At 40.4% G+C, this 72,089-nt stretch overlaps 1 long non-coding RNA gene and 1 pseudogene across 4 annotated transcripts; both read right to left on the reverse strand.

Moving 5' to 3' along the window:
• Positions 1-9,548: 9,548 nt before the first annotated feature.
• LOC114107935 (uncharacterized) lies at positions 9,549-47,805 on the reverse strand. Of its 4 annotated transcripts, none has more exons than XR_003585383.2 (4): positions 23,082-23,157; positions 20,617-20,702; positions 19,749-19,918; positions 9,549-10,198 (listed from the first exon to the last, which is right to left on the reverse strand). It is a non-coding gene; the product is annotated as an uncharacterized lncRNA (long non-coding RNA). The 4 variants fall into 4 exon arrangements; XR_003585384.2 differs by lacking the exon at positions 9,549-10,198 and adding an exon at positions 19,278-19,439; XR_011704808.1 differs by lacking the exons at positions 9,549-10,198; positions 23,082-23,157 and adding an exon at positions 47,741-47,805 and having other exon boundaries at positions 19,278-19,918.
• Positions 35,540-36,982, reverse strand: LOC114084440 (small ribosomal subunit protein uS5 pseudogene; annotated as a pseudogene).
• Positions 47,806-72,089: the final 24,284 nt, after the last annotated feature.

The following is a 72,089-nucleotide window of genomic DNA, read 5'->3' on the forward strand; positions in this document are numbered from 1 at the left end:
GGAAGTTTCTGGCTGTGTGGCTGCTGAGCTCTGGCACTGCAGCGGTTGACTTCTAGATGGTGCTCTGAGTTTGAAAGATGGTGCACCCTTTTGAAGGCTTTGGATAATTTAAAAAAAAAGAGAAATAATGTAAAATGTTGTTAGATTTTTCTATGCCAATTACACATTAAAATACTGCTATATCAGACATATTTGTGTTAAATAAAATGTGGTACTAAAATTGAGATCTCTGATTTCTTTTAGTTTCATAATGTGTTGATTAGAAATTCTGAAATGACAGATGTGGCTTACACTCCCTCTGTCTTGGTTTAGTCCCTGAGGGCTCTGACCCATCCTGCCTGTCTCCTTACTCTGTATTTTTGTTTGTAGCTCTGACCTTACTTGATTTCGTGTTTGTTGCTTTTTGCCTCGTCCCCTAAGTGCTCTGAAGTCAGGGACTTTGTACTCTTCCTGCTGAGAACCACAAACAGCACTTGGTAGATGCCAATCAGTGTTTGTTGAATGTGTGAATTTACCCACCAGTATGAATGTATATGTGAACATGGCAGTTGAGTTGATGATCTGATGCTATATTTTGTTAACAAGCAATATAATATATTAATTCTGGAGTGCGAGATTTCTCTCTCTCTCTTTATGACATCTGGAAAAACCTCCAACTCAGGACACCATCCCTTGTAACTAATGATCCCCCTGAATACATTTCCATTTTAGGGATCATTTTGCACCTTCAGCCCTTCATGCCTAGGTCTTCATTTTAAAATCAGACAGAGCCCAAAAGATGGCATTGGACAGCATGGGGAGAACTTGGCAATAGTTGTTGTTGATCTTTTTCTGCACACTGTGGAGAGTGATCTACTAGCAGAGATGACAGGAAGGGCTTCCTTAACTCCTCTTGGTCACTTGTCTGTGCTCGGTTAAGTTAGCAGCTCTGTTCTCCTACCCTGGGGTTAAAATGCTCCTTGGACAAAATTTGAAGGTGACTTTGATAAAAAAAAAAATAGCAGAGTTCCAATTTAGAGGCTGAAAGCTGGCTTCCTTCACTCCTGCTTCTCTCCCCCTGTCAGAGCCTGCACCAAGGAGGAGATGTATTTTGCAGTGATGGAAAATAGATAAGAAAAACACCTGCACAGGGAAAAGCTGGGTTCAGAAGGTCCTTGAGAGGGGTCAGGCTTTTGCTATACTAGAAAGGGTTAAAGATCTGTCAATGGAAAACCCAAGGGTTCTAAATCACCTTGACCTCCCTGCCTACCAGTACCCGCACCTTTCCAGGGAGGATCACCTGGACTTCAGAGGCCCCCTGGTGAAAATCCACCGAGCATCCTTCAAGTACCATTAGGTTTCCAGATTATGAAGATGCCGCTGTAATTTTTACATCCGCCACCAGGTGGCGCCTGAACCCCCATGCAAATTTTGTTTAGCTGTCGCCCAAGTGCACAATCACAACTCCATTAATACACGTATGAACTGAAACCTCTCAAGTGTAATTATCATTTTGATCTTCCGGTCCAATTTCTCTATCTTTAGTATATTATAAGTTTGCGCCTGGTCTGGGGATGTAGCTCAGTGACAGAGCACTCGCTGAACATTTGCAAGACCCTGGATCCTACCCTCAGTCACAAACACACGTTAATCTACGAGCAAGAGCCCATTCTCTCAATCTCAGAGGATATCTAAAACTTTATCTTTGAAGGGTATGAAATTCTAATCAATTATGGTAATTTGCTCATGTTGCCATTCATTTGACAAATACCTTCTCTGGAAAAGGCACTCTTGTGGTTCTGATTTCTCCTTCTCTTTTCTAAAATGTTTTGATGAGAACTTAAGCATATTTTCACAAATTTAATCATATCAAATATCATTGTAGTAGTGGCTCTGCACACTATGAATTTTTTAAAAAAACTACTTTATTATTCTTTTTTGATTTTTGGAATCAAACCCAGGGCCTAGAACATGAAAAAGCAAGCTCTCTACCATACAGAAACATCCCCAGCCCAACAAATAATCACAGGTTGGCAAACTTCTGTGAAGGGCCACATAATAAATATTTAAGCATTGCAAGCCTCTGTCACAACTACTCAACTTAGTCATTGTATTAGGAGAGCAGCTGTAGATTATGCCTAAATGAGTAAGCTTGAGTGTATTTCAATAAAACTTTGTTTTAGACATTTGTTATAATTTGAATGTTGTTAATTTTCTCATGGGTCACAGTGTTATTCAGTTTTCTGTTACTATGATAAAATACCTGAGATAATCAAGGTAAAAGGAGGAAAGATTTCTTTTGGTTCACAGTCTCAGATACTTCAGTCCTTGGTCACTTGACCCTCTGCTGTGAGACTGTTAGCAACACAGCACAACATAGCAGAGAAAGTGTGGCAGAGGAAGCTGTTCACCTCATGGTGGTTGGGAAGCAAAAGAGAGAACAATGAGGAGCCTGGGTCCCAGTACCTCCTTGGAGGGCTAACTTCCCTCCACTAGGCCTCATGTCTTAAGGTTCCCCTGCCTCCCAAGAGCACCAGAGGCTCCATGATACACTCTTGAATAATTTAAAGCAAACATTTAAGTCTTTTATTTTTCTAGATTCAATAGTCTCAGTTCTTTTGTTCATACTAAGACGGCATGGCTCCAGGTTCCCGTGTTTGTGGGTTGCTCTCAACTGCGGGTGTGATCCAAAGCAGCACCCTTTTAAAACTCAGCATCCTGGCCTGGAGGGACACCCGGGACAGGAGTTGGTCAGAACCCTCTTCTGTGGGATTATTTTTCCCTTAATGCAACCTAATTTTCTTTCTTTCCCTTTGGTCCTGGAGATCAAACCCAGGGCCTGACGTGTTCTAGATAACTGCTTGACCGTGAGCTATGCTAACCCCCTGTTCTCTAATTTTCTAACAAAGCTTTCATTATTATGCATTAAGAAAAGAGAGATCTATAGTTTATCAGTTTGGCATATTTAATTTTTATTGTGGCACTGGAGACAGACCTTGCTCATGCTAAGCAAACGCTCACCCCCAGTCCCTGGCATATTTAAAAAAAATTAAATTTGTAATAAAACCGCTTTGAACGAAAAGTGTGTCTGGGAGGACTGTTCTGTACAAAAAATTTAAAATTTAATTTTAAAAAAAGGGACTGGGATTGTGGCTCAGTGATAGAGCACTCGCCTAGCACACATGAGGCTCTGGGGTTGATCCTCAGCACCTCATAAAAATGAGATAAAGATATTGTGTCCACCTACAACTAAAAAAATAAATATTTTTAAAAATATTTAATGAAAAAGAGCTGGTTATGGTAGTGTATACCTGAGGCAGGAGAATCCCAAGTTCAAGGACAGCCTGGGCGACTCAGCAAGACTCTGTCTCAAAATAAAAAATAAAAAGGATTGGGAATCCCCTGCCTCAGACCCCAGGGTACAGACAACAGGTGCAATGCCCCCACGTGGAGTCAGCTTGTGGTGGTCTCAGAAGCATTAACCACTGCACTGAGGTGGAGTTTGCTAGAAAATAGTCTTGGAGGGAGTTTAGCAGGATGGTTCCATGAGACCCCCTTCCCTCCACTTTCTTTTCTTTCCTGTGCTGGGGACTGAACCCAGGACCTCCGGCTTGCTAGGCCTGCGCTCTAGGCAGAGCTACATCTCCGGCCCCAGAGGTACTCCCTTGGGAATCACCCTGTGAGGAGCCAGGGTAGCAGGACGGGGTCGGGCAGAGTTTGGCTGTGATGGGAGTCCAGCAGACGCTTCAGAGGACCAGGAGGCACTCTGAGCTGAGATGGCCTTTCTAACCTGCCCGTCAGGGAAGACACATGACCTTGAGTGAAGCAGCATCCTTCTGATGAGGGCAGTTCTCTAGATGACACTTCCGGGAGCTGGAAAGGGAAGGTTTCTGTCCTGAGGGGAGATCTGGGCAGCACTCCCGTGATTCACCACGGCTGTTATTGAATCAATTATTTCTCTCTCTCTCTCTCTCTCTCTTTTTTTTTTTTTTTGTATTAGGGATTGAATCCAGGGGCCCTTAATCATTGAGCCACATCCCCAGCCCATATTTATCTTTTTTAAATTTTTAGACAGGGATCTTGGTAGGTTTCTTAGGTCTCACTAAGTTGCTGAGGCTGGCTTTGAACTTGTGATCCTCCTGCCTCAGCCTCCTGACCCACTGGGATTACAGGTGTGCACCACCACATCTGGCTTATTTTCTCTTCTTGAATGTGGATCATAAGAAAAGGAAAGACAAGATTGAAAATCCCACCAGACTGGACATGGCAGGGTCCAAGGCACAGCCCTGCAGGTTCTGAGGGAGCCTGGGACCCCTCTGTGACCCTCCTGAGGACTGGGAGGGTTATGGAATGCCAGACTTCCAGGACATCCCTGCTCTGAAAACAGAGCTCTCCTGCATCATAGCTAATACCTACCTGGCTTCACCCAAACAGATACTTTCCTACATTTTTTAGACAACACCTTTATTTGTGGTCTTGCTGAGTCTAGAATAAGAAACTATAATTTTAACAGTTTATTAAAACATTGTTTTGATGTGTTGTTCTGGAAAAGACTGGAGTGTGGTGTTTTTTAAATTTTTTTTCCTCCAAGCAAAATGCTTTTGACATTTCAAATTAAATCTCCTCAAAATAACTCCGGAAGACAAATGCAAATGAGAAAAGCATCGGTGATTTGAAACTTCTGCAGTTTATATTGTACGGTCTTACATGGAAGTAGGTATTCAGCACATACTTAATTACTTTTTTTTTTTTTTTTTTAGAATCAGGGATTTAACCCAGAGGCACTATACCACTGAGCTACATCCCCATCCTTTTTAAATTTTGAGACAGGGTCTCATTAGGTTGCTGAGCCTGGCCTGGAACTTGTGATCCTCCTGCCTCAGCCTCCCAAGTCACTGGGATTACAGGCATGTGCCACTATACCTAGCAGGCATTTAATTATTTTTTTCATGATTTGTGATTTTCTTATCCTTAGAGGGTTATTTTGAAGAAAAAATTTAATTAAGAATAAAACAGAATCAGCTTAATAAGTGAATTGTCATGAATTCTCGCCTCCTCTGTATCTTCAGACTTCATGGAACACATACTGGACTCTGCCCCCGCCCCAGTACTGGGCACTGAACCCAGTGCCTGCAGGTAGGCATTCTACCACTGACCTACACCCCTAGCTCCATGTTGGTCTTTTAAAACCTTTAATGTGATGAATAAAACCTGTAAAATAATATAATTCAGTTAATGCATTTAATGTTTCCTTTAACGATCACCATTTGAATTACTTTGCACATCAGAAATACCTTTAATCCAAAATTAGTAAAACATAAAACAATGTTTCACAAACTGAAGGGGAGGAAAAAAAAACAACTATGCCTTTTTTTTTTTTTTTTTTTTTGTGTACCTAGGATTGAACCATGGATTCTTAACCTTAACCACTGAGCTACATTCCAGCCCTATTTATTTATTTAGTTAGTTATTTTTGAGACAGGATCTTGCTAAATTGCTGAGGCTAGCTTTGAACTTTGGATCCTTCTACCTCAGCCTCCTGAGAGGCTAGGATTACAGGGGTGCGCCACTTCATCTGGCTGTTTTTTGATAATGGTGTCTTGCTTTGTTGCCCAATTGGGCCCAAAATTTCTGGGCTCAAAGGATCCTCCTGCCTCAGCCTCCTGAATGGCTGGGACTAAAGTCACGTTCAGTTCACTGCACGATGCTTTTGGAAAAACTATCCTTTTTCCTCTACCCACCTCGGGTTTTCTGGATGATGTCCTGCAAACTACACCCACAAAGGACAAATAACCAAGAGACAGACACACGGAAGCTCACCAGTGCCTATGGAATGCTTCTCTGGGGAGCACTCAGAGACAGGTGACCCAGAGAGGTGGTCAGAATCTGGGCTTCTTTAGCACCTTAGCCAAGAGTCATTAATTTGTACAGAAGTGACAAGACAAAGGAACTCCAAGCTCCTAGAGACAGCAAATTGTGGGAAGGCAGTTATCTGAGCAAAGAATGGAAACTAGAGCTAGTGAGTGAGGCTCCTTTGTGAGACTCTCTCTTCATCTGTTCCCCCCTCTAGGTAACAGAAGTGGGGCGTGGGGCACCTTTGCAAGGAGCATTTTGCTTTCAGGAAGATGGGGGATGGCGGAGAGCTTGTCCTGCGTCTGCGTTTACCCATAGGTTTCAGCTCAAAGTAATCCTTAGGCCAGACTGGCGTATTTTCATGTATTCTGAACCCTTTCAAAACACTGTGTTCGTCAGCTTTTCTTCACTGTGGCCAAGCTGCCTGACAAGAGCAACTTCGAGGAGGAAAAGTTTATGTTGGCTCATGGTTTCAGAGGTTCAGTCCACGGTAGGCCCACTCCATTGTTCTGGGCCCGAGGTGAGGCAGAGCGTCATGGCAGAAGGGCATGCCGGAGGAAAGCTGTCCAGTTCACAGAGGTCAGGAAGGAGAGAGAGAGGGAGAGGGAGAGAGAGAGGGGAGGAGAGGGAGAGAGAGAGAGAGAGAGAGAGAGAGAGAGAGAGAGAGAGAGAGAGAGAGAGAGAGAGATGGGGGGCTACAGGGGAGATGAATCCTTAACAGGAAACATGCCCAGTGACCCACCTCCTCCAACCATGCCCCACCTGCCTATAGTCCCCATGATTAGTCTATTAGAAGCAGGAGGGACTGATTACGTTGCAGCTCTCAGAATCAAATCATTTCACCTCTGAACATTCCTGCACTAACAGGAGCTTTGGGGGGACACCTCCTATCCCCATGAGAACATATACACTTCTTGCCTCCTCCTAAGGCTTAGCTGAAGTGGTGTAAGTAGTTAAACTCTTTGATCCAGGGACACATACCCCATGGACTTATCAGGGAACTTTGTTAGACGTTGACATCTGTTTTCTGAGACAGCATGAATTCAAACTGGTGAGTCCGTGTCCTGGGGTCCTGCTCAGCATCTCCCTTGCTGCCCTCTGTTCTCAGCAATCCAAAGGTGAAGTCCTGCCTGGGCTCACTTTGGTCATCAGTTTCTGCAACATAGACCTTGTCCATGAAAGTGAAAATAAAGACGAGTTCGTCTGTGTTGAGTCCTTGGAGAATTTTGGAGGAGTGAGGATCAGACCCTTTTGCAGCATAGAGCTCAGTCCTCACCCTGGGACCTGGGCCTCACTCTGAGGACAATGGTGGCATCATTCCTGTAGAGCAGGTGGCATAAGGAGGAGAGCGGAGCGGGAGGGCCCTGGGCAGATGCAGAGCACATCAGGCAAGGAGCTCATTTCTTGGCCCAGGGCAGCTCCTGCCATGCCGGAGGCTCAGAGCTGCTGATTTTTCTGTAGAAATCAGAATTTATTTTTAATGTGAATCTTCTCAAATTTTTATATGTTGGCAACTATTTGCATGTTGTCAAAAGCACCTGCAGGCCCAAGAGAGCAACACGAGGGCTCCAGTGCACTCTCCCCTCTGGACCTCTCCCTCTGGCTGCAGGGCCAGCAAAATGAATGGCCTGGGAACTACCACCAGAGAAGAGCTAAGTGCCCTTCCAGTGCATCCCAGTGAGCGACCCACCACAGTGTGGCTGGGAAACTGATGACCCAGAGGAGGGTTCTGGCCACCCTGATGGCTGAATTTATAAGAGGATCGATTTCTTTTATATAATTGACGTCCATTGACTTAAACTTGGGTTTCATGAAAACTTTCTGAAGTGGTTCGTAAAGTATGTGCTTCCCCTCAGGAAACCCACATTCCAGATGGACTCACGTAAAGTGCTGCTCTGGTGGGCCTACCCCCTGGTCCCCTTCCCTCACGTGTCCTCAGGCCTCAGAGTTCTTACCACGTGATCCCACAGGGGAAAGAAGAACTCCTGTGGACAGCCATCTGCTCATGTGCTGAGGTAGAGGAAGGGAGCTCCGACAGCCTTTTGGCTCTTCCCAGCCCTCCGCCAAGGACCTTCACAAATGGGGACCTTCCTGGGCTGGGGCTGCAGCTCAGTGGTAAGTGCTTGCCTAGCATGAAGGAGGCCCTGGGTTCCCTCCCCAGCACTGCAGAAACCAAAACCCAAAGAGAAAACACGCAGACCTCCCACCTTAAGAGGCCTTCATAAATGTAGGCCTTCGAGAGCAAGTGCTAGGGGTTCCTGTGGTCTCCATAGACTCATCAGCCCTCGATATAATTTTCAGAACCAGGCAGACTATTGCCCTATCTCAGTGGGTTTGATTTTAATGACCTTTACTTTCTCGGTTCTGGCTTTTTGGTATCTGTGCTGGCCACAGAGTCTTAGAAGATTGAGCTGACTCTCAACCTTCTGTCTCTAGGTGTGTTTGTTCGATAGTCTTGAAGACTGACATACTTTTTAACTCCCAGTTTTCCAGTCAATGAACCCCTCAAGACTGAGAGCCAGCTGGACTGCCTCAGGAGGACCTTCACAAATGTGGGTCTTCATAAATGGGGGCCTTCTCAGATGAGGACCTTTGCAAACATGAGCCTTTACACACAAGGACTTTAGAAATGCACTGAAATGGTCCCAGCCTGACTATCTGCTACTGTCCTTCTAGTCATAATGGTGAAATCAAACTGTGTCCAGTTCTCACTGCGAGTTTCAGTCAAGGAACCAGCTCAGTAGCTCCTGTCTCCCTCTGCTTCTCACAAACAGGAACTACAGAGCCAGAAAGGCCTGCCCAGTGGCACTTTGTAAACCGATGCTTGCCGGGTACCACTGTATTGTTAGAACTAAAACTAATTCAAAGTTTTATTCTCATCTATTGGCTCTCAGAAAAATCTACAGATATTTTCCTAGCATTTCCTTTGACCATGAACATTCATAATAACTTTGAGTGTGACCTATTAGAAAAATGGAAAAGAGTTGAAAAGGGTCAAGACTGTCTCACCTCCTTTATCCTTGATAGAAACTCACTTATTGGTCAAATATAGGATCTGAACTAACTTTCTACCTAGGCGAGCTGCTCCCCATCACCACCAAAGTTCAGATTTGATGGTCTTTGTGGTGTTGATTTGGTGCAAACTTTCTCTGGATGAGAATCTCATTGTTAGCTGGCAGGAAGTGAGAACATTCATATTTAATTACCACATCAGTGTTTTCAACTCTTCAAGTCTGCTACAAATTACTTCAGCCTTACAGTACAATTATCTTCCAATAAGGCTAATCCTTCTCATGCCATGACATTGTAGAAATTGGTCCATAAGGATGCTCTACATACCCAGGGGCCCCACTACTGGACTCGATTCTGCCCTTGGAAGTACCTATGTGGCCGTCATTTGGTATCTGTCCCCAGAGGCTGATGTCTGAGCGTAGCTCTGGATCCCATCAGCTGAACGTCTGCTGGAAGATTCAGTACTAGGCAGACAGTGCTCACTTTTATATCACCCAGTAGATTGGGAGCAGATGAAATTCTGAGTCCTATTAAGGAAATGACTACTTATTTTAAAAGACCATATAAGTTTAAATGGCAGAGACATTAAAAACGATTATAATCTTTATTTTCTTCATTTCCTTAGAGTACTTCAAGGTGCTACTACTAATCGTTTTCTACTCAAGCCCAGGATGATATTTCTAGGCACAATAAACTGACATGGGTCAAATGACATTCTTTTATTGCTGGATTTGGGATTTCCAAAAACTAAGCACATAGATTAGACTGGCATGGTTTAATAAATATTTTTAATGGGGTCACAGCAGAACAGAAACTGTTTCTAAAGCAAAGAACAAATCAATGTATAATATGATTCAGATGGTCCTTGGAGACAGGCTTACAGGACAGCCGTTTCTATGCCTCACACTCCTTGAGATACTGTGATTTATAGTAAGGAATATATATTTGGTCCTTGTCCCTCTTTCTTGGCAAGATGCTCCTAAATCCCTTGGAATCTTCAAAATGATAAGTGTCTTTTGCATGCTAATGAAATGACTGATGCTGGGAGCTCCTGGGGAGCCTCTAGATGGGACAGGTTGCCAGGGAATTAACCTTGCAGATTAGAGGGTTGGGACTTTCAGCTCTGCTCACCCCCATCTCTAGGGAGGGAGAAGGGCTGAAGGCTGAGTGGATCAGAAATGGCCAGTGGTTTCATCAATCATGAATATGTAATAAACCTCCATAAAAACTCAAAATGACAGGGTCCAGAGAGCTTCCAGGTTGCTGAACACACGAATGATCCTAGAAGGTGGCATGTCCGGAGAGGACATGCTTCCTCTGTGCCTCTCTTCATCTGACTGTTCATTCATGTCCTCTATAATAAATGAATAAACGTAAGTAAAGTGTTTCTTGAGTTCTATGAGTCTCCCTAACAAAGACCTAAGGAGAGCATCCTACGGACCCTGATTTGCAACTGCTTGGTCAGAAGCACAGACCACAACTTGGGGTCTGGGATTAGCATCTGAGGTGGGGGCAGCCTTGTGTCATAGGCTCCCTAGTTGGTGTCCGCTGGAAAGTTGCTTGATGTGTGGTTCAACCCTCGCACACATCTGGTTTTCCAGAATTGTTTCATGCTGTGTTGACTATGAGAGTAGGAAAACCCGTTTTTTTATTTCACACATTTCTGCAATGGAAACTATAGGTTATATATTTTTATGCCACTATTTGAATGCCACTTAATAGAATCAAAGAAGAACCAACAGATGTAACATAGGCAGTTAATTTCAAGTAACAGTGCAAAAGATTATAGTATGGTTTCTTCTGGCTATATGGACTCTTTAAAATAGATCCTTTGGAAAGGGATTTCTGATTATCATAATGTCTTACTTAAGGTTTTTTTTTTAATATTTAAACATTTTTTTCTGTAGATTTTTACTTGAAGCTATGATTTATTTATTTATGTATTTACGTTCCATTCCCCAAAGGCACATGCGGATAACTCCTGAATTGCCTTTCATCTACAGACTTCTAAATATGTGAATTTAAATGTGGCATCCAAATGTCAACACATTGGTTATTTATTTTAAAAACAGAAGAGGATCTGGTGTGTAGCTTAGTTGCAGGATTCGCTCCCCTAGTGTTCATGAGGCTCTGGCTCCATCCCCAGCACCAAAAATAAATGAGCAAACAAACCACAAAACTACACAAACCAAGAATTAACATTCAGGCTCTCTGCTTCCTTATTGCCATGTCCTGAGCTGCCTTCCTCCAAAGTGCCTTTCTGTCATGATGCTCTGCCTCACTTTGGGCCCAGAGCAATGGAGTCGGTTGTCTATGGACCGAGACTTCGGAAACCATGAACCAAAATAAACTTCCTCCTCTGTGTTGTTCTTGTCAGATCTTTTGGTCACAGCGATAAAAAATCTAACCAAAACAGAAATTAACATTGAGAAGTGAGGTTGTTGCTGTGACTAACCAGATGTGGTTCAGAAGCTTTTGGAGCTGGTTTGTGGGAGAAGGAATTTTGAAATTTAGAGGTGCAAGCTGAAAAAGGTATAGCATGTTGCGAACAAAACTTACTGGGCCATTCTTGTGGAAGCCCGAAAGACCAGAATGGTGATAGAACTATGGATAGTCAAGACTGGGCTCATGCTGGGTGCAGGGGTACATGCCTGGAATCCCAGTAGCTCGGGAGGCTGAGGCAGGAGGATTGCGAGTTCAAAGCCAGCCTCAGCGAAAGTAAAGCACTAAGCAACTCAGTGAGATCCTGTCTCTAAATAAAAAAAATTTAAAAAAATACAAAATAGGTCTGGGGATGTGGTTCAGTGGTGGAGTGCCCCTGGGTTCAATCCCCAGTACCACTCTCCCCAACCTCTAATAAAGACTGGGTTTATGAGGTTTCAGGGGAGAAGGAAGACTCTATTGGAAATTGGACTAGAGGCCATTTGTGTTATGTTGTGGCACAGAAGTCAACTATATTTTGTGGATATCCTGAGACTTTCTGTAAGGCTGAATTTACAGGCAAAGAACTAATTAATCTGGTGGAGGAAATTTCAAGGCAGCACTGCATTCAGGGGGTGGCATGACTATCGCTGTCACCTTTCCCCCAAGTTTACTGTGATAACCAGAAGCGGGGGGGGGGGGGGGGGGGGGGCGGAGGGGGAAGCAGAAAGATTTTAAAAAAACATGCAGTTTGCCCAGAAAGTGTAAGTAAAATTAAGGCCCAGAAGGCGTAGTTGTTAACGAGATTATAAAGAAAAGCAAAGTACTTTATTCAGAAACAGTAGGAGACTTGGCTTGAGGGCATCTCAGGAATTGATAAGATTCTGCCCATCACAGGCTCAAAGGTGTCAAAGTAAAATTCCTTTGAGAAGAGACCATGGGGGCACACTGCTTGCACAGGGGCACCCTGCTCAGCCACTCAGGGACTCAGAGGTCACTGCAGTCATGGGCCCAGGTGGCCTGGATACTACCTAGAGAAGGCAACAGACCTTGATGTAGTCAAGTGGTCCTGGTTCTGCATGGACGCAGGATGCTGGAGCTGGGGGAGCCTGAGGGCTTCCACTGAGATTTCAAAGAAGAACCTGGGAGACCAGGCAAAGTACAGCAGGGTCAGAGGCCCTGCAGGCTGCCCCTGAGAGGGTGAGGAAGGAAAATGTGAGAAGGAGGCTGAAGCTGCCGTGGGGACCCCTGAGATTAAGAAATGCCAGTAATGTGGGGCGTCTGCGCGGAAAGCTGAAGGAACTGAGCAGAAAGAAGCTGAGAGATGCCACGTGGGCTGCAACCAGAAAGGCACAGGGGTGCAGCTACGCAAGCCCTGTGGAGAGAACAGGTGCCTCAGATGCTGGACCGGAAGCTATTGGACTTCTTTGCCCAGCTGGATTTTGGTCCCATTTTTGGTCCCATTCATTCTTTCTTCTGCCTATATCTATCTGTCTTTTAGAATGGAAATGTTGACTCTGTGCCATTATACATTGGATATACGTGACTTGCTTTTGATCTTTGCTCTCACAGCTAAGAGTTAGCCCTGAGTCTCAGACGAGATTTTCAGCTTGAACTTTTGGGCAATGCTGTAACTGTTAAGGCTACGGGGACTCTTGGAAATGGACTAAACCTATTTTGCATTGTGAGATGGGCATGAGATTTTGGAGGCCAGGAGCAGAATATCATGGTTTAGACATGAGGTGTCCCCCTAAGACTCATATGTGAGTGTTATGGTTTAGATACCAGGTTCCCCCCAAAACGCATGTGTGAGACAGTGTATGAGAGTTTAGAGGTGAACTGCAATGAGTGAGTTAGTCCCCTGGTGGGGATGAACTGAGCTCTCACTGAAGGCCAGCAGGGTGTGGGTCATTGTCCTTACTGAGCAGAGCTCACTCCCTCTGCTTCCTGGTGTGATGTCTTGAGTTGCTTTCCTCTGCCACACCCTTCTGCCATGATGTTCTGCCTCTCTTCAGGCCCAGAGCCATGAAGTCAGCCATCTATGGACTGAGGCCTCTGAAGCCATGAACCAAAATAAACTTTTCCTTTTCTAAAAAAAAAAAAGCCAGTATTCCCTGGAGGGGTAAGAACTTACCCAGGGCACATGCAGTGTGCCACCCATCTATCTTCCCTTATAATGCCAGATTCGTGGGACCCCAATAGACCTCCAGGAGTCGAATCCGATGCAAACACACAAGAGTCTTTATTGCAAGCTCCAGCCTGGACTCACAACTGTTTCTGATGCAGTGGACCCAGGGAGTGAGTCCCGGCCCTTTGTTCAGTGAGATTTTATAGGTTTGGGGGGATACTCTATGTGTCACAACATCACACAGCAAATCATTTCATACCGCAGGAAAAAAATCAAACAACAACTCTTAACATTGATTAGCAAGTTCACTGGTGGGAACAGGTTGGGTAGCGGTGATTGGTTGGTACAAGAGGGGGATTCCTTTGAACTGACTGGTTTAGGCCATGAGGGGTGTACATGCTGAATTACATGGTTTCCCAACATGTTATCAACCACCATAAACTACTTGGGGGTCATCTGGCATCCCAGGTATTTTCCCTGTCTCATGCTGATTGGTGGCTGCTAGGGGGTTGCTATGGGTCCCCACCTAGCCTGACTGAGTCAGAGACACCTGGCTCCACAGACCTCTCCTGTTATTTACAGACAAACAACTCAGCAGGGTGGGTATGTGCCTAGGAGTGCTCTGGGGGTTTTTCCAAGGACAAGGGTCACGCCCCCTTCCTTAGGACAGGCCTTGAGGTAGAAGCTGCTGTTATTTATTTAGTTTTTAGAATGGAGTCACATCAGTTTCTCTCCCTGTCTCAGCTTTGTCTCTACTTCCCGTAGCTGCAAATTTTGTCCAGAGCATCACCCAAAGGCCATTCCCATTATATTTTACAGAATTCCAAGAAGAAACCTTACGAAAATGTCATTGATTTCTCCCAGGGAAAATGTTCATATTAAAATAATACTAATTCATAAAATAGAGACCCATTCTTTGGTGGTGGTGTTTGGTACTGGACATTGAACCCAGGGGTGCTTTGCCACGGAGCTACATCCCCAGGCTTTTTAATTTTTTTTTTTTTTTTTTTTAAATTTTGAGACAGAGTTTCACTAAGTTTCTGAGGCTGGCCTCAAACTTGTGATCCTCCTGTCTCAGCCTCCTGAGTTGCTGAAACTACAGGAGTGTGCTCCTGAGCCTGGATACAGATATTTAGCTTTAGACTTAAATTTTCAATCGGTCATTGTTGTGTGTTGTGTTTTTGTGGCACAGGAGGGAAGTATTTTTCTGAACAAGGTGTGTACAAGCATGGTGGTATAGCCCTTAGATAGATTTGTACTTCAAACTACTCAGAGCAGGTATTGCCTGGTGAAGCATTTCCTCTTCTATTTTTAATGAGCATTAAAAGCATCTTGACTTCGGTTCACATTAGCAGAGGTTTGGGCCATCCTGTATAAATAAACCAGCTAAAATGTGTTCATCCTTTAATTTCCTGTAGTTCACAATTTCATTCCTTTTTTGGTGGAACCCATGTCAGCATCTCATATAAAAACAATTATCCACATTATAAGGTATAATTTATACAAATAAAATGTAATGTTACTGATGCATTATGACATCAATAGTTGCAAAACCACTATCCTCATCATGATTGCTGTGTTAGTTTTCAATCACTGTTACCAATACCTGCGATGAGTCAACTTGAAAGAAAGAAAGGCTGACTTTTGTTTACAGTTTCAGAAGTTTGAGTCTGTGGTCACTTGGCCCTGTTTGTTTGGGCCTGTGACGGCACAGTACATGATGGCAAGGGGAGAAAGGAAGGGGCCAGGTCCCAATGTCCCCTTCAAGAACATGCTGGCAGTGAACTAATTTCCTCCAAGTAAACGCTACCTCTTAAAGGTTTCTACCACCTCCCAATAGTACCAGCTGGGCACCAAGTCTTTAAGATGTGGCCTTTGAGAGACACCTATCCAAACAAGTGACATCACCATAGTCTCCTTGTTCCAAGAAGTTCCCCTCCACCAGGCTTCTTGGTCCCAGGACAACCACCAGTCTGATGTAGACTCATGTGGCATGCACTCCTTATCTAGTTTCTTTCATATTACACAATGTTTTGAAGCTTTATCAATCTGTTGTGTGGATCAATAATTTATCACTTTCATTGCTGAATAACAGTTCATTGTATGACTATATCATGGTGGGTTTATCCATTCTCTTGTTGGTAGACACTTGGGTGGCTGTCTGATGCTAGTGTTTTTTAGTACAAAGTTAGGAAAATGCTAATGTGAAAGAATTTTATAGAAACACACACACACACACACACACACGCACACACACGTACACATGCACACTCAGAAACCAAGCTAGTTTGTAACAAAGTTTCCAATAGAAGTTGGCAGAAAGGATGCTCTTTGCTACACTACTGATGTGTAAGAGAGGATTGAACTCAGGAGCACTCAACCACTGAGACACATCCCCAGCCCTATCTTGTATTTATTTAGAGACAGGGTCTCACTGAGTTGCTTAGTGCCTTGCTTTTGCTGAGGCTGGCTTTGAACTTGTGATCCTCCTGTCTCAGCCTCCCGAGACACTCTAATCATTTTTGAGGTCATCAGTACCTAGAGACAGATTTTATACAGAATAGAAGATATTCTTGTCAAAATCACAAGGTATTTTGTTTGTCCATTCAAGTTAGTTGTCAATTTCTCTAAAAAATTAACAAGATATTTTTTCCTGTAAGGTTTAAAATATGCAGGTAGTCAAAAGATATGTTGTACAGGGTAGTACAATTTGAAAATAGAAGAACAAAAGCAAAGAAAAGGAGAAAGCAAATGTGCCAATAGTAACGACCAAAATAATTGCTGGGATTGAGCTTAAAGCATGATTTGGCTCTTCCTGGTAAAGACTCTAAATAAGCAATATAAAAAGCCATGTGATTCTAGTAATGACAAAAACATATTGTCTCCCTTAGAAGAGATGAAAATTGTCACCAGAATGGAAGTCTAAATTTTATATGAAAAGATGACCAGTCTGCTCAGCAAATAACTTTTAAAAACTAAGTTGGGTGGCTGAGAAATTGCTTGGCTTTTTTTATGATGAATAATTAATCCATCGCTCAATCAGAAGGTATTGCCCTCTTACCTTGGTGCCCGTGTAAGATGGGGACATCTCTTTCCAGGCTCAGAAGTATCTAACAGAAGGAGGTCTGATGGGGCTAAGGTTGTGGCTCAGTGGTAGTATACTTGCGTGGCACACGTGAGGCACTGGGTTCGATCCTCAGCACCACATAAAAATGAAATAAAAATATTGTGTCCACCTACAACTAAAAAATAAATATTAAAAAAAAGGAAGGTTGTCTGAGACTTGGGGACTAGGCCATTGTACACAGGGAACCAGCACAATGTGGTATAAAATCTTACAATGAACCCTCTGTTCTTACATGGCCCAGAAATAAACTGGATTTTAAGATGGCACACAAAGGTTAAAAATGAGTGTTTTGAAGGCCACTGGATAGTCAGTCAGGTGATGGTGAGCAAACCCCCAGCTGGTCCCTGGTCCCTGGGGTCAGGGGTGTGAGCTAACTTGTCTGGAGAACCCCTGAGCTCAGACAGGGACAGTGAACCAAAGCCACAGCATGGCTTCCTTGGGAAACAGAGCCCTGAGTCACAGCTCATGAGGTAGCGCACCATGGGGCATGTACGTCAGGGGAGCAGTAGAGGGAGGAGGGCGTGAGCCAGGAAGGGGTCAGCCGCACCTTGTGTCCACTTGGGCCCTCCACACTTGGATGTCAGCCCTCCACCTCCTCTGGCACTCCTTCCCCATCCAGCAGCACACCAACCAGTGACAAAGACCCCTTTCTTGTCCAAACTCTAACCAGGCTCCCCTGGGCCCTTTCTAGACAAGACACCCCAACTTTGGTCCATGAGAATTGCAGGTTCTCAGAAGAAACGATTTCATCTACCCCCAATGCAAATAGAATTTAACAAGCACGCTCTCTAACAATTCAAGGTCGCATCCCTAGGGTGAAGGGCTGGGCCCCAGTCCTCTCAAGCCTCCTGCCGGAGAAAGCTCAGTACTTCCAAAAGAGTTTACTGTTTGTTTTAGTGGAAGCCTGACCTTGAGCCCCAACCTTTGTTTTCTTATAGCATATCTTTTAGAGAACTGGCAATTATAAATATTTTCCCTGCCCCTTGAGATAGAAATCTTTTACAATTCAGGAATGTCTTTCTTAAAGACTTGGGAGACACCCCTTTGAAATGCACCCTTCTGAGAGGATAGAGTCCCCATCTTCTATCCTCTGTAGGAAAGAAGAAGCCCAACTTCAATAAGCACCTCTTAGGGGACACAGATGACCTCATCATGTTGACCAAGTCTTCCCCCACCTCACTGCCTGCATGCTCTCCCTTTCTCAGCCCTGCAGTTACAAGGCCTCCTGCCTTTGGTTTCTTAGCTACAACTTCCCTGTGGACTTCTTTTATCCTCTGCCTTTCCTAACCTAAACCTTCAAGAGCATAGGACACAGGGCACTTCTCTGTTGGCACCTGTGTCTACCTAGAGATCTCATCCACTCCATCTCTAAGCTCATGGGCCTCATAACTGCATCCTGAGCTCTGTGTATCTATGAACTCCTGCTTTCTATTTGCTACTCCATAGGATCATTTGATTTTCTAAAAGATGTCTAAAATATAAATGGCTTAAAACCAGATTCTTGTTTTTGTTCCTAAACCTGTTTTCCACTAGGACTCTTGTTCTCAGAAATTGGTGTCACTGTTCACGCTACTGCTTGGGCCAAAATTCTACATCACAGTTGACATCTGTCTTTTTCTCACACTCAATTTCTAACCTATTCACAAACCCTTCATCTTCCTCTTTGAATATAGCAGAAACTAGACTCTCTTCTAACTCTATTGCTAGCCTGTAATAGTTAATTTGAATTGTCAACTTGATCAGATTAAGATATGCTTCTGGGTGTGTCCATGAGGGTGGACATGTGGGATAGCCACCTGAAGTGGAGACCCTCCCTAAGTGTGGGTAGCACCATTCAATAAGATGGTGGCTTGGATGGAATAAAAGTTGGAAGAACAAGGAAGCAGCCCCAAGCTCAGTTCTTCTTGAATGCGTTCTTGATTGCTGCTGTGATCATCTGAGTATACCAGATTCTGGCTTCTTCATTCTTCCAAAGCTGATTCTGCCAATGATTCTCCAGAAGCCTTCAGTCTCTTGTTCGGGGGCTTCAGCCTCTTGAACTGTGCAGCTATTGGCTCCTCCAGCTCTCCAGCCTGCAGATGGCCACTGTGGACTATCCAGCTTCTGGTTGCTTAAGCCGACCTAATAAATCCCCCTTTTATAATCATACTTTCTGTTCCTCTAGAGAACCTAATACATGTCCATTCTTCGGTTGTTGGCCTTCCATATGGTAAGGCAATTTCAAAATCTGGTTTTGGTTATGGTACTTTTCTGCTCAAAACTACCCAGGGAGTGATTTCTCATCATACTTAGCATAAAGTTGGGGTCCTCACTGGAGCCAGCATGGTGCCCCATGGCCTGGCCCTGGTTTCCCCCTCAGCTCCCACCTCCACTCTGCTCCTGGGCACCGTCCTCCTCCCCTGGGCATGGAAGATGCCACAGGTACCTCTACTCTTGACCTTTACACCTGTTGCTCCTCTATCTGAAAGATCGTTCTCCTAGTCCTTCACTTTGGTGATCTTAGGTCTAGAACATTTTTCTCCCAGATAGAAACATGGCTCAAGACCTACACTGCATTCAGAAATAACAAAAAGGTCTTCCATGGTCACCCTATATAAAATCGCACCCCTCTAGTCTCAACATGCTTCTACTTTTTATTTTCAAGAGACGGGTGTTATTTCCTAGGCTGGCCTTGAACTCCTGGGCTCAAGCAATCCTCCTGCCTCAAGTCAGCCTCCTGAGTAGGTGGGACTACAGACGTGAACCATCACACCTGGCACTTCCCATTTTATTCTATATTTGGAGAAATGACTGACAGTCAATAGGTACTTCATCAGCATTTGGTTGAATGAGAGCAAGGCTTCCCTTTCCCATCTCTTACCAGGGGTGGGCTAAATAAATTGGAAAGTATGCAGTAGTCAGAAGAAGCAGCAGATGGCGCTCTAAAAAAAGGGGTGAGTACCACATTTTGGACAAAATTGAGGAGTCTGTCAGGACCATCAGTTTTGTAAATAGAAAGCGGATGCTTGCTATAAGACATCACCATTACTATTCTGTCTCTCACCCTTAACCTGGGAAATTCTAATACAGACAGTTCAGCTCCAGTGACTAGGAAAGCTGAGCTACTTGATTGAACAGTCACAGCAAGGGGGAGGATGGTTGATAACATCGATGACATAACTCTGCAAGGATTTTGTGAATGTGGACTTGGACAGAGCAGTGGGTGCAGGCATTTTGGCGCATAAGTACCTTGGAGTTCTCCTTAATAATGGAGGTGTTCAGGAAGACCAGCGGAGTGGAGCAAGGAGAACAGGGGAGGAAGAAAGGAAAGTGGAAGTGGCCTTCTTCAGTCCCAGGACACCTAAGGCCCTGTTTTTTCATGATGGTTTAAGAAGATTGAAGGAAGTCCAATCTGGGGACTGAAATGGAGCAAATTACATTCCAGGGTATGTGAACATGTCAGAATGAACCCACTATTATGTATAACTATGATGCACTAACAAAAACATTTTTAAAAGAATGGAGGTGTTTACATAGTTTTTGGTATTTTTATGGCTAGTTCCCTTTGTTTACATAGTTTTTGGTATTTTTATGGCTAGTTCCCTTCTGGAGAATCATTGGCAGAATCAGCTTCGGAAGAATGAAGAAGTCAGAATCTGATGTGTTTAGGATGAGATTCTGAGCCTTCATAAAGACATTGTTTTATAGTGCCTGGAAACCGTTTTGTATGCTTTTTTCCAAATGGGACTTGATACTCAGACACTCTTGGTGGGATTTTTTATTTTGTTTCGTTTTTTACAATTTAAGTATTTTTTATTTTGTTTTGTTTTGTTTTGTTTTAAAAAAAGCTCACCTCTTGTGCACCACTTCTCAGGAAGCCACTGGATGGTTTGCTCCAAAGAAAGAATGTATAAAGCAACAACAACAAAAATACACTGGAGCTGAGAAACAAGGGCTTGAAAAGAGAATCAAGTTCTCATTGTCACTAGTAAGACTCAGTGAATTATATCTGGAATAGAAAAATCAGTAACTAGTAATATGACTATGTTATTGTCCGTGTGGAGACAAAGAAAAACAAAACAAACAAAATCAAGCTAAGAGAGTTGAAGTCACCTACCTCTGAGAGTGGCCAGCTATCCAGATTTGCCCAGGGCTGTCACTCCACATTCTGGGGCCTTCTTCCGTCCCAGGACACCTAAGGCCCTGGTTTTTCATGATGGTTTAAGAAGATAGAAGGAAGTCCAATATAGCATTCCAAAAAAAAAAAAAAAAAAAATAGGGGCTGAAATGAACACTCACTTCAGTGTCAAATGACTAAAGCATGGATCATCCACCCCCAAGTGACACTGGAACCATGACTTGAGGTCCACAGCAGTGGGTCATCAGAGGATGAGTGAGTGAATTGACTGATGGTGTTGGGAGTCAACCTGGCTCCAAAGACTAACTTTCCCATCCCCCCCCCCCCAGAAGAGCCGTCCAATGGTGAGCCCTGCTGGGGTGATCCTTACCCACCAATCCTTACCCACCAATCAGACTAGCCCTGCTGGCTCACATGATCCATACCCACCAATCAGACTAGCCCTGCTGGCTTACATGATCCTTACCCACCAATCAGAAAGCACCCCATGCCAACTGTCAAACCCTTCAACCATTAAACTGTCATAACTGTCAAACCTCTATAAATATGCAGAGCTGTTCCTCAGTAAAGGGGCATTTTCTCTGCGACCAGCCTTGTTCGTTCTTTCAGATGGGATTTAAGTGTGCGACTTTAGCTTTACCTGTGGGGATTGACTGTGATATTTTGTATTGAGATAGTGCTGGTTTAATTCTTAGCATTGGAATACTCTAACATGCTTCCTAAAAGTTCAGACAATGAAAATGGAAATGGTTATAATACCAATGCCAGAACGACCTAGACATCGCTAAAAATGTATAGACAACTGTATTATCTAAATGGTGAATGGAAGGACACAGAATTGGGTTAGGAGGAAAATGAACCACAATGAGCACTCTGCAGAGAAAGGTTTGGGTTGGACTGGATATGGTGGAAGAGATGGGTTGGATATGGTGGAAGAGGTGATGGTTTTCAGAAGCAGATGGAATCTCACAAGTCCAGGGTGAGGTAGGCGAATGGAGGCAATTCTTGGTGTTCGTGGTGATTATGTTCTATAAAATCGTCATGAATGCCAAATAGTGAACACCTAAATACTGCTCCATGGAGGAATACAGGGTCAGGTTCCTGCAAACTTTGGTAACAGTTTTGGTCAGCCAATTGATATACGACTGTGTTTAATGCGTGTTTCTTTTTAAAGATAACATATTTAATATATATTGTTAATTCATTGATGCTTGTCTGGGGAAAGCATCTCAACGTGTAATCGCTAAGAAACACCATGGCCTTCTTGCACTTGGAAACATTAGACACACTTCAGCATTGCATTTGGGGATCACTTTAGACACTGAGAACAACAACAGAAAGCAAAAAATAAAATGCAACTCAGATTTTTGGCAGCTCTGTGTATATCTGTGAATAAACATGAAAACACTTGAATATTGATTTTGGAATTACAAATAAATCTTAGGGAGTAGATGAATTTACAAATATGGAATCCACAGACAATGAGGATAGACAATACTTCTAAATTAGACTCCAATAGACACCAATACTCAGTCAAAAATAGTGACCATTGAATTATTTTGGGTGTCTCACATAAATGAATATACATAATCATATTATTTACTGGGTTTCCCTATAAAACAGGGTAAAGTTACATTTCCTGATTCAGAGGTTGTGAATACAATGTCCTGACGTGAACACAATGGGAAATTTTGATAAAAGATGTGTTGACCCTGATAGTACAGAACCAATCCTATCAGATTCTTAGAAACTTTATGTGTGAGAATCAAAGCAACAAAGAATGTTTCCCTTCATTCTTAGGTATTTTTTAATTTTTTTTAAATTTAATTGATTTTATTTTTTTAAATACATGCAGCGGAATGAATTACAATTCTTATTACACATATAGAGCACAAATTTTCATATCTTTGTATATAAAGTATATTCACGCCAATTCATGTCTTTAAAGTATTTTTATTTGAAAAATGGAATTTCTTATTGTCTTAATTTCTATGAAAATTTTAATAAAACTTCAGAAAACAGAGGACAAAAGATTGATGATATCTTGTGCAAACACAAGCTGAGCTCTGCTCATCTCTATGAATTCAACAGACAGTATAAAAATAAACATTAGCCAATTCAATTCCACCTCTGAACTTGTTACCAAATAGAGTGAACAGATATGATCTCCTAAATGCCTTGGACCCCACACTTCCAAAAGAGGTGTGATTTGCTTACCTAGCATATTATAAGTTCTTGGTGATTTTTTATTTGTCTCAAAATGTGCATAAGCACTGACTGGGATTTTTGATTTATAGAAATGAAAAAAGATGGCCTCCTTAGACTGAGTGGTTGTCACTAATGCAGGGCACAGAAACTTGTCTTGAAAAGCTAACCTGTCAGAAAATCATATTTGAAAGGGAAGAATAAGAATGTCCTCCTTGCAGGGCGCGGTTGGCACATACCTGTAATCCCAGTGGCTCAGGAGGCTGAGGCAGGAGGATCAGAGTTCAAAGCCAGCCTCAGCAACAGCGAGGCACTAAGCAACTCAGTGAGACCCTGTCTCTAAATAAAATACAAAATAGGGTTGGGGAGGTGGCTCAGTGGTTGAGTGCCCCCGAGTTCAATCCCTGCTACCCACCCACCCCCCTAAAAACAATGTCCTTCTCTACTTTGGAAATACATATTGAGGATGAGAATAAAGAAAAAATTATTATAATAATTTGCAAATTTATGTTCTCTTTTCCCCAAACTATCTGAGGTTCTTTGAGGAAACGGTGAGGAGCATGGACAAGAATGAGTTGCCTGCTCCTGGGTTGTGGGGAGTCTGTGAAGGTTCGGACAGACACAGCAGGAAAAAGAAAAGATGGTGTTAGAACGCAAAAGAAAACTGTCTCTAGGAAAGATCAGCCAAGTTACACAGGATGTTCTCAATTTCTTCACTAAAGCTGTACGTCATTTGGAATCCAACTTTGATTTCGAAAGTACAAATTCCTTCTGTGTTTTAAAACCACTTCCCTGAGGAAGAGAAATGTTACTTACCTTGACATCCTATGTGCTTTGGAGTGTTTACAAATGATGGGCATTTCAGAGACCTAGAGCCATGGCCGTGAACTTCTAGATGCAAAGAACCTGATGGACATTTGTGGGTGGAGACTTTAGAGAGCTGGAAATGAATTCTTCCACGTAAGACCTGCTATTGTCAGTGAGTAAAATCCTAAGCATTCCATGTGGGAGACCAACCTTACACGTGACTGAGTCACACTCCCCGGCTGGGTGCTGAGGCGCTCAGTCGCAGAAATGTGGCAGAGCTTTCCCCACCCTTCTTGGGTTCAAGGGACAGTGTCTCGTGCATGGGTGTGTCTTGCTACAGCCTCATGGGTGAAGCTACACCCACTGTTCCTTTGTAATATGACCCCTTGCCCTGTTTAGGATAGAATCTTCCATGGAAGTGCCTTGTGTGTGTCCCCTTGGGTGTGACCTAACCAGATGTCAATCAACCTGCTGACAGTGGACATCATGAAGATAGACTCAGCCCCCTGAAACCTGACTCCTTGCCTCATTTGAATAGCTTCTCCTCAATAAAAGGGATCAGCGCGTGCTCTCACTCTCTCTTCCTGCGGACCCTTAAGGTCAGAGGAGCCGTCACAGTGACCCCAAACAAAAAGGTATTTGTGTCTCTTGTGTGGTTATTTTGTGCAGCCCAGTTAGCCCAGTTTAACTGGAGTGACCCCTGAGCCTTTTAGCCGCGAGAACAGAAACCCGGCAATTCCATACTCAAATGCTTTTGCTGAGAGGACAGGTACACTGACACCAGGAATCAGCGTGACATTGGCTTGATGACAGCAGAGCTGCAAATCAAAGCAAATTTTACATTCGACCCTACTCAGTTTTACTACTGTGTGAAAGAAAACAAGGATGTCTTAAAGGCGGTGCAGTGTCTTGGGTCTTTGTTGCCTCTGCCATCCATGTTGAAATTTAATGGCCCATGTAATGGCATTGGGAGGTGGTTCCTTTGTAGGGGATTAAGCCACGTAGGCCCCGCCCTCATGGGTGGGTTTAATGCCTTAATAAAAGGGCTTTCTGTGTGTGTGTGTGTGTGTGTGTGTGTGTTTTGAGGGAGAGTGGTACCAGGGATTGAACTCAGGGGCCCTCGACCACTGAGCCACATCCCCATCCCTATTTTGTATTTTACTTAGAGACAGGGTCTCACTGAGTTGCTCAGTGCCTCGCTCTTTGCTGAGGCTGGCTTTGAACTTGCAATTCTCCTGCTTCAGCCTCCAGAGCTGCTGTGTAAAAGGGCTTTCTTTAGGGAGAGGGCTTCTTTTCTGCCTGAGCCCTTTCACCTTCTGTCACATGAGGATTCAACATCTCTCCAGAGCATTTAAGATACCATCTTGGAAGAAGAGAGTGGCCTCACCAGATGCTGAGGGCTCCTGGTACCTTGACCTTAGACTTCCAGCCTCCACGACTGTGAGTCAATAGATTTGTGTTCATTATAAATTACCCAGTCTCAGGTATTCTGATACAGCAGCACAAAGGCGCTGAAAAGACAGTCACAAACAATTCAGAGAAATATTAAGATAAAAAGTAAAGATGGGCTGGGGTTGTAGCTCAGTGGTGGAGGGCCTGCCTAGCACGTGTGAGGCACTAGGTTTGATTCTCAGCACCACATATAAATAAATAAAGATGAAGGTCCATCAACAACTAAAAAATTTAAAAAGAAAAAAAGAATAAGACTAGCCTACAGTATAATGAGATAGAAAAAAAACATATTCAGTACTATTTTCTATTAAATATAGATCATATCTTTTAAATTAATTCTAGTGTACATTCTTCTTTTTTAAAGACTTATCTGTGTATCTTAAGAACATACAATAATATGGATTGCAAAATTTGTCAAATTTAATAAAGAGTTTTAAAAAATGAAACAAATTACTGTATCAAACAAATCATTGTAAAACATTGTTATATTTTTTCACAAGTTTATTTGTTTAATAGGCTCTATTACTAATTGCCAGTATTAACTGCTTCTATTGTTTTTGTTTAAATAATCATTTATTATTCTGATGATTATTTCTATATAAACAATAAATTACACAAAATTATATTTATTATAATTATTTTGTTTAAATAAAGATTAAAAAATCTTTTGTTGAAACAGCATTTATTTAACAGAAGTGTAAATAATATAGGGTGACATCATATTAATTTTAATTTGGGGGGTATTGAGGATTGAATCCAGGGCCTCATGCACCTAAACATGTGCTCTTCCACTGAGAGAGTTACTATGTTAAAGTAACTCAAATGGCTCTTTGAAAATTTGATCACCCTCTTCTAGGGAGGAAGCTGTGACAGAGAGGAGGGGAGAGAACTTCTATTTTCCTTCTAAAATTATGTACATGAATTGATTTGTTTAAACTTAAAAAATGTACTGTAGTTTAAGAAGATAAATTCCTAGAACCACACTCCACGTCAACTACTGCGCTTCAAAATGAGGCAGATGCAGAGAGAGTGAGTTAAAATGCATTAGTTCAAAGACTCAAATCAGTGAAATGAGCAAAACTGGAAAATTAAACTGGACGATGCCAAAAATAAAGGGAAGAAAGGATTAATAAGCATAAGAACAGAAGTCAGAGAAATATAAACCAAGCCAAGCAAACTAAAAGATGATTCTTTTGGGAGGTGGGGGCTACTGGGGATTTAACTCAGGGGCACTCAACCCCTGAGCCACATCACCAGCCCTTTTTTATATTTTATTGGAGACAGGGTCTCACTGAGTTGTTAGTGGCTCACCATTGCTGAGGCTGGCTTTGAACTTGCAATCCTCCTGCCTCAGCCTCCTGAGCTTCTGGGATCACAGGCGTGTGCCACTGTGCCCGGCTAAAAGACGATTCTTTAAAAAAGACAGATTACAGATAATTAAAAAATAAATAAAAAGATGGATTACTTCTGAAAACAAAGTTTGGCTGCATGAAAATTAATAAGCAGGTAAATTACAAATTAATAGACCCAACTGGGTCGACATTTAAATATTGAGTAGTAAAGAACACATGATAGACAAACATGGGAGACAAACTGGCAAACAGATTTGCAACACTAAACCAGAGTTAGTAACTGAAGATCTTAAGGACTTGGGGAACTGGGGAGGGGTATAGCTCAGTGGAAGAGCCCTGGGTTCCATCCCTGGCACCACACAAGCAAAAGGCAAAAATCAAAACCCCAAGAAGATATGAAGAATTCTTAACACATCCATGAGACAAAGGCAGTCAGAGAGAAAAAGTCTTCATCTCCTAAGACAAAAACTCATGGCTCAAGAACCAAATAGGCACTCAATTTCACTAGTAGTTGAAGAAATTAAAGAAAAAAAAAAAAAGAGTCCCATTCAAACCCATAAGATTGACAAAATAGTTTAAAAGAATTTAAAATATGAAGTGGTGGCTGGGTCCTAGAGAAGCAAGAACTCTTGCTTAGCTAGTGGAAGAGAAAATTGGCAGAGCCATTCAAAGAAGCAGCTTGGCCATACACACGAGAGCTAGAAATGTCTTTTCCTCATGACCAAGAAAATAGAAAAAAAATCTGTGCACATGTGTACCAAAAGGCACACTCAAAAACGTGTCTTGGCAGCAACACTATTTATAACAGAGAGAGAAAACAAACAAACAAACAAACAAAATCCAAAAAAGCAAACCTGGAAACATCCAAAAATACCTAGAATGAGGAATAGATGAATAAATCATATTCATACAGTGGAGTACTACAGAAGACAAGAGAAGTGATCTAGAGCCATATGTATCATCATGCATAAATTTAACAAAAATAAAAGGGATAAAAAACATAGCTTCAAGATAAAACATAAGGCACAATACCATTTGCATATATTTTAAAGCCAACTTTTAACAGAAATAATCTGTGTAAATATTAAGCCATGCAAAATAATATTTTGTAAATAAGCAAAAATAAAGCTGGAAGAAAAAATGTACCAAATTCATGATGGTAGCTATTTCTGAGGATTGATTTAGGGGAGTAGGGCTCAGAAAACTAAAAAAGCAGAGATTTCAACTTTGTCTCCAATGCTCTTGGATTCTTTTAGATGAATATTTGAAATAAAGTATCTAGATTTGTTTTTCTGTGTAATGAGTACTTTGAGCGTTTAATAACATTACTCTTTTAATATATATTATAATTAATTCAATATATATGTATATGTGTTTATATATATTCAATATATTTATGTATATGTTTGTATATATATACATATATATACATATGTGTGTGTGTATATATAGTATATATATATATATATATATATATATATATATATATATATATATTCTATAAAGTCCCTCAAAATGGTGAGTCTATACAAAACTAGGAAGGATTTTATTAGGACAAACTTTCTCCCTGAAGTGAAAAGATGAGTTAACTTATCTCAGTTTAAACAACTTTAAACAATTAGTTTTTAGATTTGAAAAAAAAAAATGTATGTCAATATAGACAGGATCCACCCAGAAAGAAGAAGAAGAAGAGCCCAAGCCAAAGGCATACAGGTGATTTATTCGGGGCATATTCCCAGAGCGCAGAAGGGGAGGACTGTGGGGACTGGAACAGGAGAGAAGGTACCAGAGTGAGTCCTGGTTGCTGGTGGTGGGGGCCTGCCAGGACTCTCTCTGTGGAGGATGAGAAACCTCCCTGGTAGGTTCTCCATCTGCTCCCATTCCCAGTGACCGGGGGTTATCAGTGGCTCAGAAGGTGATAACACCTGCACTCCAGGGGCACCAGGGATGTCCATGGAAGCCCTGGGCAGAAGGTTGGAGAGACATCAGGAAGAGCTTTTGGTGGAGGAAAGTGTTGGCCCGGAGGATGTGAGGTGGTGGGGCAGAATGAGGGCTTGGTTTCCTGGGGATAACCAACCTCAATTGCAATAGAAGTTAGACATGAGGAAATGTTCCCAGGCCTAAAGGATAAGAATTAGTAATGAAGAAAGCATGGAGACGTCAATGGGAGGGTTCGAGATTGTTCTGCAACCATAGGTCTGGAGGGTAGGAGGAGAATGTGCAGATACCTTGCTGGTGTTCCTAAAGTTCTGAGATTTTAGTTCTAAGTCCTCCAGCTGTGGATTCCCTGTACCTCCTTCCCTATTTCCTTCTTTCTTCCCTCCCTCTCCCCTTCCTTCCTTCCTCTGTCCCCACACATCACTTGAGTCCTTCTATATCATAGTTTTCTTTTCTGTACTAAGTGTAACTTAAATCCTACTCAGTTCAAACTCAAATGCATAACAGAAAGTAGAGTAATACCTTAATAATAATTTAAATACCTTAAATAATAATAAATTTAATAAAATAGTGATACCTTAAATAATTTGAAGCAGGGAAGGAAGATATTTAATTCAATTTCTTCCCTATTAAGTGGTACTAAAAAAAAATTGGTGGAAAATCAGCTTTTGTTATCTTCCTTTTATAATTACAAGGCATTAGATTTTGACCCATGTATTGATCAAAGTCTAATAAGTGTTTTTAATATCTCTGATGTTGTTTTTAATCCTACATCATTTATTGATGTCTTCCACATGTACAGAATTTTCTCTGTCTGCTTGATTTGGGTCCATTTTGGAACTTTCCATGTAAAATATCACACATGAATTATATTTATGAGCAAAAATTATAATATTTGAATATTATCATAATCTAGAGAAACAAATGAGGTTAAAGAATGGAATATGAGGAGAGGCAAAAGTAAATCTATTGTCATAAAAATGCAAAAGATTGAAATTCCATTAAAAAATATTCTGCTGGGTGCTGTGGACATGCCTGTAATCCCAGTGACTCAGGATGCTGAGTGAGGCAGGAAAATCATAATTCTGAGGTCAGTTTGGGCAATTGAGGGAGACCATGTCTTAAAAAAAAAAAATTGAAATTGAGTGTATAGAGAATACCCCTGGGTTCAATCTCCAGTAATAAACAACAACAACAAAAGCAAAAACAAAAAAGTAACTGCGCTGCAAAACAAAGCAAACAATAAGAAAACCCCCAAACAGATCATATCCATTTCTGCTGACTCTCGTAGTCTGTGCCAGGAAATTGTCTGAGGCAGGTCGGGTCTTACATCCTCAGATGTCTTTGGCTTTCAGACAGATAATGTGAATAAATTAAGCATTAACAGGGAGCTCTGCCGACTGCAAACCTGCAGAGAGCTGGCCACATGCAGAGAATCTTACTCATTTACCTTTCCTTTTGGAAAGGAAGAGGACTGAATGAGTACCAAAATTGTGGGGATATGCAAGTCACACGAAACTGAATGGATCTGTGAGCTAGTTCAGAATGGAAAAGAATTCTGAAAAATATAAAGGGGTTTCAAAACAAATGCTGCAACTATTGTTCAAAACCAGGAGACCTTTTCATTCTGGTAGTGCTAGGAGCTTTAATGTTTTATAATCCGGACAACAATTAGTGTCAGATGAATTCTTAGACTCAGGTAAGGCTAGGCTGTAATGATTATCTCCAGCAACGGAAAGAGCTTTCAAACCCAGGTCAACATCTTCTGGTCCCCTCCCCACCATACTGGGTCTTCTCGCCCAGAGCACACATTAGTAAATATAATATCCTTCTGGCTTTCAGTTAATTTATTTCCAGAAAAGTCCAGACACTTATCTGCAAAATGGGAAGGAGAGGAGAAAGCTTCATATGTCTTATATTATTCCAAAATGAGACAGGTTTTATTTCAGGCCATAACTCATTTGAGGACATAAAGAGAACTTTGACCTTAATCCATTTGGTCTGGTTTTAAAAGGAGGAGCATCTTATGGTTACTTCAAGGTAAATTTAACCTCAGGCTTGGTTGAATGTGACATTTTATTCCAGAGAACAACTCATTTGGAAGGTAGCAAGGAGCAGAGAACAAGGCAAGTAGAAGAATATACAGTAATAAAAGTGATTTGAAACTAATGAATGAGCTTGAAATCATCTCAGTCACTCACTGCCGCTGTAAACTGCGATCCTCATTAAGGCGCAGAGTCTTCATTTATAAAATAAGTGTCTCAGCGTCTCTTTTGGTTTCCTTAGCCCTGTCTACACCTCTAAAAATTCTATTACTGATTTTCACCTTTCACCCTGCTCCCACCCTCAGTCAGAGGAATTCTGAAAGATCCCGGTGATGTTCACCGGCCCCCCGCACTAAATCTCTTCATTGGAAGCATCTGACAGACCTCAGTCCATTTTCTCCTTAGATCCTGGACATGGGTATTAATTTTGTTAATTACACTAGTCACCCCCTTAACCATGGTTTTATTTTCTGTAGTTTCAGTCACCTGATGTGAACCATGGTCTGGAAAATATTAAATAGAAAATGCCAGTAATCAACAATTTGCAAGTTTTCAATAATATTATTACAGAATATTATAACTTTTCTATTTTATTATGAGTTGTTATTAATCTCTACTGTGCCTCATTTTTAATTCAAATTTTATCATAGATATAGGAAAAAGCTTAGTATATATAAAGTTTGGTATTATCCACAGTTCTAGCATCCCCTGGGAGGCTTAGAATGTATCTCCCATGGATCAGGAGGATTACTAAACAACACTCATCCAGTGCCACCACATTCAGACCCTGTGGTAGGCTGTAGAGATACACAAATCCAAGAAATTTCCTATTTTTTGGAGTTTAAACTAATATATAGAAAATACACTTAGAACCTACACTGAAAATAGTGAGAGCTTGTTTTAAAGGATGCACATTGATATCTGTAATCATATTTGTAGTTACATATTGCTCTGAAATGCACTGTATAATATAAGAAAAGGAAATAAAAGGTACGCAAATTGGGAAGAAGGAAATTAAAAATATCTTTGTTCATACATAGGCCTGTCCATGTAGAAAACTGTTCGGTTTGGTGCCCCCAAAAAACTCACGTGTGAGACAATACAAGAAGGTTTTGAGATGGAATGACTGGGTTATGAAAGCCTTAACACAACCCTGATAGGGATTAACTGAGTGGTAACTGAAGGCAGGTAGGGTGTGGCTGGAGGAGGTGGGGAATTAGGGCATGACTTTGGGTATATATATATATTTTTTAATCTTGCAAATATATATATATATATATTTAAATCTCTCTCTGCTTCTTGATTGTCACATCCTGAGCGTATTTCCTCCATGAAACTCTTCCACCATGATGTTCAGCCTCAACCCGAGCCCTGAGGAATGCAGGGCTGAGACCTCTGAAACTGTGAGCCCCCAAATAAACTTTTCCTCCTTTAAAATTATTCTTTTGAGATCTTTTTGGTCACAGCAGCAAAAAAAAAGCTGACTAAATCAGAAATCCCCAAAGAACTGATAAAGATAAAAGCTAATCTAGAACTAACAAGCAATTATAACAAGGTCACAGGAAAAAAAGGTTAATACATAAAAAAGTCAGTTACTTTTCTATGTACCAGCAATGGACACTTAGAATTTAAAATTAAAAGCACAAAAGCACAACACCACTAATATTAGCACACACAAAGAGAAATACAGAAACATTTAGGTACATATCTAACAAAATACATACAAGAATTTTTTGAGAAAAACTACAAACCTCTGATGAAAAAAAATCACAGAATGTCTAAATAAATGGAGGAAAGGTAATTCAAATTTTCCCTTTTAGGGATTATGTTTTGGGGATCAATTTTCCCTTTCAGGGATTATGTTTTGAAGATCCCAGCTTGATCTACAGACTCAAAACAATCCCAGCAGGCTACTTTGTGATATTTACAAACTGATTCTAAAGTTTTATATGGAAAGGCAAAACATCCAGAGTAGTCAACTCAATATGCAAAGAACTCTTAAAACTTCACAATAATCAAGGAAACAATCAAATAAATTTGCAATCCATCCTAATAGACACCTCAACAAAGAAGATACACAGCTGGAAAAAAAGAGAAAAGCATATGAAAAGAGACACAACACTGTACATTCTCAGAGAATGTAACGTAAAGCAATAATTAGATACCAGTAGACCCCTACCAGAATGGCCCAAACCCAAGACACTGTTAATGCCACAAGCTAGTGAAGACGTGGAATAACTTTGGTTGCTGGTGGAAATGCAAAACAGTGCAGATACTTTGGGAGGCAATGTGGCAGAGTTTTTGCTTTTGTTTTGTTTTTAACAAAGTTACACGTGGTCTTACCATATAGATCCAGCAACCCCACTGCTTAGAAATTAACCAAATGAGTTTGAAACTTGTGCCCACTCAAAAACCCACACACAAACGTTTATAGCAGCTTTACTCATAATTGTCAAACGTTGGAAACAACCAAGATGGCCTCAGTAGGTGAGTGAATAGAAAAACTGGTACATCAATACAATGGAATATTATACAGCAGTAAAAGGAAATAAGCTATCTATCCACAAAAAGAAATGAGCCATGAAGCCACAAAAAAGAGTCTTAAATGTATATTGATAAGTGAAACAAGCCAATCTGAAAAAGCTACAAATGCATGAATTCAACTATACCACATTTTGAAAAAGGCAGAACTATTGAGACATTTAAAAAAATCAGTAATTTCTGAAGGCTTGGGAAGTACCAAGCAAGAGGAAAGGAAAGAATGAGGTGGAGCAGATGGGATTTTTAGGGCAATAAAACTATCCTATATAATATTATAATGGTGATAACTTGACATTGTGCATTTGGCAAAACACAGAATGTACAACACAGGAGTGAACCCTAAACTAAACTATGGGCCAATAACAATATCAGAGGTGCTCCTTGACTTACAATAGGATTACACCCCATAAACCTGTTATAAGTAGAAAATAATAGTAAGTCAAATGTTCATGTAATAACCTAACCTTTCAAATAGGTTATTAAATGACTTGCATTTCCTTAATTGTTACTGATATTAAAGATCTTTTCTTTCACTCTTTTTTCCCTTTCAGTATATTTTGTTCATTCACTCTTCATTGTCTGTGTACACCATCAGTGAAGTGTGTGTCTGTTCATGTCTTTTGTGTGTTTTCTAAATGCGTTTTTTATGTTGTTTATATTTATATGAGTTTACATTTATATATTGAGTTTATATTTATGCCAGATCTGCAGTTTGTGAATATTTTCTTCAAGTGGCTTGTCTTTTTATCCTTTTAATGGAGTCTTGTTCAGATCAAAGTTCTAAATTGGATGAGGTCTCATATGTGAATTTTCCCTTTTAGGGATTATGTTTGGGGGATCACATCTAAGAATCTTTTACCTAGCTTTAAATTCAGATGATATCCCACATTTACTTTTCCTGAAGGTTTTATAGTTTTACCATTTTCATTTTTGACTGTGAACCAAGTTTAGTTAATATTTACATAAGGTCTCAGATTTAGGGGTTTCCCCCTCCCTCCTTCCTGTCCTTGTTCACTTTAACTATCAGGACAATACTGGCTCCATAAAATGATCTGGGAAGGACTCCCTCCTCTTCCATTTTCTGGAAGAGATTATGTAAAATTGTATTCATTTTTCTCCTCCTATTTGGTAGACTTCTCCAGAGGAGCTCTCTGGGCCTGAAGAGAACTTCCTCAGAGGCTAATTATAAATTAGACTTCTTCAATTGTCAGATGATCAGTTTCATCTCAGTTGCAGCTTCTGCTTTTCAGGGAGTTGGTCCATTTCTTCCATCGTCTTGAACTTGTGATAAACTTGTTCCTGACAGTTCCTCATCTTCTCCTCCATAAGCTGCAGGAACCTGCAGTGACCCCATTTTGTTCTGTTGTTGGAGATTTATGTATTTTTTTCTATCATCGTTAACCTCCCTCAGGGCTTATCAACTATTGATTTCTTTTTTTTAATGAGCCAGTCATTTGTTTCATTGCTTTTCTCTACTTTTTTTTCCCTATTTCTTTGCTTTCTGCTGTTACCTTTGTTATTTCCTCTTTTTTTCTTGCTTGGGTTTAATTTTCCTTTTTCCACCTGATGCTCCCGATGATTTCCTACGCATTAGGTAATTGCTTAACTGCCCCTCCCCCACTCCTCTTTGCCTTGACTTTGCACTTTGAGCTTAAAAGTCTTCCCCTGGGGAAAACAATATTGCATTAGGGAGATTAAAACTTTCAAGGGATAAATACTAGGGATTTGAGACTTCTTCTCGGAAGATAAATGAGCTCTATTCAAATTGCCCAGAAGTGTAAAATGACAACAATTCCAGAATCTCTTCCAAGGTCTGCTCTTGTTGCCTCCCAGGTCATGGTGAGTGCTTCCTCTTCATTCCTCCCTCTTCCTAAGAAGCATGAAGAGATGCTAGAAAAATACTAGGGGGAAAAAATAGTTTCTGAGGCAGATCAGAGAAAATAATGCAAAGAGGAAGAACCCTGAAAACAAACATAAAGCCCTCCACACCCACCTTACCATCTTTGAGCCAAGTACCAAATACAGCAGCCTCATGATAGAAACATTTCTCTACCATAAATACGGAATCAGAAAGCAATGGAAAATGTGTTCTTTCTGCTTGGATTATGGAACTGAGATAAGCCAATGTGAAACATACAATTGTATAAGTGTCCACAGGGGACTAATGAGTCACAGCAGATGGTCTCATACCCTAGTTAATTGCTGCAAATGAATATGAGTATTTTGTCCTTTAAGATGTTTAATTCTGTCTTGTAACCACCATATGGTCTCCTGTCATCTGCATGGTTATCTGTTGCTTGAATAGTGACTTACTTATTATACTTCAAAAATATTTGCAGAGTGAATAATTAATTAGTACTAGTAAAAATACTCACAAGAACCCGTTCTCTAGAAGTGATGGCTGGTGTCTCAGGGCATCCCCTCGGGCTCCCCATCCCTAATCCCTCACAGAGTAAAGGTTTGCCATGAGGTGAAGCATGAAGCAAATCTGCTTTTATATTTGGATGTCAACTTGCTTTCTCTCTCTCTCTCTCTCTCTCTCTCTCTCTCTCTCGGGTTTTGTTATTTTATTTTTCTTAAATAAACATCCCATGTTTTGGCCACAGTGGAGCCTGGATCCTCTCTCCAGAGACTGGTGTGGGTATTTTCAAGATGGTGGGTGGATTCCTGATAGGGAGACTTGGTGAACACAGTCTCTCTGTAGATATCTGGGTCAGGTAGCTGTAGGTCTTGGAGATGGCATCAGAGGTGGCCGTGGTGAAGATGCCCAGGGTGACAGTGCAGGGTGACGACAAAGGTGTCGCCGTCATCAACACTAGCCACCTGCGGCAGCTTCTTGGGGACAGGGTCTGAGACATCGCCAGTGCCTCTGAGGATAGGGGTGAGTCACACCAGCGCGGTATTGAAGAGGCCTGTCACCTTACGTGGGACAGTGACAGACTTGACCATATCAATTCCCCTGGGGCCATGGAGAGCTTGGTCAGGATGATGGCCCTCAGATGGTGGTGGCTACCTTCTTGGAGCATTTAACAGCCAGGCTGACATGACCATTGTGGTCCCAAGAAGGGATGAATGTCCTAAACCTCGCCTTCTTCTGCACAGGCATGATCTTCAAAATCTTGTCCTTGACAGATGCCTAAAGGAAAAGGCAGTGACCTCCAACTCAGCCATAGGCCAGGAGAAGAGGTCAATCACCTCCAGTGACTCCATCTCCATGTCTTGACCGGGCTGCCCAGCTTGGTGAGGGGGGTCCGCTCCTTGTCATTGGCCTTGCCTCCTGGAGCCCCACGGCCTCCACTCCGGAGACCACTGCCAAAGCCTCCTTGGGACTAGAGCCTTCTTCAGGTGCCAGTCCTGGCCCTCCACTGCACCAATGTCATCACCATGTGGTATTTTCCCAGCCAAAAAAAAAAAAAAAAAAATCCAACTTTCTAATGATATTCTTTGCTTATGAATTTTTACTCATTTTACACCAACTGAAAAGAAAACTTAATTATTAGCTTAATTTAGTTATTGAAACTCATGCTGGCATCCCCTCCCCTGCAGTGGCCTCGTGTGCCCACTCATTGCCACTGCAAAACATCTGATTGCTGTTGGGCTCAGTCACATCACCCCACTGAGATGTGCCGTGGCCAAGTCTCCGACATGCGCTTTTCTTATTATTCCAAAAATACAGCTCTCTCACAGTCGTGGTTTTGTTTTTATCTTTTTCTTTCCTGGAGTGGTGGGTTTACATCAGGAGCCTCTGCTGACAAAATCTTCCAGTAAAGGTTGGGGGCAGGTACCAGGGATGGAACCCAGGGGTACTTAGCCATCAAGTCACATCCCCAGCCCTTTTGATATTTTATTTTGAGATAGGGTCTCACTACATTGCTGAGGCTGGCTTTGAACTCACGATCCTCCTGCTTCAGCCTCCCCAGACACTGGGATGACAGGCACATGTGCCACTGCACTGTTAGGATTTTCAAAGTGCTCAGTGTGGGTCACTGGGTGAAGCGAATACATCTGACTTCATTTTTAACTGCAAGCTGCAGTCACCAGGCACGTGCAAAATTTCTATAATGAAAACTATTTTTTTTTCCTCATGTATAAAGGGAAGGGGCCAAGGCAGCTGGTTTTCTTCCTGGATGTTTTTGCCCAGGACTGGTTTGGATGCCCTGAGGCAACACTAACTGAACTGGGCTATTACATTCTTCTATGTTGTATTTGTTTGCACAACTGAGTTTCTCCACTTTCCTTTGAGGAAAAGGGCAAGGACTAGGGCTGGGAGGAGAGGGTGTGTTGTTGGAGGGAGAGAGGGGAGAAATTGAGAGAGATGGCATTAAACCAAGCCTTGCATCTTCCTGAAATCAGGCAGGAAGGTCTTCTGGGGCCACAGCTAACTTGAAGTCCTGCATGGGGGGATGCAGTAAGACAAGTCAAAAAACTAGGCTGGGACCATGACACTTTGGGAAAAGAAAAAAAGCTCTTAAAACATCATGTAGGAAACAATATTCAGAACATCTAAGCAAATATGACTGAGAAAAGCTAGGTTGTTCTTGATAAAATGACCAACAGAGGAAAGCCCTGAGAAATACACATGAAGGCTCATCAATCAGACAGGAGAAGGCAGACAGAGTCACATCTCTGAGATGGGACAGAAAGAACAGCAGAGCCTGGCTTGGTGTGGAAAGTTTCTTTTTTTAATTTAAACTCTATCTATTATAATTAAAAGATTTTATTGGTGCACTTTAACTATACGTAATAGTGGGATTCGTTGTGACATATCTGTACATGCACCTGACGTAATGTGGCCAGTTCCATCCCCTGCTTACCCCCACCCCTCACCCACACACTTTCTCTCTCCTCCTCCTTCCGCCTGGTCCCCTTCATCCACTAGTCTGAGGAAAGGCGATGCCCTGGGCCGTGAAAGCAGGAGCAGAGATGGGGAGAGGCAACTGGGATCTTCTGAGCTCACCATTTTTGTTCCTTCAAACTGGGAGGAAAGTGTAGGCAAAATCATTAAAACCCCAAAGGCCTAATAATTCTCATAAATGAACAGAAACTTATCAGAAGGGAAAAGAGAAGAGAAACAGAAAACATGCAGTGCCTGGAAGAAAGAGAGGTGGGGGAGCAGGGGGTGAGACCCTGGGAAGGATGAAGCTTCAGAACCCCAAGAGCCAACTCAGCTGGGCCAAAGCAACCTGAGACCAAAACCCAGGAGGTGGTGGGGTGAGATCAATCACAAAGCAACAAATGTCTCTGAAACAATCCTGCCAGGGCTGGGGATATAGCTCAGTTGGTAGGGTACTTGCCTCACATGCACAAGACCCTGGGTTCCATCCCCAGGACCACACACACACACACACAAATAAATAAAATTCTGCCAAATTATAGAGACAAAAACCCAGATAGGCAACTCAGATTTGGATGCAACCTGAGCTAAGTCCCTCCTTCTAAAGTGGTCACACTCTAGGAAGGCAGGGAGGGGAGAGAGGACATGCCATGTCCAGGCCTCACTGCCCACTGGGAGTGGACACAGGTGAGCTTAGGAGCAGCATGGGACATTGGGTCTTCTTTCAAAGCCGCAGAGCTCCCTCGGGTGTACAGGACTTGAAGATGCAAAGTAAGTACTTCTCAGACCCCACTTTTCTCTTAAACCCCAAGAAAATGATATGGAGCCGAAAATGGAAATTTCAGCATTAATAAAGTAAGAGATTCCTCTAATGCCGGACTTCAGTCCACCTGAAAGCAGAGCAGCCAGGGACAGGGACAATTCAGACACCCTGAGAACAGGACACTGCATTTCTCACAGGCCAAGCAGAGAAATGAGTCAAAGGAGATGGGGCCCCCCCGTGGTGCAAGGCTTGCTGAGCTCCACAGCAGCATTTGATAAGAAAACTTTAGAGGAAATAAAAGTGGTGTCAATCCTCTGAGTATTGAAGACCCATGATGGCTACTACTACTGCCAGCAGAAATGAAGTGGAGCAGGCTGGAGAACATTTTCTTTGTGGTTGCCATGGGAACACAATAAACAGAAAGAATGAGCCAAATGGGACTTGAGTATTTGCAAAAGGATCTCCTAGATCAGCAGCTATTGGCCTATTTTGCTCTGGGCCCTTAGTAAGAAATCCTTTCTTTTACTCTCACACACAACATGTATTGTATTACTAACATAATTTTCATTAACAAGTACATGTCATCATCTTTGGTACTGTGTTAGTCAGTTTTCCACCACTGTGACAAAATACCTGAGATAAGTAACTTTAAAAAAGGAAGGTTCATTTTAGCCCACAGTTTTAGATGTTTCAGTCCATAGTTGCTTGACCTTGTTGCTTTGGACCTGTGGCAACATAGTACATTGTGGTGGGAATCATGGTAGAGGAGGCCTGTTCACCTTTATTATGGCTGGGAAGCAGAGAGAAAGAGAAGAAGGGGCCAGGGTCCTAATAGTCCCTTCAAGGGCACACCCCCCAGTAACCAAACTTTCTTCCACTAGGGAGGAAAGTTCTATCACCTCTCAATAGTGCCACTGACTGGTGACCAACCCTTGAACACATGGGCCTTTGGAGACATTGCAGATTCAAACTACAGCAGTCTGTGCAGACACCTAAATCCTTAGACGCTCAGGTCCCTTGTGTAAAATGGTGTAGTATTTGCATGGATCCTACACACATCCTCCCTTATACATTTTTTGTGTGTGTGTGCAGTGCTGGCTGTTGACCTCAGAGCCTCATGAATATTAAGCACATGTTGTGTTACTGAGCTACATCTCCAGCTTTTCTTATACTTTAGATTATTTCTAGATTACTTATAATATCTAAGATAATGTAAATGCTACATAAATAGTTGATGTACTGTTTAGGGAATAATGACAAGAAAACAAGTCTGTACCTTCTCAGTGTACGTTTTCCATCCACAATTGGTTGAATCCTCAGATGTGGAACCAGGAGATAAGAAGGGCTGACTGTTCTTGTACCACATGTGATGCATCCTGATACTTTCCACCTAATCCTGTCCTATTTAATTTTAAAATGTGATCGTAATAATAGACTTAAGATGGCCATCAATGATCTGCACCTCCAAGGATTGACACCTGTGGATCATCCTCTCCTTTAGACTGTGGGAGAGACCTATGACTTGATTTCTAACCAACAGAATATGTCAAAGGTGATCATGTAGCACTTTCATGATGATGTTATGTTATATATGACTGTGGCTTAGCAGACTGAAGTGAGATTCTCCTTGAAATTCCGTGAAAGAAACCATATCTGGTAAGGACTTGTGGCTGAGCTGTAGTAACCTGGACAACCTCCAGGACTCAGGGTGGCCTCCAGCCAACAGCTGGCAGAAAGCAGGAGTCCTCAGCAAAGTAGCCACAAGGAAATGAATTTTGTCAACAAGTAGAATGAGCTTGGAAGAGGATGCTTCCTCAGCTGAGCCTTTAGATGAGAATGAAGCTCAGTCACACTTTGATTACAGCCGTGTGAGACCCTGAGCAAAGGACCCAGCTAAACTGGGCTCAGACTCTGGACCCACAGAGACAGTGAGCTAACAAATGTCGGTAGTTGTAAGCTTCTAATTTTGCATTAATTTATTATGCAACAATAGAGAACTAATTCAGCAGATCATGGCCCACTAAACAGATCTCATGACTCATTCTTGAGTTGCAGGCTGAAATTTGGAGAACACACATTTAGTTAATGGACAACCACACCTTGTGCGTTCTATGTGAATATGACCTTGTGATAACAATGAACTTTATATTTGTTATAGGAAGATGAATTTATGTGCCAAAAAAAGAGAACTAAAACAAATGTTGCATGTAAGTATTTAAAATGATTTTTTTTCTTGAGATAAAAGAAGAACCAAGCCTGCAGATTAAAAGAGCATACTATTTTATAGGGGGAAATGATATCGAAAAATCATTACTGAACCATTCCGTAGTAAAGTAATCAGACCTCAAAAATAAAGAAAAGATAATTTAGGCCTCTACTAAAAATGATCAAGTGACTCAGAGGAGAAAACTATTAAGACTTGATTTAGACTTCTTCCCCTCCATGACAGAATCTGCCAGCTGTTCAGCAAAAACCCAATTTTCTTCTTTTCCTATTCTCCAACATCATGCAGATGGGTGGATCATTGGCTAGATCTGACCAATGGTGACTTCATAACAGTGACGTGTGCCATTAGGGGCCTCAGCTTAAAGAAGCAGCTGTGCCATTAATCTCCAGGATATATAAAGAACTCAAAAAACTTAATACCAAAAAATCAAACAAAACCCAATCAATACAATAAATGAACTAAGGAACTGAACAGACACTTCACATGAGAAATACAATTGGTCAACAAATATAAGAAAAAATGCTCAACATCTCAAGCAATTAGAGAAATACAAATCAAAACTATTCTAAGATTTTATCTCACTCTAGTCAGAATAGCAATTATCAAGAATACAAGCAATAATAAGTATTGGTGAGGATGTGGGGCGGGGAAGGTACACTCATACATTGCTGGTGGGACTGCAAATTGGTGCAACCACTATGGAAAGCAGTATGGAGGTTCCTCAGAAAACTTGGAATAGAACCACCATTTGGCCCAGCAATCCCACTTCTCAGTTTATACCCAAAGGATTTAAAATCAGCACATCACAGTGGCGCAGACACATCAATGTTTACAGCAGCTCAACTCACATTGGCTAAACTATGGGACCAACCTAGGTGTCCTTCAATAGATGAATGAATAAAGAAAATGTGGTATATATACACAATGGAATATTACTTAGCCTTAAAGAAGAATGAAATGATGGTATTTGCTGGTAAATGGATGGAACTGGAGACTATCATGCTAAGAGAAATAAGCCAATCCCCCAAAACCAAAGGCCAAATGTTTTCTCTGATATGCAGAGGCTAATTCACAGTACATTAGGGTGCTAGGGAAAACAGAGTTACTTTGGATTAGGCAAAGGGGAGTGAAGGGAAAGGAGGGGGTATGGGGGTAGAGAGGATAGTAGAATGAATCGGACATTATTACCCTATGCACATATATGACTAAACGACCAGTGTGATTCTACATCATGTACAACCGGAAGAATGAGAAGTTATACTCCATTTATGTATGATGCGTCACAGTGCATTCTATTGTCACATATAACTAATTAGAACAAAAAATAAAAACAGAGGAAGTTGTGCCTTCGCAGAATTTCTCCCCACTCTTTCAGCTGGATGACCAAGAAAACTAGACCATAGGGACTGGTGGGTTGCTGTACACAGAAGAGTACTCAATGGTCAATTAGAAATATCCCTTTCATAGTGTTTTGTGATAAAAAATACATTATGCATATCTAATAATATCCTCTGGGGTCTATTTTTATAGGTGTGAGCAGTACTGCAACTAATAGCTGAGCATTCAGAACTAGAAGAGAATAAAACTGTGTTGGGTGTGCATCTAAGCAGTGGTATGCTTGACTAGCATATGCAAGGCCTTGGGCTTGATCTCTAGTACTGCAGAAAGCAAAACAAAACAAAAACACTGAGAAGTGAGCAAAGTTGTGCTTGTGAGGAATTCAGGGAGGAAAGCATAACTCAAGGATGTTATAGTCAGCAATGGTTTTCCAAACCTGTAGGTAACAACCATTCCCAAGCATGTAGTAGCTCAAAGAATGGGTCTCTCCATAAACCTTGTAAGAATGAAGTGGATTTTATTCTTAAAATTAGAGTTTAAGCAACTAAAATCTATAACAGAGAAACTGTAGTAAAAAGGTTCACCACAAATATTGTCTATATTTAAATTAATTTAAATTTAAGGTCTTGAAACAAAGTATCAAGGTTATAAACATGTTGAAATAACCCCACACACAATGCAGAAATAACAGAAAACAACAAAATCTTGGAGGTGAAGTTTTAGAGAAGGTGAAGATTGTTTAGATTCACTACATCATCATCTTTTACAGAAGACGGCTTAAAGATATTTTCAAAACTGATAGCTAAAGCAGTAATCAAGATATAATTTTATATAGAAGACAGAAAAATAAACAATAGAATAATAAGGGATCATAATCAGGAAACATTGATGGTGGGAAAAGGAACAAGAGTGAGGGGAGATAGGAGGTAATATGAATATATTAACTGCTCAAGGCTCAGACAAAAAGATCTATAATTTATAGATAATGTCTAAATAATGAATTAATTAATTGTACAAACTTATTGTTATAAAGGTAAATTTACAATTAAAAAGATATCACAAACTTTCTAAATTATCAAAAACATAAAATACGTGCATATAAAATAGACAAAAGAAAACATGGGCCATGTAGAAAAGATTTTTTAAAAAGGAACACCCAAGAAGCTTAGCACAAACTAAGACGACAGAGCTGAAACCAAGGATATTTGCCAAATCATGAGACGATAATGGAACTTACTCATTTAATCCATCTCAGACTGGTGTTAGGAAAATCGGATATTCATGTGCTAAAGAATGAAGCTGGACCCTTACCTTACAGCATACACAAAAACTAACTTAAAATGGATCAGAGACATGAGACTGCTAGACTCTCAGAAGAAAATTGAAGGGAAAGGTTGGGCAATGCTTTCTTCTCCCATATCCCATCTCTTCATCTGTTTCCTCTGTAATATCCTTTATAATAAACTGATAAATGTAAGTCAGTGTTCCCCCGAGTTCTTGGAAGTGTTCAAGCAAGTTATTTAAACCCAAATAAGGGTTTATAGCCTTCAGTCAGAAGCACAGGTAAAACATCCTGGGGCTTGCGGTTGCATCTAAACTGGGGAGGGAGTGTGTGTGCAGTCTTGGGGGACTGAGCCCTCCACGTGTGGGATCTGCTCTGTCTCCAGGTAGATAATGACAGAACTCAGTTGGATTAGCTGGTGATGCTGCAGAATTGCTTGCTTGCTTGGTACGTGGGAAAAACTCCTACTCATCTGGTATCAGAAACGACCTGTGTTGTGAATGTGTAGTAGGAGACACGGAGTCTGAGTCAAAGTTGGTTTTTCCTTCAAAATCCTATACACTCTAACAAATGATAAACCTTTTTAGGTTCCTATGAGATAGTCACTCATGTTTGATTAGTCCATCAGTTAAAAGTTTCCAATTATGTAATTCATCAATTTAAAAAAACTTTGTCCACCATATATAACCACTTATTCACATTAGGTAACTGTACTATTAACATTTTTAACATAAAAAGTAAATACAGGGCTGGGAGTATAGCTCAGTTGGAGAACTTTTGCCTAGCATGCGCAAGGGCCTGGGTTTGATTCTTACTATTGCAAAAAAAAAAAAAAGTTTCAATAACTCATCTGTTTTTACTTCCCAAGTACGCTTCTTTTTTTTTTTTTTTAATTATTTTTTAGTTGTGAATGAATCTTTTGTTTTTTTATTATTTATTTTTTATGTGGTGCTGAAGATCAAATCCAGGGCCTCACACATGCCAGGCAAGCGCTCTACCACCGAGCCACAACTCCATCCCTCAAGTGTGTATCTTTTGCACCATACTTTGAAAGTTTTGCACTGAACTGCAAAAATGGCCTCAATAAAAACAGAAAGGCTCTACATTTGACTTTCTTGGACTGGAGATCAGTAAAATCCAGAATTAATTTTAAAATACTACTAAGCAAACCTACTACTGCTTTTATATTTTTTCTAAATTCACTTAAATTACATTTTGGACAAAGAAGAAATTACAATGAATTATCTAGTTGATAGTTATAGCATTAATACTAAAGTTAAAGCATTGCTCGGAGAAAACTTCATAAAATTAAGTATTAATTTTAATAGATAAAAATAAATAATTTAAGTCGACTGGACACTGTCACACTGTGTGCTAGAATCCCAGTGACTTGGGAGCCTGAGCCAGAGGATCACAAATTAAATGCCAGTCTGGGCAACTCAGCAATAACCCTGTCTCAAAATAAAAACCAGAAAAATGACTTGGGTGTAGCTCAGTCAGAGAACATCCCTGGGTTTAATACCTAGTAAAAATAAAAATAACATCTAACCCAAAAATTAAAAAAAAAAAAAAATGAAAGAAATCAGAAGGGAGAAGTTACCATAGATAAGAAAAAAATGGTAAATTTAATATATGATCAGCTAAAATATATGAGTATTTGAGTGCCCAATAAGTAAAACAATTTTCCTATGCAAGTGGGAAGTCTACAGAAAATATAAGCAATTTAAGTATTTAAAATAATGAGAGGGCTAGATTGTGGCTCAGCGGTAGATCACTCACCTAGCACGTGCGAGGCCCTTAGTTCGATCCTCAGCACCACATAAAAATAAATAAATAAAATAAAGGTATTGTATCCAACTACAACTAAAAAATAAATATTTTTTGAAAATAACGAGAGAATGACTTCAAAGAGCTATCCCCAGGGGAAGAAGGGCAACAGATGGTGTTACAAATGAAGTCTGCCAACCTTAAAGGAACCGTTAAACCCAAGATATATAAATGGCTTCCAAAACACAGGGGGGGAAGGAAAACATTATAAAAATCTTTATGCAGTAAGCATAATGGATAGCACCACAGAATAATATTGCAGGGAATCTGAAATATAATTACTAATGCAGAAAGCCAATGCAAAACATTAGCCAACAGAATCCAGCAGCACTTAATATCATGATCCATTGTTTTCCTAACTGGAATGCAAGAAAGGCTCAATATTGAAAGTTTATTAAGAACCTTAGTCATATTCGTAGATAAAAATGTGAAAACAAAATATTGGGAAAACATGATCATTCCCATAAATGTTTAAATAAGATTCGATCAGATTTTGAAATCTATTTCTTAAAAACCGGCTAATAAAAAATGGAAAGGTTATTTTCCTAATAGGGTTATAAAATCTAGCATCATATTTAATGGAGGAATATCAAAAGGTTCCAACAGGAAATACTAGGATGTCCACCATTATTCAGCATTGTTCTGGGGACAGTAGGGGACCGTAAAAAGGAGGGAGAGAGCAAAGGAGGAAATTAAGGGTGGAGAGAACAAGGGATCCAGGGAGGAGAAAAGGAGAAGGAAATTAAAAAGGGCTACAAGTGTTCTCTTAGTGCTGGTCCTGGGGAAATCAGCTGGAAAAACACAGCTAAAGAAACTGAGATCACTCGGTAAAGTGGCTGAGACCATTCAGACATAACACAAAACCTAGGAGTTAAAAACAAAATTCTGTATTTTTAATATAAAATTCAAAAAAGTCTCAGGATAAAGTTTAAAAGATAACTATAATGAGGAAAAATACCAAATGCACAAGACAAAGGACTACTTCCTAAATGAATAAATAACCTTCCCATTTCATATATAAGAGACCAAAAAAACCCCAATAAAAATGTCAAAATTTAGCAAACGACATTATGGAAATAATCAACCTGACTCCTAACCAGGGAAATTAAAAGGAAAACCACAATTAGATACACCATTTCACCCATTTTGTTTCAAAATGTTTAAGAAACCATTTCACACTATTGATATAACCATGGAGAAACAAATAATTCTAAATAATTGTTACCATTCTTATGGAGAGCAATTTTGCAGTATCTATCAAATGTTAGCCTGCATATGACCCAAGACCGAGAAATTTTGCAACACCTGTGTTTCCAGGTGTACAAAGAGGACTATGTAAGGATTCCTGATGCAGCATTATTCATGAAAGCGAAAAAGCAAAAATCGGTCACAGTGTAAATGTACATCAATAGAAAACCTTTGAGAACCACCCCCCCCCACCCCGTCTCTGCCTGTCTCTCTCTCTCTCTCCCTCCCTCCTCCAAGATTTTTCTATCTTCTTATTGGTCATCTGTTATTATCTATCATCTATTCATCTATCAGCTCTCTATCTACTGATCAACTATCTGTCAAGCCAATGACAATGATAACAGGAGCAAGTAGGGACTACACAGAATTTCCTGACCCAGCAGAGATAGAAGAGGCTTTCTTGGGAAGCCATTCAGGCACTCTTTTAGGAGTTCTTAGAGGTATAACAATTTTGTAAGAATCTAAATTCCTACATTAAATTCTTTTCTGTTTAAAATATCTAGAGCAGTTTGCTGCACAGAACTCTGAATAACTTTGAAGGGGAAAATGAAAAGGAATTTATATGGAGCACTCCTATTTATGTAAAATAAAAGATGCCCACCCTGGGTCACACGGGGACTATTTCCAGAGGGTGCAGTAGAAACTCAACTCAGTCGTTGCCACTTGAGGACAGCAAGGGGCCTGGACCCCCCTGGTGAGAGTAATGGACCATCTTCTGATATGGGAATTTTGTACTATGTTATGTATACTATCTTTTTAAATGAATAAATTTGGTAAGACAAGGCATATCACTAAGCAAACATTTTACTGAAACCAGAAAGCAAAGTCAAGGAACATAATATGAGAAAGAAAAAAAAAAACTATTATGGAAAAAAAGAAAAGCAAAGATAGCAAAATTTCTTCTTCACAATCATCGTCCCTGGGAATGCACTGTTTTATAGGGCTTCCAAAACCAAGAATTAAAAAAAATAACTCAAAGGAAAAAGATGGGGAGGTGGAGAGAGAAAGAGAAAAAGAGAGAGGGGGTAGGGGTAGGGGGAGAGGGAGAGGGAGAGGAAGAGAGAGAGAGAGGGAGGGGGGGAGAGAGAGAGGGAGAGAAATTGTAAATATGTGACACATACCCAGAGTGGAATACTCTTCAGCCATAAAAAAGAGTGAAAACCCTGTCATTTGTGACAACATAAATGAAACTGGAGACCATTATGCTACATGAAATAAGCCAGGCACAGAAAGACACAGACTACCTGCTCTCACTCCAATGTGGAATATGCAATGGTTGATCTCACAGCAGTTGAGAGCAGAATAGTTATGATATGAGGCTGTGGGAGTCGCGGGGAGGGAGGGACAGGGTGAGTTTATCAGTGGGTTCTAAGTTCCAGCTAGATAGGAGAAGTCCTGGTGTGCAGTAGGGTGACGATAGATAACAATTAGGTGCTGACTGTTTAAAAAAGCTAGAAAGGATCGTGAAGGTTTTTACTATACAGAAATAACATTTGAGGAGACAGACACATTTAACCTGAATTAAACATCATACAATGTATACAGGTATCAAAACATCACATCACCCCATTAACCTGCAATTTCTATGTTTTTATGTACCAGTTCAAAATAAAATTAAAAAAAGAAGTTGAATGAAAATCTTATTGCCCAGAAATCTGAATGGTAAATGTAGGTATAAACTCATGATACATTTTTTTTTCTTAAGAAAACAAACAATTAAACTTAGATTCTGTCCACTGGAAAGTCTAGAAAAAAGGACCGACATCCAAATTGGGAGCATGCCTGGCCCCTGGACTCTGCTCTTTATCACTATTCCCCCTTCAGTGAACCCAGGTTCCTACAACAGATGGCTGAGTCCTAGTCAGGGGCAAAAAGGACCAAAGACGTGTGGCCACCCCAGATAGCAAAGAAAAGAGGTCGTATCTCAAGGACTCAGGAGCTAACGGAAGACTCTACCCCAACTCCAACCAAATTTGATGATCAGAAATTGCAACTGATTGAAGCACATCAAATATATTTAAACATATTGGTTCATAATAACACTTGATATAATAAAATCGAACACAAAGAGCAGCTTTTTATCATGATGGACAACTTCAGAAAAGGAGATCAGCTGCCCACAGAGAGGGATGTCACTTTGGTTGTATCTGGCTAAAGGGAGCTGCCCAGATACCTGCCCTTACCTGAGGGCTGCCTCTTCAGGTTATAATATCATTTACAAATATGTACATTTATATTTTTCTGTTGATGCATTTATGTCTTGAGGCATTTTAAAATGTATTTATATTTTGACAGGGAAACTATGGACTTACATATGTGGATGCATGGATCAGATAAATAAAATTCATTGTCTCATTGGTTACCTCTGGAAATGTTAAAAAAAAATCAGGTTTTTAAGTTTTACTCTTACCTTTCCTTTATAATTTGAAGCAGATGAGGAAAAGCTAGTACTCCAGCTAATAAATGAAGATAAAGGCTAATACAATTAGAATATCACTATCTTATAATCACTATTACATTAATTGATCCAGGCACTGTTCATCAGTGGTGGGTGACATCAGGAAGGAGACAACCAGAGTCAGGGCCTCCTGAAGGAAGAACACGTCTGGGGGTGGGCCTCCCTAATAACCACTCCCGAGTCCAGTTAAGTTCCTAGATCCAACAGTAATCCACCAGGAATATGAAGAGCAGAGAACGAGAGACTGATCCCACTTAATGAATGTTAACACAGCATCTTAGTAAGATTAATAAATAGATCTCATGAGTGCACTATAACATCATGAACCACAGGTAAGTTTAGGGCCTTAGTCACATTGAGGGCAGCTCACTATCAGAAAATCTACCTGCATAATTAATCATATTAAAGATCAAAAAGAGGGGCTGGGGATGTGGCTCAAGTGGTAGCGCGCTCGCCTGGCATGCTTGCGACCCGGGTTCGATCCTCAGCACCACATACAAACAAAGATGTTGTGTCCACCGAATACTAAAAAATAAATATTAAAATTCTCTCTCTCTCTCTCTCTCTCTCTCTCTTTAAAAAAAAAAAAGATCAAAACGAAGCTGGGTGCAGTGGTACACATCTAGAATTCCAGCTTCTTGGGAGGCTGAAGCAGGAGGATTGCTAATTTGAGGATAGCCTGTGGAACTGGGTGAGACCCTCTCTCAAAATTTAAAAAAATAATAAAATGGGCTGGTAACATAGCTCAGTGGTAGAGCATCCTGGGTTCAACCCCCAAGACCCACCCCTCACACACTCATGCACACACATGCATACAAAGTTGTACAATCACTTCAAAATTCATGCTGTCTTGGGCTGGGGACATAGCTCAATTGGAAGAACTTTTGCCTTGTATCATGCACGCGGCCCTGGGTTCAATCCCCAGCACCACAAACACATAAAAAAATTCATGCTGTCTTAAAGCCCTAAGCATAAACATAAGTAGAAGAACATTTCAATTACTCAATAAAACATATGTGTATATACATACGTATGCAGGTATACACATACATATATGTGTGTTCATGTGTTATGTGTATACCACTTATACATATATATGTATGTATATATATATACATACATATATAACTTAATGGTGCAATATGCTATCAAAATATGGCACATGTGGTTATATACCACCCCCATTATTTAGAAAGGAGGGGGTGAAGTGCCATTAACTTTAGATAGTATGATTATATGCCTGGAAAATCTAAAATAATAATTTATTTTATTTTAAATAAAATAAAATAAATTTTATTTTTATGTTAATTTTATTTATTTATTTATTTATTTATATGGCACCATGAGTTGAACCCAGGGATGTTCTACCACTGAGTCACATCCCCAGCCCTTTTTATTTTTTCTTTTGTGACAGGGTGTTGCTAAGTTGCTTGGGGCCTCGCTAAATTGCGCAGGCTGGCTTTAAATTTGTGATCCTCCTGTCTCAGCCTCTCGGATTGCTGGGATTACAGGCTGTCCACTGGCCTGGCAAGAATAACATTTTGTGTAAGAACTGAGCCAGCTAGTTAGATAATCATTCTAATAGTAGCAGCTTCTATACACCAGCAGCTGCACTGAGTGATTCTTACCTACCAACTCATTTTATTCTCACCACAATCCTGTGAGCCAAACATTGCTATGCTCATCCCCATTTTAGAGATGAACAAACTGAAGGGCAAAGAAGGAATAATTTGCCCAAATCCCACAGAGAGTAAATGGTGGAGCTAATATACAGAGGCAATAGCCACTTTTTGAAAGTTTTCATTCATAATAATGATCTAATTTAAAAATTTCAGAAACACATATATCAAAAAATGGAGAAGACCAGGGACTGGGGATATAGCTCAGTTGGTAGAGTGCTTGCCTCGCATGCACAAGGCCTGGGTTCAATCCCCAGCACCACATAACACTAAAAACATGAAGACCAGGCCGGGCACAGACTCAGTGAGACCTTTTCTCTAAATAAAATAAAAATAGGGCTGGGATGTGGCTCAGTGGTTGAGTGCCCCTGAGTTCAATCTCCAGTACCAAAAATAAAAAAAATAAAAGGAGAAGACCAGAGTTGCTGAGTTCCTGGTGAACTCCATGTTACCTGGTTGTGCAGCCCAGTGGTCTCCAAATCGTTCCATCAAAGCTCCTGTCTGCATTCTGTGTTTATTCAGTCTTGTCACAAGGAGGCAGTGGGGACATTCTGAGGAATGAGCCGAAGTTCCACTGTGAGAGCTGCTCCCACGCTCACCGATTTGCTTTCAGCTCACTGCAGAAGATGGTTTGCCTACATCCAATTAAGTGAATTGATAAGTGTTTAATTATTAGCCCGAGAATCTTTTAATTGAGAATCATTGTAACGATGTAGGAGACAGCCAGGAGAGTCTTTGGTGTTCATGGAAATCTGCAGATGAGGATGATCTCATAACAAAATATTTAAATGAGATTTTAAAACTTAAACATGACCACAAGAAAGTGCCGGTGCTGCTAAACTTTTCCAGAACTGGAATGGTTTCGTTATATAACCTAACTGTATAATTAGTTTGTGTCCTGGAAGATACTTTCAAAATAATAAAGCAACAAAATCTATTCTATTCAAGGTACGCTTCAGGTTTTTAACAACAGGAAAAGATAACCCCTTTTTGCAAGAAAAGCGCAGAGATGCGTGTTCTTGCTGCTGTTATGTCATTGCAAACACTCTTGTAACAACATACTGAATAATTGAGGAATGGATTTTAAAAATATGTAAATCTCCCTAAAGAAGAACCCGCTTAACAAAAATATAAAAAGTATAACATCTTCTAATTAATTTTCAAGACTTCCTGATGCACATCAGGGAAGATGAACCTGACTTTCTTAAAACTTCTGTAGAAGATGCACTTGGACCACAAGAGACATAATCTAGCAAGGGGAGGGGTCGGGTCACAGCCACGTTTTCCCTCTGGAGTTTTGAGTGTTTCAAAGAATCCTGATCATCCAAACTAACAGAACTGAGGCTGTAGGTGTAGCTCAGTGGCAGGGCACATGCTAAGCATGCATGAGGCCCTAGGTTCAATCTCCAGAACCTAAAATAAAAAAATAAAATCTAGAACTAGAACTGCATACAAAGATTCAAACCAAACTTAAAAAAAAAAGGAGTACATTCAATCACGTTGCTCTTTTCTAATGGAAGTAAAATAGGTTTTTGTATCATTTAATAGAATGAAAATATTTTTAAGTTATTCTCTCTAGTTTCTATTTATCATGTATGTTATAATGAACACAAATATTCTAATGCAATCTAAATATTCTAAAGATAAATATATAGAGATTCATAATAAATAAAAATAAATTTATCAGGACACATTCTAGCCTTAAAAAAAACAAACCATTTAGTGGACACATTAGAATTTGTTTTTATATTGACTTTCCTAAATTGATAATAGGTAGTCAAATTGTCTCCTCCTTGGGCTGCCTACACACCCAGAAATTGTTTATAAAAGCCTTCCCTGAAATAATATCAGATGGACCTAAGAATAAGTGAAGACCAAACGGTGGGTGTAGCGTGGTGGAAAAGCACTTGCCTAGCATGTGCAAGGCCCTGGGTTCAGTCCCACATACTGGGGAGAATGAAGCAGACCAGAAATGGTAAAATGTGAATAAATAGAAAATATTACATTTTTTCTTGTAATTTGTTTAAAGGACATATAAAGGCTTAATGCAAAAATCATGACACTATATTGTGGGGGTTTTCAATTTAAATGGATATATGATAAAATAGCAAAAATGTCATTTACTTGAGGGAGTTCCCAGAGAAGGGGCTCACAAGTTCGGTCAAAGTGGGAATCCCTGGAGAATGTGAAGGATACTAATTTCATCACATGCCATTCAGACACACAGACACATTTGTTTAGGAAAGCAGATACACATTCAAGGGAGAAGGCAGACTGCCTCAAGGGAGGGACATGTTTTGGGTACACATTGAAGGGAGAATGCGGCCCATCTTGAAAGCAAGATGCTTTTTAAGGTAAAGCAAGGAAAACACATTCAAGGGAGAATGAGAGTTATTTCTAGAGAGATGGAGAGAAACCCCTTGGTCTGCTGTATTAACATTTATTGGTGCAGCCAATATGGAAAGCAGTATGGAGATTCCTTGGAAAATTGGGAATGGAATCACCATTTGACCCAGCTATCCCTCCGGTCTATACACAAAGGACTTAAAAACAACCTACTACAGGGACACAGCCACATCAATGTTTATAGCAGCGCAATTCACAATAGCTAAACTGTGGAACCAACTTAGATGCCCTTCAGGGGATGAATGGAATAAAAAAAGTGGCATATATACACAATGGAATATTACTTAGCAATAAAAGAGAATAAAATCATGGCATTTGCAGATACAAGGATGGAGTTGGAGGAGATAATGTTAAATAAAATTAGCCAATCCCAAAAAAGCAAATGCCAAATAAAGTTTTCTCTGATATAAGGAGGATGATTCATAGTGGGGTAGGGAGGGGGAGCATGGGAAGAATAGATGAACTCTAGATAGGGCAGGGGGCAGGGGGTCAGAAATGATGGTGGAATATGATGAACATCATTATCCAAAGTACATGTATGAAGACATGAATTGGTGTGAACATACTTTGTACATAACCAGAAAAAAAAAAGAAACATTTATAGAGACAGGGGTTAGACAAGAGGTACAGTCAGTGTGAAGTTCCACCGTGGTGTCAGAACTTCTGCATCACCTTCATGTGCTACTTTTTGTGGCTAAAGATGTGGCACAAGGGCATGAACTGAATTGCTCTTGAGGAGCTTGTTTAACATTTCAGAGGTTCATGGGATTTCCTGCATCCCAATGATTCATGAGTACTTTTCTTTTCAGACTCGGTCTACCTTTCTTTTTCTGTATCCCGAAATTCCTATATTAAATGGAAGCAAATAAAGTTATATACTTATAAGATTAAAAAAAAAAACCCTGCCCTGTAATAATAAGGTGTTACCAGGTGTTACTGATTGGTGCAGTTGATAAAATAATCAAAGTGAGGTAGGAGGCACACGCACATGCTCACAGATACACACCCTCGACCTACCCACACACAGTCTTGGTCCCTCAATTCCAATGGCCCTCTTTTCCTCAATGCTGGCATTAGTTCAAGTTCCTTTCTACCATTACTTTCAGTAATTTTTTAAAAAATCTTGGTTCTAAACAGTTTTTCATGGTTTGATTTGAAGTAAAACAAAAATCACGAAATGCTTTCATGATGCAGCAGAAGTAAAAAAAAAACAGCTGATTGTTAGACATGCAGATCTTTATTAATAGAAAAAGAACACAAGACCCATTGCCTTCCGTCTCCTAAAATTGGTAAGCAGATAAGAAATGCAGATGAAGAAGAGAGAATGAACCAATAGCTAACGAACACAGGTGCTTTGAATCACTCTGATTTGGGTATAGAATTCTGCAAAAAAGAATTTCGATCAAGGTAGTAGAATACAACAGTCACTAATATGGCATTATGCAAAAATGTGGATGTGTAACCAATGTGATTCTGCAATCTGTATTTGGGGTAAAAATGGGAGTTCATAACCCACTTGAATCTAATGTATGAAATATGATATGTCAAGAGCTTTGTAATGTTTTGAACAACCAATAAAAAAAACATAAAAAAAAGAATTTCGATCTTGACAAGCTGTAATGTTTCCACTTTTATGCTTTTAGCTAATAATGCAAACAATTTAGAAAACTAATATTCCTTGGACAATCTTTCAAATTAGATGTCCAGTGAGATGCTCTCTAGTTTGGGGGATGCTGATGTTACTGGCTCAGGTAGCACATTTTGAGAACCACTGGGCTCAAAGATGATTGCGTGAATCCAAGAGAAAGATGAATCTGAGAGAATGTAATGAGGAAAGAAGCAAGATAAATCTAAGAAATATTTAGGCATATTTTCACCAGGATACTACAGAGAACCTGAACCAACAGGATATTAGTCTATCACCTATTATGCTTCTATCTAAAGTAATTAATTGAGGAATTAGTATACATGACAATGGAGGCTGAAAAGTCCCAGCAAGTTGGTGGTGTGTTTCAAAGGCCCAGAAGCTACAAAGCCAGAGAGCTGATGGAGAAGATTCTGGTCTAGTACTGAAGAACTAGCAGCATTTTGAGCAGAATATTGATGCCCCAACTCAAAGATTCAGAGAGAGAATGCACTCCTCCTTCCTCCACCTTTCTGTTCTCTTCCGGCCTCCAATGGATTGGATGAGGCTCGCCCTCATTGGTGAGGGTGGATCCACTTTACTCCAATTCAAATACTATTCTCCTCTGGAAACACCCCCACAGACAAATTCAGAAATAATGTTTAACCTGCTATCTGGGCATCCAACGACTCAGACAGGTCAACACGTAAAATTAACTATCACAGGAGCCAATGGTAATGTGGCTGGGTAACTGATTTAAAATGGTTAGTTTGGTTCCCAGGTGAGTGACCATGGTGAGAAATACCCAAACCAGGAAGCACCAGACATGCAGAATAAGTTTGATGGGGAGAAGATAAAGCTTTTGTTTGAAGTGCACAGAGTTGAGGTGCTCATTGTGATATCTAGTGTAGATATCCCGGAAGCAGTTGGAAATATTGATCTGGAGTGATGAAGACAGATCTGTCCAGAGAGTCACTGGCATTTGGGCTGGGTGAAGTCACCCATGGGAGGAGACAGGCTTGCAAAAAAGAATGGCCACAGGACATGATAGTGCTAGTGGACAGAGGCCATATCCTTTGAGGAGAATGACGCTGGAGGCTGGGTGAAGGAGGGAAATTTTGAATATTCAAGTAACTGAGAGTCAAGTGGCAGAGAAGTGGAGAACAGGAGCCAGAGAAGCAAAGCACTGAAGAAGAAACCCAGAAAGAAGTGGTTATTAGTGCTTAGATGTCAACAGGGAGACAAGTAAGAGGAAGAAAGCATCCACCAAACTTATTTTTTTTTTTTCACCAAACTTATTGTGGATAAAATTGGAGTCGTTTCAATAGCTGGAAGAAGGTAGAAAGTCGTTTAAAAAGGAAGCTGAGCCAGATGGGCAGCTAAAAGGGAAATGAAAGCGTTAAATGCTTTAAAAAAGTTTCGAAAGAGTTGTGGGGAATGACTCTCCATTTTTTAAGGTAAAAATCGGGCAATCCTGTTCGTATCTCGAGAGGAAGCTGCTGGAGAAGGAGATTGAAGGTACAGAAGAGAAACTGTCCTGTTGGCTCTGGGTTCCCGCAGAAGTCTGTGGGAGGAGGAGGCTCAGGAGACCGGGTGGACCAGCCCTGCGGTGGGGTCTGACCTTGGAAACACAACTTCCAGTTGGAAAGATGCAAATCAGTAGGGGCTCAACAAGTGAGGGACCCTCAGCAAGGTTTAATTGAAAAGAATTTAACCAAAGATATGGGAAGAGGTAAGAGAGACAAAAGAGAAGTCGAGGATATACAAAGGCTGGCCACCAAGGAAGGCATTTCGTCTCAAGGCATCCCTTCAAGGAGTGAGAGGAAAGACAGAGTCGAGGTGCGGCTGGGGCTGGGGGCGTGGCTATGGCTCGTGGGCGTGGTTATGGCACAGGGGGCGTGGCTATGATGCAGGAGGCGTGGCCCTCACTACCAGAGGAGGCCTTTCTTTTGGCTAGTCTTTAGATCTTGCCATCTCTTTGGTCTCCCTATTGCAGCCACATTTTTGGTTAAATTAAACCTTCAATTAAACCTTGTTGAATGCCCCTTTTTCTCTCTTTTGGGACCCCCTGCAGACTTCCTTCTTTCTAGCTCCTTATGGAAGCTGAAGCTGAGACCCACACAAGAGGTGTGGCCGAGAGTCTGTTCTCTGAAGTCTGCGGATACTGAACCATTTCTCCTGGGGAAAATGCAAGGTCAGGCCCAATCTTGGTCGCTACATTTTTGCCAACTGATCAATACCTTGTTTTAGGTGTGTTTTGGTTTACAGGCATCTTTTGATACTTGTGTCTTGGAAATGTCTAACCGTGTGCATTTTTTTAATAAAACACAAACAACAGAGTTCAACATTCTGCTGACCCTTGCCATGTGACCCGCAGCTTCTTCAGCTTTCAGCAGGGCAGCAGTGTCGTCTGCTCTGTTTCTTATGCCATCTCAAGAACCACAAGTCCCACCGCTTACCTATTTTTGCCATGGATTCATCATGCTCTATAGATGTTTCCTGGGTGCTTTTCAGCGTCCTCGCAGATAGATGGGTGAATTTCCTCTTCCCTTTCTGAATGAACCATATGGTTGATTCATGACCCTGCAACTTCTGCATAAGCCACGCTTCTCCGACATACATATATTTTCTCTAAAGCACATCACAGCCTTTTTTGGGCTAAGGAACACTAAATGGCACTTTGGAACTAGGCTTGGGAGCCATTTTAAGCAGTGAAATCACCAAGGAAAAAGTGCAAAAATGTGATACCAAGCAGACTGTCAAATCTGACACTAAAAAAAGTCAAAATACTGGTACTACAAACAGAAATGAGCAAAACAAAAATGCAAGTGACAATCTCCAAGAAAATATTTGCATCATTTATAACATGTGAAATTTTAACGTCAAAAAGCTAAGTCCAATTTCTGCAGATTTGCTGGAAGGACACTTGATTGCAATACGAACTGAAACAAGAAGGCAGAGCATCACCGTGTCTGACCTCAGCTGCCAACAGCACATGAGTGACTTAAATTTTTCACCACTCTGGGCATATTTGTGAATGCCTGGGAAAGCCCCACCATTATTGGTTTCCGGGTTACAAATAAATACAGTGAATGGAAGAATTTGGAAATATGAAATTTATGAATAGTGAGAATTTCATGAAGCTCCTAGAAGCTGTCCTCTTACCCAATAAGGGAACTGTTTTAGTCAGCTTTTTTATCACTGGGGTCAATAGACCTGACAAGACCAATTTTAGAGGAGGAAAAGTTTTTTTGGGGGCTCACGGTTTCAGAGGTCTCAGTCTATAGATGGCGGACTCCATTACTTTGTACCTGAGGTGAGGCAGAACATCAGAACAGACAGGCATAATAGAGGAAAGGAATTCAGGATATGTTAATCAGGAAGCAGAGAGAGAGCGGGCTCTCCTCATCAGAAACAAAATATATACCCCCAAAGCATGTTTCCAATGACTCACTTTCTCCAGTTACACCCTACCTACCTGCAGGTACCACCCAGTTGATCCCAATCAGGAGATTAATGCACTCATCAAGTTAAAGCTCTCCTGAACCAATCATTTCACCTCTGAATGTTTTAGAATCATCTCACCCATGAGCTTTTGGGGGATGCCCCATAACAAAACCATAAGAGGAATACTGTAAAAATGAAGAAACTATGTGACACAAACCAGAAGAGGCAACTCAGAAAGCATCAGAACAGATGAGAAAGACACTTTCAGGATGAGGAAGCTAATAAGACACATGATGAACTTGATTAGAGTGAAAAGATACACCAACTGGTGAGGAATTGTACATGGATAGATAACAAACCCAAGTTAACAAATTTAAAAAAAAAAAAAAGAAATGAACATCATCTCCGGGAAAAATAAAAGATGGAGTAGGAAAAAAAAGTCATTGTGTTCATTTATAAAACTCAGCTAAAATGAACATTTCTACCATCAAAACAATAGAAGTGGTGAGTACTGATCTAGATATTGGGAGATGACTCTCAAGGCAGAATGAGATGAGAAATTAGAAAGACGAAAGGCTTATGTTGAGGATAGGAAAGCAAAAGGGAGTTCAAAAATCGAAACTATCTGGGTGTAACAACAAAAGCACATTGTGTGTAGATACACAGGTAAATTCCCCCCAAGAAAAGCATTTTGGTTTCGGGGGAAATTGGGGTAGTGTGCAGGAGATGGGGTATAAGGAAATTCTATAATTTGCTATGAGTATTCTTAGAGTACTTTTTGATATACATAGGATAACTTTCATCAAAATAGAAATGGAGGGTAGATGGGTTTTGACTGATGAAAGGAAAATTGAAGTGTCCATCTGTGGAAGTCGGTGTTCTCCACAAAGTCCTCAGGAAATCCCAAACTTAGAGTCAACAAATGCAAAGCTCAGGCTGGAGCTCAGGTAGATGATCCATGTAGTTCGGGGACTGCATTGAGGCCACTGGACTGGAACCCACGTCCACCACCCTGTCTGTGGTGCTGCTGGCTTTAGAATATTGGACCAAGCAACGGACTCACAAGCAGGTCTCTGATTAGAGGCAGAAAGCAAAACACAAGCCCCCAAACCCCACACTTTTGCAGCAGAATCCTAAGCCAGGTTCTAGGTTCCCTAGACACACAGAGGATAGACGCATCCAACTTCACTGTAGGAATCAGGGAAATTGCCTTCTGAATTTGGATCATCCGTGTGAAGTTCCTTCCATGAGAATCAGCGCCTGCCTCAGATGGAGAACCGTTTGGACTGAGAAGCCCATAACCTTCAACTTCACCTATGAGAAGACCAAGAATCAGTTGAGAACGACCACACTAAAGAAAAAGAAATATCAAACCTAACAAACAGAAGATTCTCCAAGAGGGCTGGGGTTGTGGCTCAGTGGCAGAGTGCTTATCTAGCACTCGTGATGCCCTGGGTTTGATTCCCCAGCACTGAAAACAAAACAACTACCAGAACAAAGAAGGATTTTTTTCATAACAAATATCTCCAGAACCATTTAAGTAGATATTACATTATTTTTTAAAGGGTGTTGTTCTCCAAAAACCCAGGTTTATTGGAAATTAAAATTATTTCCAAAATAAAAATAGGCTAGTAGATGAGATGGAAAGCAGAATGAACACAAAGTGCTAAACAGAAAGACAGAAATTCTCCCCGGATGCAACACAAACAAATGTAGTAGAACAGGGAGGTGCAGAGAGGTCATCAAATAGGAATTCTAGGTTAAAAACAACGCTCATAACTTTTAGGCGTGGTAGTACTTTTTAAGAATGCTATAAAATGACTTAAAATCCAAAATAAAGGATTGTCAAATGTGACATTTGAAAAGCCAAATGTTGGTACTGCAAAAAAAAAAAGAAATGAGCAACATTAAAATGTGACAGTTTTGAAGAAAATATTTGCATCATTTATATGACACTTTAATGCCAAAAATACAGAGATGATTTCTGCAGATTTGCTGGGAAAGAGAAGAAAACACACAAAGAAAATGGCTTGAGTGAGCAAATAAAAGGAAGTTCTCCTGCAGTGTTCACAAAGGCAAGGACAGGTGACCTGCCACATCCAGAGGTTCCACATTTGAAGAGTCAACCTACCAAGGGGTGAGGAATATATATGTATACAAAATTATGTCTGTACTGAACAGGCACAGACTGTTATCTTGTTATCATTCCCTAAACAATACAGTGTAACAACCATTTGGATTCAGATAGCATTTATATTGTTGTAGATATTATAATTGCTCTAGAGATCATTTAAAACATAGGGTTGGGAGATTGATATTCACCCCTGTTTCTCTCTCCCTCATTCCCTTCCTCATTCTCTTTTGGTTTTGTTGAGGTATAATTGACAAATATGTATATTTTAATAAAGCATGTGGGAAGTTGTGTGTAGTTTATATAGAAATTCAGCATCATTTTATATAAGGGACATGAGCATCCCTGGATTTGGGTATCCATGGGGGATCCTGTAATTAACTCCCCGACAGATACAAAGATTTGACTATAGTTGAGCCTAAGGTACAGGTTCCTCCATGTGGGAAGAGTCTTGTGTGGTTTTAATCACGGGTTCCTGCCGCGGGAGGGATCACCAGGCTTTCCTATTAGCTTGTCCAGGTGATGGGCAGAGAGGAAGCAAGTGGGGTGGGGCTTGATATCTGTGAGTCATCAGACACCAAAAATGAAGTCAGACCCTTTATTACAGCTCTAATGCAAAGAATTTGTTTTTTCATCAAATCTCAATCTCTCATGAGAGAAGTAAATGGATGGCATTATTGGGATGTTTTAAAAACCATATTTAAAACCACTATGAAGCATGAATGAATACTTACCAGAACAAAAGGCAGTCAAAAATTGTATAATTATTAGAACTCAGCCATCATTATCTCATACCCTGAAAGAGTCGGCTTCCTGGTCTTTAATGTGCCTGTCAACTGGGATCAGGCAGAACACCCTGAAGATGAAGATCTTGTCTTTAGTAAGAAATAAGAAATCTCTTTGAATGAATAGGTCCAAGTGCAGCCAGAACATTCAGCATTGCCCAAAAGGGCCATAAAACTACACTCTGCTGTGCCGGGGTCCTCCCCAGCGGGATCCAGGGGGTCCTGAAGGATGAGTGGTGTCATCAGAAGGATGAGTGGTGTCATCGCAAGGAATGAGACAAGGAGTCGTCTGTTGGAGCAGAGAGGGAGAGAACTCTAAAACTGCTCTCTCTGGGTCTCTTTTTATTCTGCTTTTTCTCATCATTATGGGTACAGAATCATTAGTAAAATGCGTCATCAATTTACAATTTCCAGATTTTCCCAGGATGTAACATTTCCTTGTTTAACAGATGCCAAACTACGTAACCAGACTCTATGTCTCCTAACCTGTCATTAACCTTCAAGTTTAAAGTACACCTGTACTTAAGATCCCATCTAAAAGTCCCCTTATAACCATCTTATAATATATTCTAAAAGCATCTAAAAATGCCTACATTTATTCTCATAAAACTGGTTAAGCTACTTTCTGAGAGAGTTTCTTTGTTCCTTAGTCAAAGTACGGCAGGGCTTAAATCTTTGTAATCTTTAACTAAAAGGCAGGCTCTGTATGTCAATCCCCCTGCTGTTAACATTAACTATGCTTATCATAAATCCCTGTGTAGGGTAAAGGAGGATTTATTAGAAGGGAAATATATTTTTATTGGCCTTTTCTCCCCTGGATGAATACCATAACCTATCCTTAATCAAAATAGACTACATATGGTGGGCCTCATGCAATAGGCATGATAATTATCTGCTTAGGCTTTCTAAGAGACTGAAGACAGGAGCTTGGTTTCTTAGTTGATATAATCAATTGTGGTGCCTAAAGTTCCTGTAGCTTTTCCCAGAATGATTGTTGATATTTTCCTGCTTTGTCCTCAATGTCCTGAGAGATAGTAAAACAGCCTTTTAAGTCATGAACCGCCTGATACATTCTTGGCCATCTAGAATTCAATTTGGTTTGAATTAAGTGGACTCATGCCTTCGTTAGGTTATGAGTATAAAATAAAAAGTCCCAATTACATAAAAAAGGGTCTCAGGGTTTCAGTTTCCCACAAGTGTGGCCCTGCCAAATACTTTCATCCTCACCGTGACCTTGTCAAGACAGTGGGAGGGGGAACACCTTCACCACTACGGCCACAATTGTAACCTACCACTATGGGTTATTATTTTCTAACTTAGTAACTGCAGAAAGCTCACTGCCTGCCACTCAGTCACACCAGGTCTGGACCCATGGTTCCTTTCATTGCCACTAAGCATGGGTCATCGTTCATTTCAAGTCCTTTATTTCAGACCACTGTTTTGCATATTGGAGTGTAAAGATATTTATGCTCCCTTCTCTCCTTGATCTTGCTAGGAAAATAAGAAGAAGAGAGCAGGGAGAAAAAACAGACTTTTTTTTTTTTTTCTGAAACAAAGATACATGTTCACCATACATGAACAGATTGAGGATGGAGAACTGCCTTAGCAGAATGTGCAGAGTGAAAATTAAATGCTTACTGAAAAACAATCCATCCTGCAGAACTTGGAAATGCTCAGGAATTAAAGACATGGGTACCTTAAAGACAGACAGAAGTGAGTCATAGACCAAAACAGAATAGGTTGAAAAAAAAAAAAATGGAAGCCTGCACAAAACCCACCAGGAATGCTGGATTGGCAGCTGATTAATACCTGCGTGAGCTGAGGCTGATTGAAACTTGACAAATCAATCAGCCTCTGTTTACTCATGTATGTACAACCTGCCCATCAGACCTTATCCTAAATCTGTCCTAAATCACTGATCTACAGGATCACAAGCAACATAAGCTGTTGTATTTTTCTTTAAAGCCACTAAGGTTTGGGATGATTTAAAAAATGGCACTCTAGTGGCATAAAAGTTTTGGGGTGTTTTTAATACTATCAAAAGTTAATTGAGGGGCAGGGGTTGTGGCTCAGTGGTAGAGCACTTGCCTAGCATGGGTGAGGCACTGGGTTCGATTCTCAGCACCGCATATAGATAAACAAAATAAAGGTCGATGACAATTAAAAAATATTTTTTAAAAAGTTAATTGATTCATGATATAAGAAACTAGAAGTTTATTCCCTGGAGAAATCGAGCTAGAAACTCAGGGTCACCAGGCAAAGCAGTGAGGAGGGATGTTTTGGCCTGAAGGCAGGGAGAGGTGTGCAGTGAGAGATGAGATGCACACCTCCACCCAATCCTCTTGAATTGCTCAGAGCCCTGGAACCAGAGCAGATCTCTCCCAGGAAGGAGAAGAGAGCGTCCTCTCTAGAGAAATCCAATAAGGACATGATGTGCTCCCAGTGGAGTCTTGCATTCTCAGACCTGAGGTGATTGATATCCAGCTGTGGCAAGAAGAGCCACAGGGGTTAGCCAATCCAGCTTTCTGTTCAGTTACACCTCTCATTTAACAGCCCCAAGCATAAGCTCTGAGCCACTTATAGAGGCATTACTCCCCAATATTACAGAGCAACCAAATTCCCTCTACCCTATTGGTTCAGGGGGTGAGACTCATAAATCAAAGCAATAAAAATCAGATTAAAAGGAAAAAAAAAACCCTCCAGAATCTATTTGTGCATGCAATGTGATCTATGTAGAAGAACTTTGTTCTGAGCAACTGAAAGAGGCGATTTGAACATCATCCTAGCAAAGAGTGGTAAATCTGTAGAGAAATAAGATAAAGAAAAAAGGGGGTTGAGCTTCCTGGGGGGCAGGAAATCAGGGGACAAAAAATACATGGGGGGCAGTAATAGGAAAGAAGGATCATTTGAGTAAGATTTCTTATATAGACTCAACTAGATGCTGACTTTGTCTCTCATGTTACTGATTGTTTGGCTGTGATAACCGTCTCCTCCTGGCATGGGACAGGTGAGGGGAGATGCCTGCATACCAGGAAATGTCTAGCCTGCCTTTAAGGAGAAAGGAGCTGGGCGGAGAGCTTTTCCTGCTTCTGCTATTTCTCAGTCACCTTCAGTTCAAGATAATCTTCATGCCAGATGGCATATTATGGTATGGATGTTCTGATCCCTCACAGGAGGATAATCAGACGTTTGAAAAGAGTCTACAACATGAAAAGCAGGGAATAAAACCATCAAACCCCAAAGAGAAAGGAAAACAGAATAATTGTCAGCAACTTAGAGAGTAAATGGCAGTCTTTTAAAAAGCTGTAGCTCAAATGTTCAAGAAGTAAGAGGCGATATTGATAATGACTCAAGCTGACAGGCAGGCAGATTAACAGGAGGGAAGGTATACACTCGTATGACTTGCCTGGGGGGCTCCACATCAAACTAAAGTAAATACTCCCCAAACCCAGTGAGATCTAGAAGCTTATTTGTTCTCTTCTTAGGGCTAACAGAAAGAGAAATCTAGGCAATTTAGGAGAGAGTAAATGATTTCCGAGGAAGAAGAATAGTCTGTTGGGACGTGATGTTGACCTCCAGTTTCCTGTCCTGTGATATGAGCCAGTCTTTCCTGGTGGATGAGATTTCTGAGGAGGGGTTCATGCAGTTAAGCAACTTTTGAAGGGTCTGTCTTTGGTCCCATAAAGGAAATTCAGAGAAGGCCCTTCCTGGCATTTGGTCTTCCCCGAGTGACCTCAGTTTGAAGTAAATAGCATTCCAAAGTGGAACATTTTGGAGTAGTATTTCCTGAACTTCTTCAACTGAGTCTATAAGCCAAGAACCTGATACTATGAAAAAATTAGAGAATATAAAAAAATGCTAAGAAACTAAAATATTATGAAATTTTTAAGTTTTTAATAGAAGAAAATGGGAAATAATGTCAGATCAGTCTCCTAAAAGGTAAAATAGAAATTGATGGATTCCAGGAAAGAAAAGACAAGAAATGGATAAATCCAAGGGATCCAACAATTGACTAATGGGTGTTTGACAAAGTGGAACCCGAGAAGACAATCAGGAAGATTTGTTCAAGAAACATTCTTGTGATTTTCCCCAGAAGGGAAGGATTTGACCTTTCAAACTGGGAGGGTCGCCTATTTCCAACAAAGTGAACGAAAAAATTCAAAGCACACCATCATAATCACGAAGGATAAAGGAGATCATAAAACCTTCCAGAATGGGAAAAATAAATCCATTTACCAAAAGTGGATAAAATGTTACCAAACTTATCAACATTGTTGAAAAATTGAAGAACTAGGATATCCTCAAAATTATGAAGAAAATTTATATGTTCAAGGTAGATTCCTCTACTGAGTCAAACAATCAATGATGAAAGTAAAATAAGGTCATCATTAGAGATTAAGAGATTTAACAATTTGTCTCCCAGACACCATTTTTTTTTCTGGGAAATTATGATATCCTCTGTACAAATGAGAGAGAGAGAGAGAGAGAGAGAGAGAGAGAGAGAGAGAGAGAGAGAGAAGAAATAAAATAATATGAGACTCCAAATCACAGACTCCATCCCAGTAGGGAAGTGACGACAATTCTCAAGATGACCCCAAAGGAAAGTCCTGGGACAACCATGCAACAGCCAGAGGACAATAATACAGATTTGATTGTAGGATGAGAGGGAAATGGAGCTGATATAATCTGATTGCTTTACACAGAAGACAGTTAGTTGCACTGAAGATGAGATGGAGAGATGAGGATACAGAAAATCAAGGAAATGAAAAAGATGTGGCAATTATTAATGATAAAAAAATGCCTAATAATGGAACTGAATTCATGATGTATAACTTGACTCCACAGAGAATAGTATTTACAAATATGAAAGCACCACAACCAACTTAATCAAAAAGATGTTTAACTTATTGGGAGGTTAAGGGTGAGAAACATGGTGAGGAGAGAATGCTGGAGACCTGCGTCCTTATGTGGAAGCCCATAGATAGAGGTGACATTGATGAAGCAAGACACAGAAGACCCCTTGTAGAGTCTGCCAATGCTGACAGTTTTTGAAAAAATGCCCATATAAAAACTCCTGAAAAACAGAACAGATGCAGAGAGATGATATACTCATATTCCATCCAAGAATATCTGGGAGCTCTGATGCACTGTGATTATGGACGTAGGTGGACAAGCAGAATGTCCAAAGCCTCATGCAAGAAAATCTTTACATAGAACAGACATCTCTTCTCATTTGTCTATAAAAGACCAAAACAAAAAGTACACACTGACACAAAACAAATAACAAACGCACCCCACAACTTCTTGGGAGCCATTCCCCCCAAACTGACTAAAACCGCTTCTTGCTTCTCTTCCTATCAGAGCTGACTCCAATGGTAGACTCATTTGAAAATCTGCAACTATGACAGGTTGGCTGTACACTTCATTACAGATACCAATTCTTTAATCCTTCTCTGAGCAAAGTGACCTCACAGTTTAGGAAATATTCTTCCTCCCACCTCCCATTGAGAGTAGACCTTGCCATGTGACTCACTTTGGCTAATGAAATAGAAGCAGAGAAATATGGCAGACGCTTGAGCCCTCCTGAGGTTATTTTTTTGCCCATGGATCCCTGTCGAATTGTCATTGCTTTGGGGGAGGAGGTTGAGAATTGCTCTCTCCTATTAAATCATCTTGCTGATATCACTCCTCCTTGAATTGTTTATTTACTTTTGAAGGACAGTTTTGTTGGATATAGAAGCATTGGTTGGCAGTCTTTTATTTTTCCAATACATTGGCTGTGTCATCCTGCTACCCTCTGACTTCCATGATTTCTAATGAGAAATCAGTTCACCTTGATGAAGACCCGTTGGACAGGATAAATTGCTTCTTTCTTGCTGCTTTGAAGATGCTCTCTCTGTCTTTGACAGATTATGATATTTCTAGGTGCAGATCCCTTTGACCTTATTTTGTTTGTAGTTTCTTGAATGTGTTGAGTAATGTATTTCATCCAATTTGAGAATACTTTTGCTATTGTCTTTCAAATATTTTCCTCCCCTACATACATACATTTCTTCTTCTGCACCTCTCATTATGTGTATGTTGGTGCAGCTAATAGTGTCTTACAGGCATAACACATGCACCTTGCAATTAGACCTCAGGTTCTGAACATTTTCACATTGTAAGAGGCTGATGGTTCAGGAGGATTGTTCTTTGAGTCATTTGTGGTCCAGAATGGCCAACAGTAACTTACACAGAAATGATTATAGGCAACATAAGCAGAGCTGAGGTTGTAGTTCAGTGGTAGAGTGCTTATTGGCACAAGCAAGGCCCTGGGTTTAATCCTTAATTCAGCAGCTCATTAAATGGATCCCAGAAATGCCTATAGCTTCTCCACCATCACCAAACAGGGGGGCAAGAATGGCAGCTTCCTGAAACAGTAGGGATTCAAATACCATATTGTTATGAATTTTCTAGCCTGTGGATCACTGCAGGAGAAGGACACGAAGCTTTAAAACGCAGTTCACTGACCCTATGTCCACATGAGCTCATTTAGCAGTGATAGGAAGAGCAGAAGGAACCGTTTTTTATGAGTTGCCATAGATTTTGGCAAAGGAACAGGAAAGGCAAGGGTGGAAAGGATAAGAAGAAAGGCAGGAGTTGGTCCCAAGAAGCTCACTGAACTTGAAACGACTTCCAGAGATTTATAGTGCTGTGCCTCAGATGTTTGTCTTTGAGTTAAACAAAGTTTTGCTTTTGCTAACAGGGTAATGCTGACCTCATGGGATGGGCTAGAAGGTATTTCCGCCTCTCCTATTTCGGAGATTATGCAGAAGTGGTGTTGTTTCTCCCATTCGTGTCTCACAGAGTTCATGAGTGAAGCCATCTCTGCCTCAGATTTTCTTTATGGGGCCTAGGGTTATAGCTCAGTGGTAGAGCGCTCACCCAGCATGTGTGAGACACTGGGGGTTGGATCCTCAGCACCACAGAAAAATAAATAAGTATGTTTTTTAAACACAATAACATTTAAAATTTTTTTCTTTATGGGAAAGTTTTACACTATCTTTTATAGATACAGGCTTACATGGGTCAACCATTTCCTCAAATTAACTCTGATAGTTTTTGTCTTTCTAGAATTTTGTCCATTTTGTATCAAAATTGTCAAAATTATTAACAAAAAAAAAAAAGTGTTCATAATATTCCTTAATTACCCTTCCAGTATCTGTAAAACCTATAATGGGTCCCTTCACTCATTACTGATACTGGTAATCTATGTCTTCTTTTTTTTGTCATTAATCTCCCTAGATGTTTATCAAATCCTTATATTTACTCATATAATTACCATTTTGGGAGCTTTTCATTCCTTTTTAGAGACCCATATTTCCAACTGGTGTCATTTCCTTCTGCCTTAAGCTCTTCCTTTAATGTTTCTTACAGTTGGGTCTACTGGTGATGAGTGTCTTTCAGTTTTAGAATGTCTGAAAAAGGTGTATTACATTTTTTTTCTTTTAAATGGTTTTGCTGGATGAAAAATTGGGAACTGGAAAATTTTTAAATTTCAGTACTTTAAAGTTGTGTCTACGATCTTCTTTCTCGTTCTGTTTCTAACAATCTGTCATCTTTGTCTTTTTTCCTCAGTACTTGATGTGTTTTCTCCAGCTGTTTTTAGGACCATCTCTTTATCACTGATTATGATATGCCTTGGTGTTGAATTCATGTTTCTTGTTTTGGGGGTTAGTGAACTTCCTGGATCTACGTATTTACAGTTTTTGTAAAGTCGGAAAACTTTTGCCCATTATTTTATAAAAATTTTGTTTGTTTCTTCCTCTTCTCTCCTTTGGGGACTCCATTATATCTACTTTGTTAAAATTTTCCATATTTTTATTGGTGCATCGAAGTTATACATAATGGTAGGATTACATATTCACATTGTCACATAATATGATATAATTTGGACACTGTTATTCCTCATTATTTCTCCTTTCTGTCTCCTCCTTCCTCCCTCTGGTACCTTTCCTCTACTCTACTGATCTCCCTTCAATTTTCATCAGATCCCTCCCACCAGATTTCTTTTCCTGTTTCCTCTCTAGTTTTCATGTATGAGAGAAAACATAGCCTTTATTTTCTGAGTTTGGCTTATTTCAGTTTAAATATAATGTTCTCAATTTCCATCGATGTTACTGCAAATGACATAATTAAACTATTCTTTATGGCTGAATAAAACTCCATTGTGGGGCTGGTGTTGTGGCTCAGTGGTAGCGTGCTTGCCTAGCAAGTGTGAGGCCCTGGGTTTGATCCTTAGCACCACCTAAAAACAAATAAAGGTATGGTGTCCAGCTGCAACTAAAAAATAAGTATTAAAAAAAAAAAACTCCATTGTGTGTGTATGTATACCACATTTCCTTTTTGCATTCATCTGTTGATGGACACCTAAGCTGGTTTCATAGTTTGTATATTGAGGAGAAGAGTAGATAGCAAAGATTTTCTCCCATTCTGTAGGCTCTCTTTTCACATTCTTAGTTGTTTCCTTTGCTGTGAAAAAGCTTTCTAAATTGATGCCATTTCATTTATTAATTCTTGGTAATATTTTCTGAACTTTAAGGATTCTATTGAGAAAGTCATCATCTGTGTCTTCATGTTGGAATATTGACACTGTATTTTCTTCTAAGGAGCCACATAGCTTTTGATCTAATTCTTAGATCTTGGTCCATTTTGAGTTGACCTTTGTACAGACTGAGAGATAAGGATCTAGTTTCGTTCTTTTACATATGGATAACCAGTTTTCCCAGCACTACTTGTTAAAAAGACTGTCTTTTCCCTAAAGTGCATTTTTGGCAATTCTGGCTAAGATATGATGATTGTGTCTGTGTGGGTTTGTATCTGTGTCTTCCATTCTGTACCATTCATCAATGTGTCTATTTTAATACCAGTACTATACACTTTTCGTTACTCTATAACTCCATAGTAGAAGTTGAAGTCAGGTATTGTGATGCCTCCAGCATTGCTTTCTTCAGCTTAAAATTGCTTTGGGCTCTTCTGGATCTTTTATTCTTTCAAATGAATTTTAGAACTTTTTAATCTAGTTCTGTGAAGATCAGCATTGGTATTTTAATGGGGATTGCATTGAATCTGTATATTGGTTTTGGTAGTATGGTCATTTTAACAATAAATTCTGCCTATCCATTAATTCTGTCTTTCTGTCTTCTTGTACATTCTTCAATTTCTTCAAGATTTCTACTTTTCATTGTAGAGGTCTCTGGTTAGATTTATTTATAGGGTTTTTTGTTTGTTTGTTTGTTTGTTTAGGCTACTGTGAATGGGATTACCTTCCTGCTGTCTTTCTCAGGAGATTCATTTTTGGTGTTTAGGAAAGCCGTTGACTTGTAATCTGCTACTTTGCCAAATTTGTTTATTAGCTCCAACCATCTTCTGGTGGAGCTTTTTGAATCTTTTCAGTACAGGATCACGTCATCTGTAAGCAGTGATAAATTGACCTCTTCCTTTCCTATTTGTTTCTCTCTTATTTTCTTCTCATGCCCAGTTATTCTGGCTAGAATTTCTAGTATTACATCAAATAGGAGTGGTAAAAGTGGACACCCTTATCTTGTTTTAAAATACTTTCAGTTTCTCTGCATTCACGATGACGTTGACTTTTGGTTTGTAATATAGACTATTGATAATGTTGAGGTAAGCTCGTTCTATCCCTAGTTTCCTCTGTGCTTTAAACATAAGTGGGTGCTGAATTTTTTTGTTTGTGTTTAGATCTACGTGACAGTAGGGTGTATTTTGACATATTACGCATACATGGGGTGCAACCCATTACAATTTTGATCCCATTCTTGGGTTGAACATGATGTGGAGTTACACTGGTCGTGTATTCATTAAAGAGTGTAGGGAAGTGATGTCTGATTCATTCTACTGTTTTCCCCATTCCCATCCCCCCCTCCCTTCCCTTTGTTCCCCTTTGTCTAATCCAATGAACCTCTATACTTCCCCTCAGCTCTAAAGAATGAAATTATGGCATTATACAGTAAATGGATGGAACTGGGAAATATCATGCTAAGTGAAATAAGCCAGTCCCCAAAATGCCAAAGGTCAAATGTTCTCTCTGATATGGGGGTGCTGAATTTTGTTGAAAGCTTCCTTTGCTTGGATTGAGATAACTATGTAATTTTTGTCCTTAACCCTATTTATGTGGTGACTTACGTTTATTTATTTGAGTGTGTTAGACCATTCTTGAAACCTGGGATAGAACAACTTGGTCATGATTGACCATCTTCTTAATCTGTCATTGATTATGATATGTTAACACTTTATTAAGGAATTTTGCATCTAAGTTCATCAGGGAGATTGATCTGTACTTTTTTTTTCTTGATGTGTGCTTATCTGGTTTTGGTATGAGGGTGATATTAACTTCATAGAATGAATTTGAAAGTGTTGCATCACTTTCCATTTTCTGGAATTGTTTGAGGATCACTGGATGTTGGTTCTTTTTTAATGGTCTGGGAATCAATCTGGTCATGAGCTTTTCTTTGTTGGAAGTCTTTTTATTATTGCTACTTATCAGTCTGTTTATGTTTTCTATGTCCTCTGATTCAATTTTTGGCTGCTCCTATGTGTCTAGAAATGTATCCATTCCTTTTCGTTTTTCCAATTTACTGGAGTATAAGTTTTTAAAATAGTACCTAATTATCCACTGGATTCCTGTGATGTCTCTGGTGATTTCTCTTTTTTCAACTCCAATTTTATTAATTTGGGTCTTCTGTTTATTCCTTTGGTTAATTTAGCTAAATGTTTACCAATCTTGTTTATCTTTTCAAAGAACCAACTCTTAATTTCATTGTTTTTTTTTTTACTCTCTTTTTAATTGATTTTGGCATTGATCTTAATTATTTCCTTCTTTCTAAAGGTTTTGGAATTGGCATGTTCTTCTTTTTTCAAAGGTCTTGAGATGCATCATTAGCTTGTTTATTTGGGATACTTCTGATTTTCTTATGTTGGCATGCATAGCTTAAAACAGTTTTCATAGTATCCCTTAAGTTCTGGTGTGTTGAATCAGTATTCTCATATGATTTTAGGACTTT

Source organism: Marmota flaviventris, chromosome 16, assembly GCF_047511675.1.
Source record: "Marmota flaviventris isolate mMarFla1 chromosome 16, mMarFla1.hap1, whole genome shotgun sequence".
Taxonomy (NCBI): domain Eukaryota; kingdom Metazoa; phylum Chordata; class Mammalia; order Rodentia; family Sciuridae; genus Marmota; species Marmota flaviventris.